At 38.8% G+C, this 72,089-nt stretch overlaps 3 protein-coding genes across 3 annotated transcripts; all 3 read left to right on the forward strand.

Annotated features, from left to right (window-relative positions):
• Nucleotides 1-3,939: 3,939 nt before the first annotated feature.
• On the forward strand, nt 3,940-11,882 carry MMP12 (matrix metallopeptidase 12; the record flags this gene model as incomplete). The annotated part of the gene is made up of 9 exons (XM_081153659.1): nt 3,940-4,133; nt 4,725-4,873; nt 4,965-5,090; nt 8,075-8,236; nt 8,750-8,873; nt 9,696-9,829; nt 10,196-10,355; nt 11,083-11,186; nt 11,782-11,882. 9 exons carry the CDS (start codon nt 3,940-3,942, stop codon nt 11,880-11,882), a joined length of 1,254 nt encoding a protein of 417 aa, XP_081009785.1.
• A 15,431-nt stretch (nt 11,883-27,313) lies between these two features.
• LOC308564949 (stromelysin-1-like) lies at nt 27,314-35,679 on the forward strand. Its single transcript, XM_081153662.1, has 10 exons — nt 27,314-27,479; nt 28,667-28,911; nt 29,006-29,154; nt 29,290-29,415; nt 30,944-31,108; nt 31,288-31,426; nt 32,309-32,442; nt 32,843-33,002; nt 34,126-34,229; nt 35,280-35,679. Exons 1-10 carry the CDS (start codon nt 27,360-27,362, stop codon nt 35,378-35,380), a joined length of 1,443 nt encoding a protein of 480 aa, XP_081009788.1. The 5' UTR covers nt 27,314-27,359; the 3' UTR covers nt 35,381-35,679.
• A 21,496-nt stretch (nt 35,680-57,175) lies between these two features.
• On the forward strand, nt 57,176-63,104 carry MMP1 (matrix metallopeptidase 1; the record flags this gene model as incomplete). The annotated part of the gene is made up of 10 exons (XM_081153669.1): nt 57,176-57,274; nt 57,730-57,974; nt 58,068-58,216; nt 58,445-58,570; nt 59,421-59,576; nt 59,716-59,833; nt 60,467-60,600; nt 61,551-61,713; nt 62,253-62,356; nt 62,543-63,104. The coding sequence occupies 10 exons, from the start codon at nt 57,176-57,178 to the stop codon at nt 62,650-62,652; spliced, it is 1,404 nt and encodes a 467-aa protein (XP_081009795.1). The 3' UTR covers nt 62,653-63,104.
• Between the last annotated feature and the right edge of the window lie 8,985 nt (nt 63,105-72,089).

The following is a 72,089-nucleotide window of genomic DNA, read 5'->3' on the forward strand; positions in this document are numbered from 1 at the left end:
CAGCTCCTTCTACCACAGGAGAGAAGTCTGAGCATGTAATTGGCCTCCCCTGTCATTCCCAGTACCAATCTCTTTCAAATGTCTTACATAAGAGTGCCGTAAAAGGAGGCTGTCAGATCATTGAACTATTAAGGTGTGTCAGCAGTAAGCCAAATACTTTTCTCTATATTTTAATGTAATTCTTCTAACTCCTGAGGTAACTACTATTATTTCTATTTTACAAGTGAAGAAATGAAGTCTTAAAGAGATTAAAGTGATTGTCCAAGGTCATAAAATGATGGATCTAAGATTCTGAAGCAGGCCTATTTGACACTAGAACTTAAACTTACAACCACTGCAGTGTTCTATGGCTGCTCATAGGGCCCTCATCTCCTTGACCCACAGGGAATTCAGTGACCCGAGACCCAGAGACCATTAAAATGTGGGTGTAGTTTTCTATTTTTCAAAACCTTTCTGTGAGAACATTCTTTCACTTCCTTTGTATCTTAGACAGCTTTAATTTTGTATCTTACATCCTACACTTTCTAGACTTCCTGAAATCTTCCAAGAACCAGATTCCTTCCTGCTATGACCAAGACCAGTTCTTGTGTCCTGTCCGTGGGGTTTAGGAACACTACTCTATGTAGTAATTGCTCCCACAAAGGAAGTTTACTACTGATAACCTTTAGGCCTTATTCTCCAACTAGAGTCATTCACACATGTTTATTGAACACCTACTAACTTCAAGGTAGTTTTAGGCACCAAGAATACAATGGTGGACAACACAGGCAGACCCTGCCCTCATGGAGCACCATCCTGCTGGTGGAGAACCAGCCCCTCCTATATTTCTGCTGAATCCTATTTTTTTCCTTCTTTCTAGCCAAACTGCCATGTTCCTCTTATGATTATATATATATACACACACACACACATATATATGTATATATATATTTGGTTAATTCTCACTCCAGTATATATTTTTTCCATTGATTTCTAGAGAGAGTGGAAGGGAGGGAGGGTGCGGGAAGAGAGAGGAAGAGAGGGAGAGAGGAACACTGATGTGAGAGACATGTAAGAGAGACACATAGACTAGTTGCCTCCCACATGCACCCCAACCAGGGCAGGGATTGAACCTGCAACCCAGGTACATGCCCTTGACTTGGAGTTGAACCCAGAACCCTTCGGTGTGAAGGCCGATACTCTAACCACTGAGCCACACTGGCCAAGGCACCTCATATGATTCTTGAGATATATTCAATATTTGAAAAGGTCATCTTTTCAAAGGTGACATAATTCTTCTATGTGAACTTCCTTTCCATGAATCCTACAGCCACACCTGGTTGCAAATTTAAGATGCATGATGTTTTCCTCTCAGGCCAAGGGGAAGAGAATGAATATTAATGAGCACCTATAGTATGTGCTGGTATTTAAAATACATTGTCTCATTTAATCATCACAAAAGCATAAGGAAGCCAAGGTTACCATTCTCATTTTCAAATGAAATACCTGAAGGTTTTAGAGGTCAAATCCCAGAGTCTGAAAAAAGCAGTTTGGAGGTGGATGCCAGGTACCACGCAGAAGCCTCCTTTCCTTCCTACTCAAAAGCCTCAGGGGAATTCTAGGGAGCAGCCAGCATTCCCCAGGCCTGGAAGATGGGTCAGAGCAATGACCCATCTTGCTCTCACCGCCACCCCAGACTGTTCATATGGAATCAGGAGATTGCCCCACTCTGCACTTCAGCCTTCACAGTTCATTCTTTGATTCTTAAACGTTTTCAGTCTTCAAACTTTCTCTATTGACTGAGAGGCAGATTCTGTGTTAATGGGACAATTAGGTCACAGGGGAAGGAAGGTGAGCTGATAGGGAGGTAGAAAGGTTCCAGAAGCAAACTTTTTCTAACACCTAAAATTGAAGTATTGACTTTCATGCTGCCAACTCCAGACAGTTTCCTCCAGGGAAATTTGCTTCTGGAATCTCTCTACTCAGCTCCTCATTTGGGAATGGGCCTCCGCTCAGACGGTTGAAGATGTGAAGTTATAGAAACAGGCCTTAAGCCTGTACAACACATACAACAAACATCAAAGCGTCATACTATTTTTAACTTTTCTGTAATAAACATGGAACCTCTACACTACAGTTCTCTAGGGAGCTAGGTTCAGCTTGGAGAGGATTCCTCTATTCTAGCAAAAGCATTTTATTTACCTAATCCTTTAAATTTAGTTATTCGTGGTTTTTTAAATTTTTTTAAAAAATATATCTTTATTGATTTCAGAGAGGAAAGGAGAGAGAGAGAGAGAGATAGAAATATCAATGATGAGAGAGTCATTGATCGGCTGCCTCCTACATGCCCCCAACTGGGGATTGAGCCTGCAACCCGGGCATGTGCCCTGACAGGGAATTGAACCCCGATCACCTGAATCCTAGGTCAATGCTCAATTGCTGAGCCACGTCCGGCCAGGCTGTGTTTTTTTTAAAATAAAAGTTTAGTTTACCTATAACAAACATAAAGAAAGTATTACAGTGAAAATTCAGGTACTAAACTTCCTAAAGATGTATTTTTTAGTTAGATGCTCAGTATTTCTTGTATAATGGATTATTTTGCAGGGTGGGCAGAAGTAGGGGCTTATTTTGTTTGAAGAAATATAACCTTGAGTTGTCTGAGTGAGTTATAACTTCATTGCTAACTGACCCCTTGATGGGTTAGATGGGAATTGACCCATTGTTGGTCCTAGAGTAAGGTCATGCTTGTGTTTGTGGGTTTTTTTAAATACATAGAAAGATGATATCAGCTATGAGTCACTCAAAGGATTTCATGTTCATAGAGTCTGGCCTAAAGGCTATATAAAGAGAGGCATATAAGGAACTTGTACTAAGAAGGACAGGGTGACTTAGGTTAAGTCATTTAGGAGAAGTTTAGAATGAAGTTTCTTCTCTTGATCCTGGTCCTGCAGGTCATTGCTCCCAGAGCTGTTTCTTCTACACTCTCTGTAGAAAACTATGTGACATATGCTGTTGTAAGTATTAACTGCTATAGTATTTATGTAGCCTGATTTCTGTCTTTAAGATGTATTGCATTGACCAGTTTTATCGTGAAAAGTACTATTCGAAAACTGGCTTAAGAGGCTATTTGATTTTAGTACTGAATTTTTCTTTGCCAAAGAGGAATGTAATAAAGAGATACTGGTTTTGAAGGAATGTTATAAAATTGGTGGGTGAATTTGTCCCTTCTACTAAAAAGCTTAGGCCAAGGGATTTTAGTTAAAAATAATTGGTGTTCTACTTCTCTTATGGCATTTTACATTAACCATTTAATGCAGGTTAATAATCTGAGCTTTGAACAATGTCTTGATTAATTTAACCACTTCAGTCTGCCATGATAATTCAAAACTACTCTTTACCTTCATTATCTCAGACATTTCTTCCTGAACAGTTTTTAAAATATGATTTTTTCAATTCATGTCTTTCCCCTAACTATGTAAGTTCAGATGAGTTCCCCATTTTCTAAGGCTGTTTGAATTTGTCATAGTTGTCCACTTGTGTTGAGCTTTGTATTTTTAGGCAAGAAAATTTTATCCCAACTTAATAGTTTGTGAATCCTGACAATAAAGGTTTTGCTGGCTTACTGAATGCCATGGTGTGCTAGAGGCTGAAATAAGTTTTAAAAAGTAGAAACAATTTGAAGAGGTGGAGACATGAAGGTGTTTTCAGTGGGCTTCTAGGAATCAATCTTGCTAATGTTTATAACACGTCTTTGACAGCACAAAAAATTTAAATCTTTTTCTCATTATGATTAATTGCCTGATACCTGGTTTGAAAACATCAGTGGGCAGTTGATCCATATATGCAGAGCTGCAAGAGAAACCTTTCGATGTGTAATAATGTAATACCAAATGTATTTTTTTCCAGAGGTACTTAAAACTGTTTTATGACTTCAACATAGAGAAATTTCCAATGACAAAAATGAAAACCAATGAGAACTTCATGGAAAATAAAGTTCGGGTAATGCAACAATTCTTTGGACTAAATGTGACAGGGAAACTGGACAAATCTACCCTGGACATGATGCACAGACCTCGATGTGGAATACCTGATGTTCATAATTTCAAGACATTCCAAGAGACGCCAGCATGGAAGAAACATTTTATTACCTACAGGTAACATCATAGCCATGTATTTTTTCTGTTTTCCCATAGGTCTGACTTCTAGAAACCAGAAGCATTTAGATAGAGCCCTAAATCTGGTCGTGGATAGAAGCCTCCCTCAACTGTTAACACCATCCCTCCGCTAAAGTTCACTGTCCCTAGAGGGGAGGATTGCTCACTCAGGGATTGCTTGGCTTGCCAGTCCAGACCAGAGGAGGAAGGCTGCAGACAAAAGGGCAATGAAGTTAAATCTACAATAAATAAGGCACAGGAGAATGTTTTCTGGAGTAGTCAGGATGAATAAATGCAGAAGTCTTGGAGCAGGGGCAAAAGGCATATGCTTCTGTGAATGTAAATTGTTCGTAATGGTGACCTGTAAATAATAAATGAGAAGGAATTAAGTTAGATTCTGTTTAAGGAGGAAGCTGTCCAAGGATAAATGTTTCTGTAGTATAAGAAGCACGTTTGTTTGTTTTAATCAGGACAATTAATTTGTGAAATAAAAAAAATTCACTCTCCAATGATGCTATTGGAGTATCATAATAAGACCAAATTAACACATAGGTTTCATATATTTTTCCTTTTTTCGTTTTGCTGATAAAGAATAGATAATTACACTCCTGACATGAAGCGTGAGGATGTTGACCATGCCATCCAGAAAGCTTTTCAAGTATGGAGCCAGGTGACCCCCCTGAAATTCACGAAGGTTTACGCACGCGAGGCTGACATTGTGATTCGTTTTGGGCGCAGAGGTAGACAACTTGGACTGACTTCACGCCTATCATTTGACATGGCCTGTGGCATGTCAAAGAGAAAGACTAATTTCCTTTTCTTTTTTAAAAGCTCATGGAGACTACTACCCTTTTGATGGCAGAGGCGGAGTCATAGCTCATGCTTTTGGACCTGGACCTGGTATTGGAGGCGACACACATTTTGATGAAGATGAAATTTGGACTAAAAACTACCAAGGTAGGCAAACAAAGAAACAAAACCACAAAGGAAAAGCCTAACGGATTCTAAATTACACCACCATTTTGAAAGGCTACATTCTGAGGAAGGATTATAGAATGAGGAAACTTGTTCTGATGATAATTTTGCCACTAAGTAAAGTGCAATACTGTCTCAATTTTACACTCTCTAAGTTGAGGATATTGGACAAGATTATCTTAAAGATCAGTTCTAGGAATCTGAGGATGAGCTAGTTGTTTAGTTTAAACTCAAGAACCTTAAGAACACTTTCAGTCCCGCAAACAGATACTAATTCTGTGTATGCTAACAATCCTAAAATAGTGTGACTATCTTCCTGATCCATCATAAGCTGATAATTTCTTAGATTAATAGTGACACAGAAAGATGATGCTATAGAGAATTTAGAGTACCTCATAGAGATACACAATGTTATATGCTCATGTAGTCTCTGGTGGTTCTGGGAAAAAATTTCAGAATGCCCAACTGACCGTTTAATAATAACTTGTATGTATTTATAGAGGGACTGTAAGTCATCATTCTTATCAAAAAGTTGGAAGATGTGAATAATTAGTCTCCCTTGTTTGGAGGAATCACTGCCCATTGGAAAATTCAAGCCATCCTATCAGAAGCCTTCTTAATCTCTCTATTGGGAATCCTAGATTATATGACTGACACAGGTATAAAGTAAATGGAGAGAAAGTCATCAAGAATATGCTTTACTCAGCACCCCCTTTCTCTGGCTGATATTGCAAACGTTAGATACCAATAGTTTATAGATTAGAAAGATTATTTGTTTTAGTCTGACACATGGTTTTACACTTACAGAATTCTTGAGTGATAAGAGTTCTTTTGTATTGTCAAAAGACAAATGATGGCCCAACTGGCATGGCTCAGTGGTTGAGCACTGACCTATGATCCAGGAGCTTGTGGTTCAATTCCTGGTCAGGGCACATGCCCGGGTTGCAGGCTTGATCCCTGGTTAAGGGGCTTGCAGGAGGTGACCAATCACTGACATTCTCTCTTCATTGACGTTTCTATCTTTCTCTTCCTCCCCCTTCCTCTCTCTGAAATTAATAAAGACATATTAATAATAATTAAAAAAAAAAAAGACAAATGATGTAGGATTAGGTTTTTGCTGAACTACCAATTCTCAGCTAGACATGTTAAATTTGTCTAAATTTTATGCAAGAGGGTATTTGGGGTTTATAACCAAGGGTGTTTGGGATTATAATAATTTCATCTGATGTGGGAGACTTGTGCTAGTTAGCTAGAATGTTTTGGAATTCTGAAGGACCTTAGAAAAACCATTTAATACAGTTTTTTTTAACAGTTAGAGGGAGTTGAGACCAGGAGATAGGTAGTGGCTATCTTGTGAAATCTAGGGTCAGAATATGCTTTTCTTAATTCTTATCTTAGTCTAGTGTGTACTTTCTACCTGTCCATATTGCCTTATTTTTAATGACCTTGATTCTATATTTTTAAATAGCTAAATAATAAAAGGCCTAACTTATAGTGCTCATTCTCAACTTAATTTTTTAAACAGTAAATTAAATGAACAATGAGCTCAATGGTTACTGAGTTTCTGTTATAGTGTTAGCTAATGCCATGGGAGTGTTTGGATACAGAGATGAAAAAGATGCAGTAGTGCCCTGGAGGAGCACACAATTTAGCAAAAAACAGAACACAAACAGAAATCCATTATTTTGACATAAGGACCAGTTGTGGTCTTATATACAAAATATTATATGAATTGGGAATAAGATAAATTTAGGTTTAGGCCAAAATATAAAATGCTTTGTTTACTCTTCCCAGTATTAAGCAGAACACAGAGAATAACAGAATCTATGCTTCTTTTTCATTCTTTGAGAGAAATTAAAGCATTTCTGAATTAGTTGCTGAACCCCTGTGTTATAGGGAATGTTTCTACAAACCCCCAAGAGAGAAGTGTGGACTCTATGTTCACACTTGGGTACTGGGGAGTGTTTCAAGGCCAGGCTCTGAGGCTAGGTGAAGTGTGACCCTGGGCAAGTCAGTTCTGAGCTCCAGTTTTGTCACAGAAACACAAAGGCAAAAATGAGGGCATTAGACTAGAACACATAAAAACTAGTAAGGGGTTATTCAAATCCTCTGGGAATTGAGAAGCTTGAGAGATAGGACACCACCCTCTTTCTTACCTTCAAAGGTACATGCTCTAGGGCATACAGAAATAACGAACAGGACTGACTATAACTTGTCAGCATAAACATATATAATTTGTAAGGATAGTCTCTGATTTCATCTAGAATCATATATAGTAAAAGGATGAGCTTTATTTAGAGTCAAGAAATTCAGGTTTGAATCTTGGGTCAGCACTTAATTTGGTCAATCAATCTTGCTGATACTGTGCCCTCACCTGTAAGTAGAAAGTATGGTGGCTTCTTTTCAGTTGTATAAGTGTTAGACAGAATGTGATCTATTTCTCCAATGTCTTATAGTACCTGGAGCTTAATATGGCCTTATATTTGGGTTTAGTAAAGGATGGCTATTAAAGACTTTTTTTTAATATCCATTCAAGACTGATTAAGAGTAAAAGTGGGATGAAGTGTGAATGACTTAGAGGCAGTGAGAAATATTGAACACAGCTATGAGTTATTCTAGAAATTTTCACAACAAAATATATATCATTTGTGTGATAGTGCAGTAGTCCTTAACCAGATGCAATTTTTCCCCAAGGGGACATTAGACAATGTGTGGAGACATTTTGGTTGTGAAAACTGAAGAGGAGTTTGCTACTTACTTAATGGTAAGCCAGAGATTTATAAACAATTATCTGGCCTACGATGTCAATAGTGCCAAGGTTGGAAAACCTTGTGCAAGGAGGGGAACCAAGTAAAAGATTCCCAAATGTTTCCCTTTTCATAGTGTCAGATTTAAATCGTGTTATTGTCTTCTAGATGCCTATATATTTCACTGCTCTTTTCCCCTTCTGGTTGGTTTCCTCTTAGGCACCAACTTGTTCCTGGTTGCTGTTCATGAGATTGGCCATTCCTTGGGTCTTGACCATTCCAGAGATCCAAAGGCCATAATGTTTCCCAACTACCGTTATGTTGACCCCAACACATTTCGCCTCTCTCTTGATGATATACGTGGCATTCAGTCTCTCTATGGTGAGTTGAATTTCTTTACCATTTTGCCTTATAAAGATACTCACTTTTATGAATGGTTTCATGATACCTGCATTTGGATCAAACTTTAACATCTGTATTCTCTTTTGAACCCCATGAAAACCCTGTGAGGTAAGTAGCACAGATATTATATTCATTTCTATAGATGAGCACAAGAGACCTAGTATGTTAACGCCAGAGCCAGAGGCAAAACCTAAGCCTCTGGCCTCAAATCTGTTCTTTCTATCTAACATACCATTGCCTGTCGAAGAAGGCACACAGAGAAAAAAATATAACTGGAACAATAAAACTAGAGTGAACAGATTTTTTTCTCCATAACGTTGCAACCACCTGGGAAAAAACCTTTATTTTATGCTTCCTGTAAATGTTATAGAAAGTATAAATTGATTTTTATGCTTTTCTCTTCAAGAAAATTAACTATATTTTAAAAACGATTCTTCCACTTATGAACCAAAAACTAGATTTTTTTCTAATGCACTTGAAATGTATTTTCAGGAGGTCCAGAAAAGCACCAACTCCCATCAGTTCTTAGCCCTGCAGAATCAGATCTCTGTGATCCCAATTTGCGTTTTGATGCTATCACTACAGTTGGAATGAAAATCTTTTTCTTTAAAAACAGGTAGGATCATTTTTATTCCCGACCAAGTTTAAAGGCTCTCTTCTAAGGTGGGTTTTGTCATGGTTGTTGTTGGGGAATAATAGAAAACGATGGAAAATTAAGTAGATAAAAATTGTGAGTAAGTACTTGGACTTCATACTGTAGGCATTGGAGAGATCTTCCATAAGATTTTGAAGCAAGACAGTAGTATGATTATATTTATATCGTAACTAGAAAACTGGTGTGTAAATAATGGATTTCCATTAAGAATCTGGGTTGGGGAAAGATAACACAGGAAACAGAGAGACCAAAGTATTTTAATCATAGATAAAAATAGTGTCTGGAACTAAAGCTGAGACAGAGTACTTATTAAAAGGATTTGATTCTTGATTATAGAGAAGGGAATTCCAGGATGACTTATGGTTTGTTTACAGACTGCAGCGGATATTGGAGGTGTGGGAGAGTATAGGAGATTAGTATTTGGTAGGAAGGACAAATATCCTTCATTTTTGAGATTCAAACACTGAGACACTTGAGGATAAGTGACTCCCTTTAGATTATAAAGCTAGTGAATGGATTGTGGGACCAGACTAAAACCTAGATCCCTTGATTACAAGATCCAGGGCATTTCCATATAACAGTTTGGCTATTAATACCATTGCTATTATCAAAGAATTGGTTAACATTTTTTCCTTGTGGTGCTCCTACACAGACATCCATGGAATAGTATGTGAAGATCATAGGAAGAAACATTAAATCATTTCACAGGTCCTTTCCACTCACATTTTATTGTTCTTGAATCTACAACTATTTTTAACATGTATTTAATGTTTTACATGTCAGTTCCTTCTGGATGAAGCTTCCTGGGAATCCAAAGGCCAATATTAGTTTAATTTCTTCTTTATGGCCAAAAGTACCATCTGGTATTCAAGCTGCTTATGAAATTGGAACCAGACAACACATTTTTCTTTTTAAAGGTAATTCTGTTGTTTAGTTTTGCTGTTGGATCTACTTTAAGGAAGAGAATAAATTAAGGAAATACTATTACTTTTTATAAACATAGATTTAAAAAGAGCACTCCAAATTGTATTAATTGTACTCTGAACTATAACCTAAAAAGATTAAATAGACAATACATAAAACTTTCAGGAAAAGTTTGTAAAATATAGATTGAAATACTTGTAGGGGGAGAATGCAGAACCATAGGAGATAGGCCATGCTTAAGAGCAAGGAACAATACATTTTGGAATTATGGGAAAAGAATGATGTTCTCAGTAAGTCAATACATATTTCTATTACTCTTTCTGTATGATTCCAATGTACCTTTTTCCTTGTATTCACAGATGATAAGTACTGGTTAATCAACAACTTAAGACCAGAACCAAGGTATCCCAGGAGCATACGTTCTTTTGGCTTTCCTGACTCTGTAAAAAAAATTGATGCAGCTGTTTTTAATCCACTTCGTTATAAGACCTACTTCTTTGTAGGTCAAAAATATTGGAGGTGAGCTTTAATGATTAGTAAATTTGACCCCTAAGACTGTGAAACAGGCAGGGAATGGGGTTTTCCAGAAGATAGCTTTCTATGCAAATTCCCAAAGATTTTTGATCTTCCAGGGAGAGAAATCAAGAGAATACAATAAGACTGGCATAGTTATTGTCAACCTACACCTTTTCTCTGGACTTTTAGATTCTGATTTATGAGATAACACATAATGACTTTTAGATTCTGATTTATGAGATAACACATAATGACAGATAAATAAACTGTCATGGTATTAATCATAGTGGAAACACTGGAAAGGAGTGGTAGAGATGTATGGGACCTAGTATTGAGAGTCAGGAACTTCAGATTCCTTTCCATAATCATTGGACCCAATAATACAATATGAGGAAATCATCCTCTGAGTGATAGCTGATCCTGCAAGGTCTTCACTAACAGGAAATTAGACAACCAGACTCTATAAAGCACGAATGGAACTGGTGGAAGTGTTGTGGAAGAGTGAGGAAAGTGCTTGACTAGTAGTCAGGAAGATTTAGGTTAGAGTCTTGTAAGGACTTGGAATAAATCCGAACTCTTTAGGTCCTTGGTTTTCTCATCAGTTCAGTTTAAATCCTTATGAACCTTTCAGGAGAGAAATAGGTAGGTTTTGTTGTTCATGTCATGAAATGTCAAATTTATGTCATGAAATCTATTTCTGATTAAGTTCCTGCTGGTTATTTTTGCTCAGGTATGATGAGAGGAGACGACGCATGGACCCTGGTTATCCCAAATTGACTGCTGCACACTTCCTGGGAATTGAGCCTAAAATTGATGCAGTCTTTTATTATAACAGTAAGTAGATTAGGAAACTATGACGATACTTGAAATCTCTTTTTAAAACACTGAATCTTTCATACTTTTTTATACCTCGGATTCTTTACCTTCCTTTCATCTCCTTTCACTCTTCATGGGCTCTCAAAGACTGGGGCGGAGGGTGGAATGAGAAGAGCTTGAGTTTGTTTGAGTTACTGTTTGTGAATGTCTTTAGGTAAGATCAACCTAAGCAAATTGTTGAGTGGGTCAAGATATTTTGTTTTTTCTTCCCACCCCCATGTCCATTTTACTTCCTCCATGAAGGCTTCTGTGTGCTCTACCTGGGCCCAATCTCCTCTTTGAGTTCTCCACCTGAAGTGTAACTTTTAAAAAACATTTGCATGTTAATAGTCAGCCTTTAAAACTAAACAGCCTTCTCAATAGAATTGATGAAAATATTTAATGGTAAAATGACTGGCAGTAGGTGGAGATCTGGGGGTCAAGGGACTCAACATTTATATACTTGAATCAAACCTTGTTTAACGTAGACAATCTATAAAAACACAGATCTATATTATTTTTTAAAAGAAATACAAGCAGAGAATTAACCTATTCAATTTGTTTTCATTTTTAGGACACTACTATTTTTACCAAGGATCTAACAAACTTAAATATGACATCCTATCACATCGTGTCACCAAAATTCAGAAAAACAACGTTGACATTGGTTGTTAGGAATGGTATAATTAATGGTGTTTGCCAATTTGCTTCAGTTCAATAAGTATTTATTACATAATTGTTATGTGCCTAATGTACCATTAAATAGTGACATATATAATAAAATAAGGTAAAATCTATAGGCCATAGATAAATGATCATATACATAAATGATTATACAAAATACATAAGATTTTTCATATTAAAAACCCTCATTGTCAATTTTTACTTGACTCTGCTATTAAGTTTGAAAATAGATACCTTCAAAGGCCAAGAGAATATCTTGTTCACTAACATCCTTGAAGTGAGAAATTATCATTATTTTTCTGGCTTAGCCAAAATTAGGAAAAAATTAGTTTCTTTGACCATTAAATATTTCAGCAAGGGTACCATTTTAATTGGAGTAAAAATAAAATATACCTAGAACGTTAAAATTGGCAAGAGTGTAAGTAAGAGATAAGTAAACTATATAATTATGGTGACAATGAAATTTTATTCTGTTGACAGTGTTGACTTTTCTAATATTATATATAAAAATATATATTTATATTGTTTAAATAAAAACTTTAAAACAAAATATTTGGATTTTAAAAATTTTTCTTGAAAACTGGAATATGTATTTGGAAAATATTTCTGGACCTACTCCTAAATAAAACAAGTCTCGATGTGATTTTATACCAAGGGGTGATTAGAAATATGGCAGCAGGGAAAAGGAAAAGGTTATATTTGCTTTGGCTACTGGTTTAAAGCCACCTCAATCCTTGGTCTCAAGTCACGAAAACATTCTCCAGACTGCATATGACTCCAAGAAGCACCTACAGTGTGTGACCACAAACCTGAAGAGAAGAATACATGAAATAGGAACTTTCCATTTTGCTAAAATTTCTGTTCAGATCAAGTCTCACAATATGGGCCATGGAATTGCTGTGTGACCTTGGAAAGAGATTAAATCTAAGCTTCCTTCAATTCAGGAGAAAATATTAGTGATACCCATTTCATAGATTTATTGTGGGGGAAAAAAAGATGCACCATATATGGTGAGAACATCATGCTGGTAGCTTGGCCTGCCTTGTATCAATTTTCTCCACTACCTTGACACATATGCTCTCTATTTTCTGTATTGTACACATATTAAAGCTTCCTCTAATGTCTTATAGGTTTATGGAATGCTTGGAGTTTTTAATTTGTTTTCAGACCATTGCTGACTGGTGTATTTGAGATCCAAGAAAAGGTCAAGTTCATTTCAGCTCAGGTGATTGTTCTTGGCTAGTAGAATGAACTGAGATCAGGGAAAATATAAGAATAAAAAATAATCTAGATGGGAATGATGCTCTCTGTCCTTCATAGTTTAGATCCATTCTCAAGTATGTGTTTCTTCAGTATAATAATGCTAAAGTTGTCATTACAGGTAGTGGGGTCAAGTTATCTTTAGAAGAAATGTTATTTCCCTACAGGAAACTAAATGTTGCACTTCCTTCAAATGAAGAAACTTCCCCACAGGATTAGTATTAAAAGAAAACTTAATGGTATCTTGGTTGAGATGTCTTTAGTGTTAGGTAATTCAGGAGTAAGCAGTTTCTCTTAAGTAATGGCAATACTGGAATAAAAGCCCAGAGTACATCCCTCACAGTTCCATGAGTATTCATGAGAAATGCCTTTAAAGATTTAAAAGTGAACCCTTTCTCCTTCTACCTCCATTTGTGCTATATTGTAGAATTTTGTTTAACAAATCCTTATAATGTTAACCATGTGCCAGGCACAGTTCTAAGTTTTGCACACACACACAAATAATGCTTAATAATAACTAAATAAAGATTAATTTATTATTATTTATTAATAAATTATCATTTAATCATTAAAATTATGTGATAAATACTATCATTAATATTTTTCAAATGAGGAAAATGCACTGAGAGGTGAACTAATTTGCCCAACGTTGCATAGTCTTGGAGCTGCAATTCAAAGCCAGGCAGTTGGACTCCAGAATCTGTGTTATTAACCACCACAAAATTCTACCTTTCAAATTTAGAAAGTGAAAAAAATCAAATAAAGTAAAAACTCCTGGCACTCCATGCTATTTGTACTTTTACTCGACCTTTTAATCAAAAGGTTTTTAACATGCCATAAGAATTCTTTGTGTGTCCAGACCAGGGAATACCATTTTGTCTTGGAATAGGAAATAGTGATATCTTGCTAATATCAGGGGGCAAATGTCCAAGACTTGGAAACTACAGGTGTCTTTACAATGCAGTGTTGGACATTGTCTAACGGACCTTCAGGAAAGTAGCTGATTTTATGAAGATGTGCACCCGATACAGGCTTTCTGGTGGTCCGAGGTCCTGAGGGTCCGAGAACCACTATGGGTTCTTGGATTTGGGTAGGAAAGAATTCAAATAGAAGCCAGCATAGAGTTTAAAGTGAAAGTAAGTTTATTAGTGAAGCAGTGAGACAGAAAGTGGGCTACTCCACAGAAAAAGCAGCTCTCCTTTAGAGGATTTGTTTCCTTTATTGAGGTTCATTTAATCGAGGGGGTAGGGTACTCAATAAGGGGAAGGAATATTTAAGATCCTCCCAGGAAAGGACTGGAGATTTCTTGGAGGATATCCATCAGCCATGTGCATGGGCTTTCTGATTCTAATCATAGCAGTGAGGTGTGTCATTTTTATGTTGATGTATTACAATGAGTGTATAAGGCTAGGGGTTACTGTTAGGTGTAATTAGTCCTCACAGTGGATTAAGCTGGTCTCTGCCAGTTTTTAGCAATAAATGTGGTGGGGAGAGGGTTGGGGGGCGGGGTTACTTTCCTGTTGACAGTTCATGAAGCTTTTATCAATTGCAGTTGTTTTGCCACATAACCTATCTCACACCTTTGAATATTCATCAACCAGTCTATTATATAACTCTGTAAGGATAGAAATAATTTTAAAAAACCAATAATAATGCAAATGGCTCTTTTTCTATAGCAATGCAAATAAATGTTATTTAGCATCCAGTCAAGATGACAGTGTAGGTAAATGCAGTACTCAGAACTTCCCACAACCACATCAAAATTACAAGCAAAATCCAGAACAACCATCATTAAGAACCACCTGAAATCTAGCGGAACTGAAGTTCTATAACTACGAATATAAACAGGAAGCCACATTGAGACTGATGGGGGGGGGGCAGAGATGTGGAATGGGGTGGCTGCACATCCACTTGTGTCAATTAAAAATCAAGAGGAATACCTCAGCTTTGGAGGCCCTCCTTGAGGAGCGAGGTGTCCCAGCCTATATCAGGGTCCCCAGCCCAGGGGTCTAGTGCTGGAAAGAGAAGTCCCCATAACTTCTGGCTGTGGAAACAAGCAGAGATTGTTACTTAGTGACAAAGAGGGCTCTGCGTAACAAAGAGCCTGTGCCCAGACTTACTTGGAAACACTGGCTCTGAGCTCCAGCATTCAAGCAGCAGCTCAAAAGGTTCATCAGGGACACATGGAAAGGAACTGAATTGTCTGGCTTCAAGATGAGGGCTGGAGGGGCAGCTTTCTTTCAGGCAGAAGAGTTGACAGAGGCCTTTGTTGCTTTGCTTATTTCTACCACTGCAAAGCCAGCAGACCCTTGCCATGCCCTGCTCTGGTGATTCCCTGAGACCCTGTCCCACCCAGCTTTTGGATCCACCCAATCTTCTTCCAGTGGCTATTCCATAAAAACAGCCTGTCTTGGCTCATGCTGTGAACTTCCCTAAAATCTCTCAAAGATTCACCCCCCCAAACAAATAGCATCTGACCTCTGTGTGCTGCACACTTTTGGCTAAGTGGCCCCAGGCCTGGCACTAGTGGTAGCCAACCTCAGTTTGCAACTTGGTTTCTCCTGGTCCTTTTCAAGCCCAATACAAGTGACAGCCATCTGAAGATTGCTTTGTAGCTCATGCTGGTGGTCCTGGGGAGGGTACGGCAGCAGCTGACCTTAGCCTTTACCTCCTAGGAGGCCCCAGGACCAGAGCACAGGGTGGCCAGCTTCAGAACACACCAGAGCACCACCTAGTCACCTCTACCAGCAACATGCTCAAGATGTGGACTCATCAGGTATCAGAGTCCTTCTGACGTGCTCCGTGGGATCAACCCTTGCACAGCAGCTTCTCTGCTGTGGCCATAGCCACTACTTAAGGCTGATCATTCTAAGGGTAAATCCCTCTCATTGACATACCAACACCAATGGAAGCTCATTGACTACAGGAGGGTATACAGAGCCCACACGGCATTGTACCTGGAACTCCCAGATTTGGTGACCAGAGAGGCTGTGCCAATGGGCCCCACAGGACATCTACTACCTAAGGCAACTTTTCCAAGACTGGGAGACATATCAACTTTACTTAATACATAGAAACAAACACAGGGAGGCAGTGAAAATGAGGAGACAAAGAAACATGTCCCAAATGAAAGAACAGGACAAAACTCTAGAAAAAGAATTATACAAAATGCAGATAAGCAATCTACCAGACACAGAGCTGAAAACACTGGTTACAAAGAAACTCAATGATCTTAGTGAGAATTTCAACAAAGAGATAAGAAACATAAAAAAATGGAGATAAGAAACATAAAAAAAAGGCCCAATTAGAAGTGAAGAATACACTAACAAATGAAATGTACATCGCAGGGAGTCAGTGGTGGAGCAGATGAAACAGAGAATCAAATCAGCAATTCGGAAGAGAAAGAAGTAAAAAACACCCAATCAGAACAGTAAAAATAAAAAATAAAAAAAGCCTGTGGGACAACTAACATTTGCATCATGGGGGTTCCAGGACAAGAGAGAGAATAAGAAATCGAAAACTTATTTGAAAAAAATAATGATGAAAAAAAATAATGATGAAAAACTTCTGTAACCTGGTGAAGGAAATAGACAGACAAGTCCAGGAAGCACAGAGGGTCCCAAACAAGAGGAACCAAAGAGGCCCACAGCAAGACACATCATAATGAAAATGCCAAAGGTTAAAGACAGAGAGAATCTTAAAAACAGCAAGAGAAAAACAATTAGTTACCTACAAGGGAGTGCCCGTAAGACTGTCAGCTGATTTCTTAAAAAAAACTTTGCAGGCCAGAAGGGGTTGGCATGAAATGGTCAGTGATGAAAAGCAAGGACCTACAATAAGATTACCCAGCAAAGCTATCATTTAGAATCGAAGTTCAGATAAAAAGCTTCCCAGACAAAGAAAAGCTAAAGGAGTTCATCACCACCAAACCAGCATTACAAGAAATATTAAAGGGTCCTCTTTAAGAAGAAAAAAAAGAAATAAAAAATATGAATAATAAAATGAGAATAAATACATATCTAGCAACAATTACTTAAATGCAAATGAATGAAATGCTGCAATCAAAAAGCATACGGTGCCCTGGCTGGTTTTGCTCAGTGGTTAGAGCATCGGCCTGCGGACTGAAAGGTCCTAGGTTCGATTCCAGCTAAGGGCACATACCTCGGTTGCAGGCTCAATCCCGTGTAGGAGGCAACCAATCAACATGCCTCTCTCACATTGATGTTTCTCTCTCTCTCCCTCCCTCTCTCTTTCCCTCTCCCTTCCACTCTCTCTGAAAAGCAATGGAAAAAATATCCTCTGGTGGGGATTAGAAAAAAAAAGAAGACATGGTGACTGAATGGATAAAAAACAAGACCCTTCCATATGCTGTCTACAAGAGACTCACTTCAGGTCAAAACACACAAAGACTGTAAGTAAAGGGATGGAAAAAGATAGTTCATGAAAATAGAAACAACCAAACACAAAAGGCTGTGGTAGCAATACTTATACCAGACAAAATAGACTTTAAAACAAATGCTATAGAAAGAGACAAAGAACAACCCAGCAATTTCACTTCTGGGTATTTATCTGAAGAAACTCAAAACACTAAATCCAAAAGACATATGCACCCATATGTTCATTGCAACATTATTTACAACTAAGTGTCCATCAATAGATGATTGGATAATGAAGAAGTGGTACATATGTACATTGGAGTATGACTCAGGTATTTAAAAAGGAATGAAATCTTGCTCTCTGAAATGACATGGGTGGACCTAGAGGGTATTGTGCTGAGTGAAATAAGTCAGACATAGAAAGACAAATGCCAGATGATTTCACTTATATGTGGAATCTATAAAACAAAATAAGCAAAAAGCAGAACAGAAATAGACTCATAGATAGAGAACATTTTGATGGTTGCCAGATGGGAGGGAGGTTGGTGGGATGAGTGTAAAAGGTGAAGAGATTAAGAAGTATAAATTGGTAGCTATGGGATAGTCATGAGATATAATGTACAGCATAGGAAATATAGTCAATAATATTGTAATAGCTATATATGGTGTCAGGTGGGTACTAGACTTATTGAGTGATCACTTTGTAAGTTATATAAATGTCTAATCACTATGTTGTACATCTGAAATTAATATAATATTTTAGGTCAACTGTTATGGAAGAATTTTAAAAATTATTAAAAACAACAAATAAATGTTTATATATTGGAGATATAATTGATTACCTTCTGGTAGAAGAGACAACACTAAACATTACATTTTGTTGCCTATAAGATATCAATGCATTTATAACACTAGAAAATGTATTTTAGCATTTTTTATTGCATACATATCTGTTCTTCAGATTCTTCTTTGAACTACTTTCCTCATTAGTTAGTGAGCTGAATAATATTTTTAACATGTTTATTTTATATTTAAAGAAATTCATTTTTAACTTTTTTGAAAATTGTAACTTTTTTGAAATATACTACAAGAATGAGCACCTTCCTGCCCACCTTTTGGACTATCAGGTGGAGAAGACCAGCAACTCCTCAAGCCTCACACAACTAGAGTCTAGATTTTCTGACCCTCACGACATCCTTCTAATAATGTATTGGGGGACACTGTCCCTGTACAAGAGAAAGGAAAAAATATGCCACATTTGGGTGACATACAGTTTCAGAGTTTCACTTTTTTTACTTTGTTCATTCACTCAAAAATATTTATTGAGAATCTGCTATATTCTAGATCCTGTGATTGGCATCAGGGATCAAAAAATGACTGAGACAGTCTCTGCCATCAAAGACAAAAAATATAGTTAAACAGAAAAAAGTCAGACACGTAAACAACAGATGATTATGCAATGAAGTAACTAGGTAGACTAATAGAAGTGTGTACAAGATAGAAAATTGAGTCAATCTCTGCAGGATTCAGGGACCACAGACTACTTATGGGAAACAATATTTGAGATGTGTTTTAAAACATAAGAGGTGGAAAAGTGGACTAAAGGTATTCTAGACAGAATAAGAAGCCTCTTTAAAGGCCTGTTATATGCAAAGTGTAGTTTTGAAAAAAATTTGGAACATAAAACATGAAGGAAGGAATAGCAAGAGATAAGACATTAGATCACAAAGGACTTTCACTGTGATGAGTTTTACTTTTATCTCATAAGTGACCCAGATTTATTAAAGCGGTTTAAGATAGAGAGAAATGACCAAATTGCATACTGAAGGTCTTTTTGATGGAACTTTGGAAGACTCAGAAGGAAGTAAAGCTAGATACAGAGAAGAACACCTAGTATGCTATGAAATACTGAAAACTTGAGTTATAGTCATGAGGAGGACAGAGGTGACATTATAGTGAGGACATTATAATTCCAGGAGCGGGCACTGTCAAATTGGATAACTGCCTTGCATGTGACATATGCCTGAAAAGGAATAATATAGGATGATATTTAAGGACCTGGTTTATGAAGTGACCTTGAACAGGGAAATAGAGAAGAGAGAGCAGGCTATTGAGAGGTGGTGTTCTGCTTGATGGAATCAAGAGCAGTGAGTTTGTTGGCTCTGGGGAGTCTTTTTATTGAAGTATAATATTATATTAGTTTCAGGTATACAACATAGTGATTCAATATTATATACATTATGAAGTGATTACCATAATTAGACCAGTTACCTTTAGTCACCATACAGTTATTACAATATTACTGACTATATTCTCTATGCTCTTTGTTACATCCCTGTGATTTATTTATTTTGTAACTGAAAGCTTGTACCCTTTAACCCCCTTTTACCTATTTTGCCCATCCCCCTACCTGAGCCTGGGAGCCTTGAGACATTCAGGTGGGGATTCTAGTAGGTAATGGAATGGAATCAAGGCCCAGTAAAGGGGTTTGGACCAGAAATTTAAATACTAGATTCTTCAGTGGATAGATGGAAGGTAGCAACTTAGAAGTTAATGGGATATCCCAGGAAGAGCATAAGTAATAGCCTTTATAATATTCCTCATTCCCAGTAGTGACTTTCTAGAGTATAATATTGTTATTAAAATATCAAAATAATTTAAGAAGGTTATAACATACCAAATAAAAAGTATTGTGCTTACTGATACAAAAAAAATCCCAGCTCATGGAGATTAAAATCTAAGAACTTTTGTCTTTTTATGTGTTAGTATATAAATATAACTTTTAATTATTACTTTTGTTTCTGGCCATATTATGGTAACTAGTATTAAATAGTCCTTTCTGCTGTGATTAACTACAAAAATGGGCAAAACATGTGAAAACAGCTGATTCCACTCCTTGGGCATCAGGCAGTATAGTCCAGGAGAGAAGAGAAACAAATGACGCAAGCCCCACAATTGTACATGCTTTATAGCCTTAGGTATTTTCTAGGACACAGCACAGAGAAAGGGGACCCAACAGAACACAGTGATCTCACTGAGTCAAAGAGACAGATGTTAAAGTTCAGGAAGGTAGAGGTGGCTAGAATTTGGGGAGAAAAGTAGGAAATATAGAAAGCATCCAAAACTGGGGGAAGAGTCCCCTCGAGCCTATTGATCATCTGCCTAGACACCACCAAGGAGCTGTAGGAGCAGTTCCCAGAGGTAACACAGGGCTGGCAGAGGTTTGAGTTCCATCCAGCCAGAGTGACAAGATATTAAACACTTGAGGCCATTAGGAAAGGGCTAAATTAACCCTGGAGTGAAAGCTAGATCCACCCTAAAAAAGCCTAAAATAAAACTCTAAAAAGATCTAAGTAATATCTAAATTATTTAACTGCTGGCCAAGACTAAATTAAACACCTTTAAAAAAATTAAAATTTAAACACCTAATAGTGTAATATTCACAATGTCTAGCATCCAATAAACATTTATTGACCATGCAAAGAAATAGGAAAATGTGGCCCATAATAAGGAAAACAAGTAACCAACAGGAACAGATGCAGAAGTGACAGAGATGATAACAGTAACAGTAAAAGGGAGTTAAAAGCAGTTATAAATATTTTCAAGGATTTAATGAGAAACATGGACATAATATGGAGAGTAATGTAAGATATGAAAAAGTACCAAATGAAACTGGAGCTGAAAAATACAAATTTTTGTTCAATTCCTTTTCAAATCTGATTGGTCATTAGTTTCTTGTTGCTTGCTCATTTTTGTGATTCCATCTTTTATCCCTTTATACCTTAAATTCTTTGTTATTATATAGTCTGTATTTTATTTAAATATCCAAATGCCTTGTGGATCTAAATCTGTTATTTGCTGTTTCTATTGAGTTTCATTCCTAGAATTTGTTTCCTTGTGTATTATGAGGTGAACTTTGATTGTGAGATCAATTTTTAAAAATCTCAATTTGCAGCAATCTAGAGGGTCTAAAGAAGGCTTTTTTTTCTTTTTTCTTAAGAATATTGGTTATTATTTCTATTAGGAAGCAAGGGGATTTTTTTCATCTAGAACCACTTTAGTCTCTTTATAGGATTGTGGCTGGAACCTTAGATGCCGATTCTCCACCTTACTGTTTGCTCATGATTTAGAATCTTCAAGGTCCTTCTGCTCACTCACTCTGCTTTTTATTAGCTGCTCACTCATCCTTAATCTAGCTTCAGCTCACTGTGTCTCTGTTTGGGAAGTTGGGGGGAGGGGTGTGCATCTGTGTAGAGGGACTGAGGAAGCCTTGAAGATTTCCACTATCTCCTACAAGGCCAGGAAAGCAATAAAAAGTGGGTTTTATTAAGACTATATGCCATCTGCTACACTGTGGGAAGTAAAGTTATGGCTTGTCTCTTGACCTGTTACAAACATTTTGGAAGGCAGAGTTGTGGGCAGTGACTGGTTGTACTAAGTCTCTGATATTATTAAGTTCAAAAATTTGCACTGTGACTCACTGTGTGATTTTAGGCAAGTTAGTTGGCCTTTTTGAATCTCAAAGAAAATAGTACCTGCCTCTTAGGCTTGTTCTGAGGATTAACATAGGTGAAGCCACTGGCACTTAGTAGCTACTCAACTGAAGCTTGTTTCTTCCCATCTCAACTTCCCCTTGCCCCAGAATTCCTGTTTTGCTCTTCTCCTCCCCAACAGGCATGCTCACACCCCAGTAACCTCTCTGACCTGCAGGAAAGGTAGAGAGCCCACGTGGTTCCTCTTCCCCTTACTCACAACTACTAAAGACCATCCAAAGTTGGAAATACAGTCACCTAATTTTTGCCATTACTCTAGATATCAAATTGTTATGAATAATAATGTTTATTATGTGCTTAAAATTTATTTTCTAGTATATATATATATATCTCAAGCTTGTAGGATAGAAATTTTTATTACCATTTTCAGAATGAAGAACACAAGGGCATAGAGAAGCTAAGCAATTAGGGGACATAGAACTGGTAAGTGCAAACTCAGATTCTAACTGAGGGCCCTTTATCCCCAAACTCATGCTCTTTCTACTATGCCAGTTTGATTCTTTTGTCTAATAATCTTTAACAAGGAGCATGATCAGATACTGTTTGGCCAAATTATTAGGGGTAAGTTAAAATTATTAATAAATGATCAAAGACAGCAGAAAACCCTACTCCTATTGTGTACTTTTTTTGAGCAATCGAGTTGGGAAATATCTTAAGGGAGCTGTGAATATAAGTGAGGTTTGAGGAAAAGTTTTTCCACTTGTGCTCTAAATTCATGACTTGGTACAGCATGTTCCCAACTTGTAATTGAATATAACTTTAGAAAGAAACAAGAATTGTGAAATGTGTCCTGGGCCACAATGTAGTGAATTGTGTGTTGATGCTCAGAACCTTAGCTTTGTATTTTTTGACAAGCACTTAGGAATTCACAACCAGCAAGATATTGCCGACTGTTTTCTAGAACTGGAACATTGACCAACCTTGGTGAATGCGGAGGCTTTGTGGATTTTTGAATCTTAGTGTCATATAGTAAATGCCCATAGACGTGTGTCCTAACTGGGACATATCTGGCAGCATGAGGGAAGGGTAGTGGGCAGGAAGGTGAGCTTAAATGGGAGAGGAAAGGCAGAAGGTCCTAAGTTGATGAGAGGAGTCCCCAAAATGGAAGACTAACTATCAGATACTTGGTTAAGAGACATATCCAGGATTCAGTTTTTAAGAACGTGAAAATTTGAGACAGAAAATTTGTGAGAAAGGTTAATTCTGGCAAAGGGAGTGTTATAAACAGATGAAATGCAGGGACTGAGTTAGTTTGCAAACACTGCAAACTCTTGTTTCTGTTTGTTTTGGTTTTGATGAAATAACTTTTACATCATCTCTGCTACTTATTGTGTATGTACACTCAAACAGATGTTTTAACTTTTCTGAACTTCAATTTTCACCTGTGAAGTGCGGATACTGGTCTTCGACAAGGGAGCAAATGTCGAATAATGGTGCTGGAACAACTGGACATCCACAGGCAAAACATGAATTGAGACACAAAAATGAACTCAAAATGGATCATAAGCCTAAATGTAAAGCATAAAACTGCATATAATATGAATATATGTATATGTTTTTTAAAAGAAGACACACTGGCTATTAACCACTGAAGCAGCCTTTCCCAAACTTTCACCAAAGAACATAAAATGAAAAGAAAAAAAAAATGTTATAACATTGAAAACAAAGTTGCTCGTTCTAGAATAAATTTTTCTACTGTTTATAGGGACAGTGATGTTGTATTGAATAAAAATATTTGGAGACCTACCCATGTTTGTCTTATAAAACCTCACGAGCCCAGCTGGCCATGGCTCAGTGGTTGAGCATCAACCTAGGATCCAGATCATGGTTGGATTCCCGGTCAGGGCACATGCCCAGGTTGCAGGCTTGATTCCCAGTCCGGGGCCTTCAGGAGACAGCCGATTAATGACTCTCTCATCATTGATGTTTCTATCTCTCTCCCTCTCCCCTCCTCTCTCTGAAATCAATAAAAGATATGTTAAAAAAGAAACCTCACGAACTTCTGGTCCTCTTAAAGAACTAGAAAGATATTTTGCTCCTTGTATGTCTGCTTAAGAACAAGAACATTTATTTTTCTGTGAGCTAGAAAACATTGAAGCCATATCTTTATTGAATGAGTGTTGATTTTGAAAGTGAGAAGAGAAATTGTGACCCTAGAGTTTTATACCCATCCAAGGTATCTCCTCTAAGAGTTGTTAACAAAAGGGATATTCAGACATGCTAGAATGGGGGAAAATTACATAAAAACATACAATTCCCAGCTGACTCAAAATGAACAATTTCAGAATATGCCAGTCAGGCCAGAAAAAGCTTAAAAGAGCTGCCTTTCCTCACTTTGCTGACAAGGTCATTTTTTTAAATTGAAATATGGCTTGTCAGGTGGGTTTGGCAGTCTGGGGTTTTGCTTGGTCCATGCTGTTTCTCACACCTGTTCCCCTTCAGCTTCCACTCTAATCCTCATATGGGAAAAAATATTTCTCCAGCAACATGTTTTACCCTAGAATCAGATGTACTATACTGCCTGTTGGAAGATCAACAATTTAATTAATGTTATTCTGTTGCATAATCGGAATACTTGTGCCAAGAATATTACAAAACACTGTCCTTCTGTATGTAAAATCCGAGTTGCCTAGAGCCACATATAAGGCCATTGTCATTGCTCAGGAATTTGAATGAGGGATTTCAACATTTTATACCACTCATGTTGAGTGATGTGAATCATTAAGCTTTTGTAAATGACAGAAGACTGAGCCATCCACGTGCAGATATTGTCTGTTCCTAATTCCCTTTTGTATTCTAGTTCACTTTCCAACTAAAATGCTTGAAATTTCTGTGGCAAATAGGTATAACATTAGCATATATGGCCTGACTTAGAATTTTGAGATTCTGAATTATTGAAAAAAATAGATAAAATTTTATAACTTTCCCATGATCTTTATGATGTAAAAAATACAGGTATTTAAAAATTAAGATACAGTGAAGCGTTAATAGTATTTTTCTCCTTGTAGTATGACTGTGATTTATTTTCTTCTGTCTACCTTTCTTCTACATTCTAAATTTTCTATAATAAAAATATAAAACTTTATTGAAACATAAAAAGTGTAATTAAATTGTTTTATATAAACATGGCTTTCCATCACTAACAGAATAAACTAAACAAATTAGCTGCAGACTGTTAACCTAAAAATAAAAAGCCAAAGTGAAAGGTACCAAGCATTTATTTGAGATAGAAAAGAATTATAATCCGAGGGCATAGATTCTGGCAGAAACCCAAATTATTACCCAATTATGGGGTAAAAACAGGGAGGTTTTATGAGAAAATGAAATAATTACATGAATAGAAGAAAGACATTTCTACTGGTGCTAACAAGCTAGGTTACTCTTTAGCTACGTTACTCTTTAGAATTTTCCTTCATGTCCAAATCACTTCATACTCCACTCGTTTGTGGATGTATCTATAAGCTTTTAGTAAAGTAAACACGTTTCCTCCTACATAATTTTTATACAACTTCTTTCTTTATTTCTTATAGAATTAATTACCCAGCGATCATCTCCTCTCCTACATTGTATTCTTCCTGCCTTCTTCTTTCGTTTCATCTTTCCTTCTTTGCTATTTTTAAATAGCTGATTTGGTCTTTTTCCCTCTGAATTTCTCTTTTAGATATTATCTCCAAACCCACAGTCTTAGTTCGGGCGTTCTGAAGCATTTAAGACTCAGACAGTTGATAAAGGAATGTCTAGCTAAAGGAATGACTGCATCAGCTGGAGGTATTAAGCACCAAATACCCTTATCTGAGTAGCCCCAGACAGGAATGATAAGCAGGGAGATGGACGAGAAAGCTTATCAGATGCAGTGTTACTGGGACTAACTGCCAGCCTTTGCATCCAAATGTGGATCACATTAAATTTAGGGTTACTTTCAGGTTTCTGATTCGTGGAAGTCAGATTTACAAAACTAGTCATTATCTGGCCCTTGTATCTATTTAGCCGTGTAACTAATGATTGTTCTGTGGAACAGGCATTTTCATTTCTGTGCTGGAAAAACCCCCAGCCCGTCTTTTTCCCAGGGCCCGCAGTTCCCCTCTAGGCCTGGTTTACTCCCTCCCTCTCTTCTGTCCTTTCTCCTCTCCCCTCTCCCTCTCTCTCTCCTTTCCTTCTGCTCCCCTCCCTTCCTTCTTAGGCTTGGTTGCTTTTTAACTTCCCTGTCCCTTCTCATTACAGCGTCGCCTTTTAACATTTAACCTACAGAAATGAGTGACATCGTTCACTGGGCTGAAGTTCTCCTCTGTCTTTACCTTCTACACTTTCAAAAAATCCACTTTCAATCTCTTTTCCTTCTCTGTAATTTCCAGTGAGTAGATGCCTTCAAGTTAAAAGGAGCCATCCTAAATTTCATTTCCATGGTGCTCATCTTTCTTCTCTCCTCCCCTCTCCTTTTTCTTTTCTGTCCCTTCCCTTCCCTTCCCTTCCCTTCCCTTCCCTTCCCTTCCCTTCCCTTCCCTTCCCTTCCCTTCCCTTCCCTTCCCTTCCCTTCCCTTCCCTTCCCTTCCCTTCCCTTCCCTTCCCTCCCCTCCCCTCCCCTCCCCTCCCCTCCCCTCCCCTCCCCTCCCCTCCCCTCCCCTCCCCTTCCCTTCCTTCTATCCCGCCTGTCATTTTTTCCTCCTGGGGACTAACAAATCCATCCAGAAAGCAGTAGTAGGTATTTCAAATCAAAGACACAAAAAAGAAATTCTCCCTTCCAATTTAATTCTAGGTGTTATTTCTTCTGTGTGTTTTTTACGGAATCTGATAGTATTTACGATAGCTATATATGTACAGCTTTTCAAGAATTTACATCTTGTAACATTTGATTTTAAATATATTCTTTTCAAAACTGCATCGAAAAGTTCTGTGCAATTCTGACTTTTTATTAAGTCATCCTACTCCTCTCAAACACATAAACATAAATTGCTTCGTAAACTCCAGTCATTTTTTTCCAGAGTAGAAAAAAAACACCCAGTTTTCTCCTTAGTAAGACAGGAAGCATTTCCTGGAGATTAATCACTATTTTGACTTGCACAATTGGAAAGGTTGAGAGAAATTAGTGAAGTAGCTTGTATGATCCTATTTTAGATTTGAAATTTTTGGACATGGTCCTGCTGCTATTCGGATGACAGGGATCGTGAATCAAGCTGTGGGTGACCTAAACAAACATTGTCACCCTATAAAAGTGGGGCTCCGGAGGGTGGACTTAGAAGGAGGAAGGCAAAGAGCAAGGTGTCAAGACAACCCAGATCTGAATGAAGCCAGGAGCAATGAGGAACCTTCCTGCGCTGCTGTTGCTGTGTGTGGCAGTTTGCTCAGCCCGGCCACTGGAAGGAGCTGCAAGGGACAAAGATAACAGCATGGACCTGGTTCAGGTAATTACGGGATATAGCCCTCAAGCTTGTTCACCGGGCCAGGTGGGGAAACCACCTCCGCTTTCCATTCATAAAGCTCATGCAGAGTGGTTTGAAATGTGATGCAGGGATGCTTCAAAGATAGAGTCGTATAACTTGTTGCAGGTGGAAAGGGTCTTGGCATCACAAATTCAGGCTCCTCCTGTCGCGCAGGACCAAACGAAGGCCAGGTCTACTAGGTGTTTTCCTGAGATCACAGAGAGCATAGCAGGGAGAGCGTATGAAATGTATCTTGCTTTGGAATTCCTTAGTTGTTTTTTTTTGTAAGAGAAAATAATCAAATTTAACAGATATATATGTATGGGAACCCTGCATACAAGGCAGGTTTAGAGACCACACAAACAGGAGAGGTTCAGAGACAGAAAAGGTATTGAGGTGCCTGACATCCTGAGCTAGGGATGAAAAGTAATGCACCTCCGGGCTCCAGGGTCATTGCAGGGTGAGAAGGGATGATTAGTAAATAAAAGTTTGCCCTGCCATGTAGGGGTCAAAAGGGTTATTGTTGATAATCCCCTACAGGCATGGCCTCTAATTCAAATTCTTCTAAGGAGTTAAGGGTGGGGGCAGGGGAGGGTACAGAAGTTTCTCTTGAGCCTGTGGCTAAGGTCACCTTTAGCCAGAAACAATTTGCACACCACATAGGCACATTTTGGGATGCCTTGTTCTGGACCCCCACAGGGAACTTCTTTAGGTATTTTAATCCAATGTAAGATTAGCTAGATTTTTATGCTGCTAGTGTCATGTTTAGACACAGGGATTTGTCCACTTGTTTTTCTTAAACCAAGTCCTTGTGAGACACATAAAAAAGAAAATTGAGGGAATTGGATAAATATACCTGAAATATTCAATTATGCCTAAAGAAGTTGGTGTGTGTTTTTCTCCTTTAAATTGAGTAGATACATATTAAATTTTCTACTTCATTTGAATTGTTTTGTTAGTAAACTAAGCTGTAGAGATTATTTAGTTACAAAGATAAAACAAAAGTGAAGAGTCTGTAATTAAAAAATTAAACAGCATGACACTTATTTTGAATTCAGCAAACTGGAGGAATGCTTCACATAGATTGAGTGAACAACTGCACAAATGTACTATAGAAGGCTAAAAAAATCCTAAGAATGACCTAAAACCTACACTGATTATTCCAATAGCACTACCTAGAAAACTACTACAACCTTGCAAAGGATGTGGAAAAGTTTGTTAGAAGAAAGGACAGTAGCCTGGTTGTTAAAAAAATCCAAGAAATGCAGAACTTCCTGGGACTGAAGGTGACAGGGAAGCTGGACTCAGACACACTGGAGGTGATGCACAAGCCCAGGTGCGGGGTCCCTGATGTTCGAGAATTCAGGACCTTTCCTGGCATGCCAAAGTGGAGGAAAACTCACCTTACCTACAGGTAATGGGTCCCAAGAGGGCTTCACATAATACTGAGATTTTACAAATGGCTATGTCAGGAGAAAATCTTACCGTCTTCAATTGTTCTCATTCAGGATTGTGAATTACACACTGGATTTGCCAAGAGACGCTATTGATTCTGCCTTTGAGAAAGCTCTGAAAGTCTGGGAGGAGGTGACTCCACTGACATTCTCCAAGATTTATGAAGGAGAGGCTGACATAATGATCAGTTTTGCAGTTGGAGGTAAGAAATGAAATCAAGCAACATTAACAACAAAAACATGAAACACATCTACTTACTTGGTGGTGTTTTATTTGGAAAGTTTCCAAAGAGATTACAATTACCTATCTTTTCAGTAATTTTTTTTCTGTCTATTAGCACATGGAGACTTTTTCTCTTTTGATGGACCTGGAAAATCTTTGGCTCATGCCTTTCCACCTGGGCCAGGAATGAACGGAGATGCTCACTTTGATGATGATGAACACTGGACAAAGGATACATCAGGTTAGTTACACATCTCTCAGAATGATTTTGGTGTTTTTTCATATTTGGAAAATTCTTAAAAACTAAGAATATTTAAGAAATGGGTTATTTTGGATATCCTGATGGGTCAAGGAACAACAGAATATATTTTTGTCCTAATCTTTATTAAAAACATTTTCAGATGTCTAAAGGTTTATTTTCTGTCTAGGTAAGAACGATATAGGAAGCATCATTAAGTATTTCTTTGATGACTCTGGTTCCTGTGTGATCGTAAACCATCATTAAGAACAACTTTTCATCATATCAGATTGTAGATATCCAATTTGTAGTGTATTGTTTTGAATTTGCACTAACATATGCCCTGGATATTGGTTATATCCAATTGGGGAAAATGTCCCCCATTGACTTCTTTACTCTCCCAAACAGAAATGAGAATTAAATTCCAGAAACTGAGCTTTCAGTTTAGGTGCTTCTGGTTAGAATAACATTTTACTCCCTCCAGGTTAAGAAGGGTTACTATGGACTTGTTCTGAATGAAAGGACTACCCTCAAAAAAATGTCCAAACTTTTTAGGTAGAAGAATGCTTCTCGGTTTAAAATTGGGTACTTTGAGGTATGGCTTCCAAAGTTTCAAACAATTAGCTAAAATAAATAATACTACTTTTGAAACTTAATTGGGATTTATAATTAAAATGCAAACAGAATCCCTGTAGAGAGTACAAACGTGAGGTTAGTTAGTGCTGGATAAAATTCTTTGTTTGATTGAATTAATAACTCTTTCCCTCAAAATCTCAAATGAGAATTTAAAAGTAAAGTTGACTTACCTGGCATTTCAATCCTAATTACCTAATGCCTTCTCATTTCAGATTCTAATTTATTTTTATAGTAGAAGAAAAAAATCTGAATATAACTAGTGTTTGTGTGGCCAAAATCTCTTTTGTGACAAATGCCAGACATGATTGGGCATGTTGTGTTTTTAACCAATTTTATAAATTCTATGACACCTATCATTATTGTTATTTTTGGACCCAATATGTATTGAATAATCATCATGGCTGAAAAGCTATGCAAGTAATATTAGAATGACAAATAACAGTAGTAAGATTGTTTAAGAATTTCATAACTGAGATAAATAAACTGTGATTCATTTAATTTAGTCTGTAACCAACAAATGTCAATACATGAAAATAGTGCTTAGGTTTTCATTGACAAATGAGAAATATTTATTGATGTGTTAAACTCGTAGGTTTGTTCCATTCCAGAGTACAAGGAAAGGGAACTGGTTCTCATGAGGTTAATAGGCTCCTGAGAGGGGAGCAGTTGGCTATGGCTGGACAGTTTGTCACAAAGATTGATGTCAAGAATGAGCCTTGAAAAACACTTGGCTTTCCATTAAGTGTGTCATCAGTCAATTGATCAATTAAACAAAAAACAAGGCAAAAAAAGCCCTGCGTGCTTCCTAAAGTAAACAAATAAAATACACAGCTGACATCTGCAATGTACATTTATTTATGGAATACATAACTCTTATTTATGATTGCCTAAATAGGGATCAATTTATTCCTCGCTGCTGCTCATGAACTTGGCCATTCCCTGGGTCTCGAACACTCAAAGGACCCTGAAGCTTTGATGTTCCCGGTGTACAACCCACGCACAAACCTGGCCAGGTTCCGCCTCTCTCGGGATGACGTGGATGGCATCCAGTCCCTGTACGGTGAGTGATGCTGGCGAAGCCGGGCATCTGGCTTTGCAGGGTGATCTCCAGGGAAGCTTTCAAATGCCGCATAGGCGTTGGCCGTCAGCTCAGAGCACTTGGAGACTGTTTGGGGAGAATATACACTGACAAGCATCGCATCCCTCCTAATGTTCGCATCCTCACATCTGTTCCTTTAGGACCCCCCGCTGCTTCCCCCAACGACCCTGTGGTGCCCACAGAGCCCGCGCCTCCTGAGGCACCTGCCATGTGCGATCCTACTTTGTCCTTCGACGCAGTCAGCACTCTGAGGGGAGAAATCCTGTTCTTTAAAGACAGGTTAGACCCAAAAATTATGTTTTCCTATCTATTCTTTTGATGCCCAAGGCTTAGAAATGAAAACAAATAGAAACTTAATAGAGGTTTTTAAACATTATAAGCAAAAATGATTCCTCTGAATTGGAATTATTCTGATCTGATGCTCCAATTCCCACATTTTCCTAAAATTGCCAAGTTCATTTTCAAAGACTTACATGGCACGATTTAATTCTTGCCCTCTAATTGTTCCCAAATGTTGGAAGTCATCACTCTGTTTCAAAAGGCACAAGTAGGACTTTAAAATCAGAATTTTGTCTTTACTTCCTTAAAAATGACACCGGAATAGCATTACACTTAATTCATTTGCTCACTGCTGGATAAATATACACATGATAAAACATTTAATCTGCACAAATGGGAAGACAGTTCAAACCTCTTCTCCCTCACATCATCGACTCTCAGTTCCCCATCTCTCCATAGTCAAAGGTCCCTTTTTTCCTTCCAGAATTCCTCCCTGCACATACGAAAACATACTTACATAGTCCGTATACTTACACACACATCTGCCTATGTTTTTGAAAATGTAAAAGATGATATAACATATACACTGTTTTACATGAATTGTAGGTATTTTAAGTTTACACTCAGCTAATTAACTTGCATTGTAGGGTAACTTCTCGTTTCACAGAAGATGTTATTCTGTGATCCTATGGCAGAAGGGCCAGTGCAGTTTTCCTAAGAAAAAAAAAAAATTTCCCAGTGGGAATATGCCTGATTTCTATCCGTCATCAAGCCTAGATCATAAGGGATGGGGGAAGATGCGTGAGGCAGGGCAATGAGGAAAATATGCTAAAAGATGAAAGGCTGTTTTTCAATTTTCATTTCTTTCTACACGTGTTCCAGATATTTTTGGCGCAAACCCCTAAGGGCTCTTGAACCTGGGTTTTATCGGATCTCTTCATTTTGGCCGTCTCTTCCTTCTGGAGTGGATGCTGCCTATGAAGATACGACCAAGGATATTGTTTTCATTTTTAAAGGTAATTATTATATAATTATTTAACTTGTTGAAATAAACCTTCTCACAGAAAAATTGAATAGGACTTTAATTTTCTCTATTGTGGCAAATTCTGTCTACTTTATTACTCTAAGGTAATGACAAAATGACTGGAACTCGTACTGTTTTATTTATATATTATAGATGTTAAAAATGAACACAGCAATGTAAATTTCTCAGTTGTATATTCCCTCACTCGATCTGTGCTCATTCATTCAAAGGGCAAATTTTTTATTAAATGTCCACCCTGAGCTGGTGAGCAAACCTAAAATTCTGGTTTCCTTTTTATTATAAAACCAAAGGTGCTAAAACATACTGTATTTCTAAGGCCCAAAGGTTTAACTGTGATAAATTCAACGTGACTGAATTATTTTTTTTAACAGGAAATCAGTTCTGGGCTGTCCGAGGAAGTGAGATTCAAGCAGGTTACCCTAGAGGCATCCAAACCCTGGGTTTTCCGCCAACAGTAAGGAAAATAGATGCAGCCGTTTTTGATAAAGAAAAGAGGAAAACATACTTCTTTGTAGAGGACAAATACTGGAGGTAATACGCGATTGGGGTGACTGTATGGAGCCTAATTAGGGAAACAAGTCTTGTTCTCTAAGGAAATTCCCTGTGTCCCTCGGCTCTGCTCCCCTCTCAGTAGAAAGAAGGGCTTTGGCCACCTGAGGGAAGCGCTCACTGTAACAGCAGCGCCTGGTGACAGGCGCCCACGGGCTCTCTGCTTCAAGTCCACATGCGACAGAAGGGGCCTCCCCTTGGCTGCTGGCCCACCTGCCAGTAGTGGCCTCTTCTCTCCTCCACCTGCCCCAGGCCCACCCTCCTCAAGTCCTGGCTCTAGTCCCACCACCTCCATGCAGCTTGTCCTCCTGGACTCCAAACCTAACTGGGCTTTTTTGGGGGGGAAAGAAGCCCTGAGAATCCAGGCCAAAATTTAGGACTCCTTTCCCATTGTCAGAAAGATCTACTCAGTGTCTCGCTGGGTGTTTGTCTTGTCTTCCCAACTTTACTGCATGGTTCTCAAGGGCTTCCCTTAACCTTAGCCACTCACCACCTCTCCCTGCTTCAGAGGGCAAATAAGCACAGGCCGCTGGGTTCATGGAATAGGACCCCCGACTCAGAGAGAGGCCGCTCCCTGCCATCCGCGCAGACCGAGACGTCCGAGCAGACCAGCCGAGGTCCACCCAGTGGGTCCAAAATGCGTTTACTGTGCTCTGCTTCTCAGACTAATTCCTTTTGCAGAGAGACTGCCGTAGGAAACCCAGCTGTGCAGGGTGGGAAGGCACGCATAAGCCGGGTGTGGTGGAGAACTTGAAATTTGTATTTAGATGACTGATTCGACTCACTTTATGTATCTGTTCACACCTTCATGTTCTTGTGATAGAAAAATGATTAAGGTTCTTTCTGCTCAGACTTAAAAAATATACTAACAAGCAGCATCTGCTAGATCAGCACGTTGCCTCTGTGCCGGCTGCAGATACAGTAAGAGCTAAGTTTGCGTAGCACGACAGTCACGTGTTTCTGTAGTGCTAAGCGCGTGTGCCGTTTACTTGCGGCACTTGGAAAGTTCACTAGAATTCCACATTAAACCTAACAATGTGGAATTAAGAATTTTGGTAACGTGGCCTCTGAGCCATGCTGAGCTGCATTCTTTCATTTGCTGCAGATTTGATGAGAAGAAACGCTCTATGGATCTGGGCTTTCCCAGGCGAATCGTGGAAGACTTTCCAGGGGTTGGCCCAAAGGTCGATGCTGTTTTTGAATCATTTGGTAAGAGGACATTTATTTTGTTGGCAATGGGGCACTTGAAACATTTTATGGTATTAGAGGGAAGAGAATTGACGCACTTTTTAATAACAGGTTTTCTTTAACCAGTTTTCTCCTCCCTCCCCAAATTTAAATTTACCAATTTTTAACCAATCATGCACCTACTTCACATAATAAGTTGTTCTGAATCATAAAGCCATTTAGCTCAAATTTCTCTCCTTAATTTTATACACCCAGGTAAAATCAAAGCTTTTAAGCATCACTGCCTTACGTCTAGAGCTACTGCCTTTCAAATGACCAGGCCAGTGTAAAACTCCCCTCCTGGGGTGTGGCCAAACTTCACACTGGCTGGCTGGCTTTCTCTACCCCATGCGAGCACTACTACTAATTCCCAGGGAGTTTTCTCTACCTTTCCTGAGTCGTCAGGCATTGGCCACATTAGTCAGTTGCAAATACTTATGTTGCATGTACCCGAAGTTTTAAAAAGACTTTTTTCCCACTCAAGGATAGGCAGGTGGAGGCCGATGATCTTTACTGAGTAACCAGAGCACCGTGAGACAGAGCCACAGCGGGTCCTCTGTGCTTCTCTAAAGCCTGAAATGCCCCTCAGGCTGCAATGTGGGGAAAGGGGAGGAGGAATGCTAGGAAGAAAGAAAATAAAGAGATTATAATCTCCCAAGAAGCAGAGAATTTTAACTGATTGGAAGCAGAGTAACCTCCTAACCCAGAGCCTGGCTTTGCTCTCCGACAGAGCTGGAATGGAATGCTGTCTCCATCCCTTCCTTGTTGAGGGACTTGGAGCAAGCATTTAAATCTGTCTGAACCTCAACTTGTCCATCTATAAAATGGAGTTAGCTATACTTACCTCAAAGGACTGCTGCAGAAATAAGTGGGGAAAAACAACAACACGTAAAATGCTTAACACACAGTCCCTGGCACATAGTAAATTCTATAAACACTTTCCACTTCTGGTTATCTATTATTCTGAGTTTTGTATGCTGCCAAATTTACTTATTTGAAAAAAATATCTGTTTCCCTTGTCTGTGTTTGCAGGGTTTTTCTATTTCTTCAGTGGCTCTTCGCAGTTGCAGTTTGACCCAAATGCAAAGAGAGTGACACATATTTTGAAGAGTAACAGCTGGTTTAACTGTTAGGAGAGATGCGTAGGAGGCACAACACAGGCATTTTCAATGAGGCTGGTCATTCTTCATCAGTCTTTGTGAACTGAAATGGTGCATGTTCTCCTGCACGCGCAGCGCCTGAGAATGCAAGTGCGAACTGCGCCTCTCACCAGAATTACAAGTATTATGGGGCATTTACACCAGCTGCTGAGCTTGCACTTTGGTCCCATGGAGCAACCTCCGCAGAAGGGGGAGCACTCATGTGCAACAGACCAGGGATTGTATATATACAATTTGCTTGTTATTTAATAAAGAGGATTTTCAGTTATTTTATTTTGTGGATGTGTTTTTGCTTGTTTGTTTCAAGAAGAAGCTGTCCTCACAGTCTTGAGCACACTGTGGACTGAGCAGTAGGCAGCCTGGGATGCTCGGCCACTGGAGGTGGTGGGGGGATGGGGAGGGTCTCCATGGCTGTGGCCTCACAATGGGCTCATCCAGGACTGAGGACAATTCACGACTTGCTCTCCCCAGGTGCCCTACAAGCAGGATGTTTATTTCCACCACCCAGGCATCATGTGCTCCTGACATACCCTAGGAGAAAGATCTAAGGCAGCTGTGACCTGGTAGGGCAGGATCTGGGGAAAACTGTGAAGCAGAGCCTTATCATTATAGCAAATCACCTACTTCACACACCTCAGTTTTCAGGTGGGAAAATTAAACCTGTTCATCTTTCCCATTTACCTGGTATGCCCTCAATGGAGCCCCTTCCCTGCCTAGCAAACTAATCTGCTCATATCCACCCTATTGACACATGAAACTATTCTCTAGTAGTCATTTTGTATCTGTCCTGCTAGAAGTCTATGGGCAAATGCTTATCCTAAAACACATTTACACCCCTAAGTACCGTGTCTAGAATATCATCTGCTATGCAGTAAAAGCTCATCCACGCTTTAACTCATTTATTAATTTGAGAATAATTAAGCAATCATACTCTGTGTGCCAGGCATTGTGCTAGGTTGTAGGCACAGGATCCTGAGAAAAAGAACACAGCCCCTGCCCTCATCGAGATTATAATCCAGCAAGAAAAAAATAAATGCAATTGTATACTTAAAAAGACTTATAAAGAAAAGAATTGACTTCCTTGTTAGAAAAATAGGAGGGTTTACTTTGAACTAAGTGGTTTTACTATAAGTTTTGAGGGAATGGCATTAGGGAAGGTTTTGAGGAGAGGTGTGGAAACTAGGGGAAGGGACTGATGGCTTGGACTATAATGGTCACACTGGAGAGTCAGCGACAAGAATAAAGCGGATATCTATAATATACCACAGGACTCCATAATTGATTAGAGACGGAGTTTAAGAGAGAGGGAAGTGTCCAGAATAATTCCCAGTTAGCCTCCTTAAGCATAAGGGTTGTGGGTGACAGTGTTTACTGAGATGGGGAAGGATTTGGAGAGAAGTAGTTTTGTGAGAAAGGGTAAGAAGAAACTTCGATCAGTTTTGCCAATTTTTGAAATGTCTGTGAGGTATACAAGAAGGCCATGGGGTAAATGATTCTGAAACTAAAAAGAGAAGATACAGGAACTATGTGTGGTAATAGATGTTAACTCAACTTACTGTGGTGACCATTTTGCAATATATACATATATTAAATCATTGTGTTGTACACTTAAAACAATACATGGTATATGTCCATTAAATCTCAAGCTTAAAGAAAGAGACAAGATATAAATATGTGGGATTTGAAGATGGAATTTTAAAAGATGATAATATTCTGCCAGGAATTAGGTATTTATTTATTTTAAAAATAACCCCAATTTATTTGCTTTATTTTTTTAATAAATACTATGTAGCCACAATACAAGTTTAAAAGTTAAAAAACATTTTGCAATGAAAAGTTAATTTTCCTCACACCATTGTCATCACCTCCCACCTTCTAGTTCCTTTTTTAGAGGCAACCAAGTAGATTCTTATGAATCCTTTCAAAGCTATTTTATACATACACAAGCACTAATATCATCTTTGGAAGTTAAAATGCTAGCATGCAAATTCACACTGCTCTACTCGTTGCTGTTTTCACTTAATATATCTTGGTAACCATTCCATATTATTACATTTAGAATTGCTTCACTCTTCCATTGGCTGCATTCTATGAAATAAATATGTAATTTATTCATTCAGTCTCCTTTGGTGACTAAATTAGTAAGTAAACAAATGCACATATCAAATAAATAAAACCTGAAAATGCAAATAATCAAAAATAAATAAAATAAATATTTTAAAGTAAATATAACTATTATATAAAGAAAATAATAATTTAATAATGTAGAAAATATATATTTGAAAACTACATAATATATTTGAAATAAAACTACATATTTGAAATAATAAAAAAAATTATGTGCATCAGTAGATTATTTTCAATATTCAGTATATCAGTAAGTTATTTTCAACATTTCACTATTATTCCCAGTGCTACAATGAATACCCTTGAGCACCCTTGTATATCTGGTGAAAAATTTGACCTTCAAAGGCTAAGTGAGATGGAGAATCAGAAAAACTATCTGCTGGATTCTCTGCCATGTGGCCCATTGGATGCTCTTTACAGTAGCAGTATTGGTGGAGCGACAGAGTTGAATTCTGATTAAAGCAGGTAGAAATATTGGCAAATTAAAATGCTTTTGGTTACAGATAGCAAAAAAAGCTACCTGTAGAATAAAAAAGTTTATAAAAATAAAATAAAATTTAAAAGTTTATCAAAAAGACAAAAGACAAGTAAGCGTTGGAGAGAATGTGGAGAAGAGGGAAACCTTGCTGGGAATGTAAACTGGTGCAGCCATGATGAAAATAGTATGAAATTTCTCAAAAAACTTAACAATAGAGCTACCACATGATCCAGCAATAACACTCTTGATATACATCTGAAGGAATGAAGTCAGTATCTCAAAGAGATAGCAGCACTCCCATGTTCACTGCAACACTATTCACAGTAGCCGAAACATAGAAACAACCTAAGTGACTGCCTATGAATGAATGGAGAGAAAAAATGTGGTCTATGTATATGTACACAATGGAATATCGTTAAGCCTTAAAAAAATGGAATCCTACCATTTGTGGAAATGTGGATGAAACTTGAGAACATTATGCTAAGTGAACTAAACCAGACACAGAAAGGCAAGTACTGCATGACCTCAGTTATATGTGAGAAAAAAAGTCAAACTTATAATAAAAGCAGAGAGTTTAACGGTGGTTGGTTGGTGCTAGAGGGTGGGGAAAATACTGAGATTTTGGTCAAGGGGTACAAAGTATCAGTTATATAGGATGCAGTTCTGGAAATTTAATATACAGCATGGTTACTATAGTTAATTATACTCTATAGTATATTTGAAATATGCTGAGGGTGTGTTCTCAACGCACCCATCCTCACACACAAGATAACTATGTAAGGCGATGGGTGTGTTAATTAGTGTGATTGTGGTAATCACTTCACAATGTATAGTTGTATTAATATATCATGTTGTACACCTTAAATAGATACAATTTTTATTTGTCAATTATACCTCAATAAAACTGGGGAAATGTTTTTAAAAAATAAAAAAAATAAAAATAAAGAAGTTTATTTTTGATTCACATTGCTTGAAAGTACAGCAATCAGACAGGTTTTAATTTCAATATGAGAGAATCTGGCTCCTTCACTCTACTCTGTTCTTGACTCTGTCCTCTGTGTCAATATTATGCTTTCCTCGTGGCACCATAATACCTGCAGTAGATCCAGAAACCACACTTGCATAAATCACTACTCCCAACCTTCAAACCACACTGCTGAGCCCCCCTCTGTTGGATCACCTCTAATCACGTGGTCATTCCAGAACAATCTGAGTGACAAGGAGGATGGGCCAGTTTCACCCCAGCCATGTTGCTGGTCTCAGTGGGGTAGGGGAAAAGATACTGAGGCAACAATCTCTGTCCATCCACCACAGACAGACTCTGGGAGGTGAGAAAGTGTAAATAATAGGTGCAGATAAATCTCAGGAGAAGTTGGGCTAGGAAGGAAGCAAAACATAATTTTTTGTACTGCTAGACCCGATTCATAGTTTTTCTGCGTGTCTTTTCTTGGTTGAGAAAAGAAAGTAGACAACTTTTATTTACTGAATGTGTGTGCCTGTGTGTGTGTGTATTGGGCCAAGCACCACACTAGGGGCTTGATGTGTACAGTTCATTTAATCTTCATAATGACTAATGAGTTTATGGTTTGTCTCAAAAGCAAGTTTAAGTGATTCAGTAACTTTGCCATGGTCACATATCACATGGTAAGTAGCACAGCCAGGATCTAATTTCATATCTCCTGGTTTCAAAGGTTAGAGTCTTATTTTTGTCTAGGGTAACAGACAATAAATCATGGTGGATGGCTTTATCTTACTTAGCTTTGACTCTGTTCTAAGCTAGATGTTCTGCTATTTCATACTGCGAGGCCACAGATGGCGGGGGTTGACTCTTCCTCAACCCTGCAATTCGAAATCCCCACAGCCCAAGGGTCAGGGTTCTTCTACCAGCATCTGACATCTAACCTCTCCAAATTTCCCTGCGCTATCTCAAATTATAACCCACAATGGGGAACCTCACATCAGCTACTGTTCCCTGAGCAGTGTTGTTCCAGGAAGACAGTGTTATTCTGTCCACCCATGTTTCCTGACACCAACAAGAGGCCAAGATCGGAGGCCGGACTTGTAGTCTATGTCAAGACAAGTCCTGCCCTAATGGTGATGCAATACTGAATCCAGAATGATGTTAAAGAACCAGCTTAATTCCTCTTGCCTTGGAAATCTGGAGAATGTTTTGCATTTGTAGAAAGTGATCTAACAACACTATACTGGGGGGAAAGAAAAGCAGAAGCTGGGAATCAGGTTGGAACTTGATAATAAACCAACAGAATGGTAGACTTAACACAGATGAGAACAAAAAATTAAAGAAGGTACAGAATCTCACCAGCCAGTGAACAGATAGGTTATGATCTCAGAAGCATTTAAAGAGCCCATAGCCAAAAATCAAGCAACGTGGTGATTCGTTGTGGTCCCATTGTGAGAAAAGACAGCAGGAAGAGCACACAGAATCTACCCAAATCCTGAGGGAATCATTTGTGCAATCAGTCTGTAAAACTGAAGAAGTTGGCAGGGCTTAATTATAAGAAAGTGCTTAGTTTGATAACTTGGGGTTTGAGTAGAATCCTCCTGGAATCAGTACAAAAGTCCTTTGTCTTGATCTACAATCACTGATGATGATCAGTGTGTATATCGTCAGTGTCTATAGACTTGAAATAGCACTTATCTTCTCTTTGGTTGGGGAGCACATTGGCCATGTTAGGGAGGAGAATATATAAGTATGTACAGACAGGATAATAATGAATACAATATTGAGAGTTCAAAGCTGTGATATGCTTTGGAAGCATCCTACTGCTTTGGATATGGTTCTTCCCCCCTGTTTTTAAGGTGTTTGAAAAGTGTATGAAAATGTTATTTAAGGCATTCAATTCTTTGTTTTGTTATATTGATAACAGATACTTAAATACTTAAAAATACCTTACTTGTTGGATTTAAAACTTGCATAATAGTTTTGGATTATTTGAAAGAATTAGCTATATTAAAATCACCATTATAATTGAAGTGTTGATTAAAATATTATTTATGAATGTAAATAGAATTAAATGCTTAAGGATTATTCAATATTTTAGCTATATGATTCAGTTAGATATTAATCAAAGCCAGTGAAAGTAATAGTACTTATTTTTATACATATTTACTACATTAATAAACACAATAACAAGATTAAAAATTTGAATTTAAAGTGTTAAGGAAACAAGATGTCTTTAATAAATTTATTATAAATTATAATACAAGTAAAACTGTATTAATGAGCATGCAAAAAAGCTGTCCTCAGACATTAACAAATCCAACTGAAAGCCTGATATATGTACTAGTCCTATTTTAAAGCAGAAAAGAAACAAATACTTTACATATACTATCTCATTTAATTCTCATTTGTGAAGTATATAGTATTAAACTATATGGATGGCTGCTGCTCATAGAAGTTAAGCCATATCCTCCAGGTTGTGCAGGAAATAAATGATAGAGCCAGGAATCTAATCCATCTTGACTGACACCAAGCTTACATTTGATCCACTCTGCTGTCTCCCTACTCTTGGTCTTGACATGAATTGATCTATAAATGTGATTAACGGCAAAAGGGATGAGGAAAGAAAAGACTGACAGAGGTAACAGGGTAAGAGTTAGAAAAGAGATAGAGGAAGGACTTCACTCTTTGTAGCAGGTTGAATCAAAAGGGGTAGGTTGAAGTGACATTCAAAGTCAAAGACTCCTAACTTGAGAAGTTTCTATAAGGCTGCTTTATATTTCTTTCCCATTTAGATAAGGAATGTTATGTCATGTAATAAAATATTTCATGTGCATCTCAGTGCATAGAAATGTGGTCTGCTATTAATTCAAAAAGTACCCATTTCGTAATTCAAGAACACCTGATGATTTGTCAGTTGGGTTAATCCATTAAGAAATCACTGCAAAGTCTGATACCACAGGAAAGGGCATGGGTGACTCATAAAAGAACATGATGGAGGGCCTCACATTTGAGACCACAAATAGATTTTTGAAGGCACAAAAATGTTATAGATTTGTTACAGAACATTATCAATACCCTTGACAAGTTTTACATCTGAAAAAGAAAATTTAATTCTTAAATTTTTCTGTATGTTAACTTGCTTTGAATTTCTTTTCCCACAAAGTTCTAACATGTTAGCATTCAACTCTGAGGCAAATAACAGAGTCTTTTTCACAATACTCTTGGCCCACATCAGTCTTGTGATTAATTAGATTCAAATCACATCCTTATGAGTGAGTGATAAACTTATGAGGAAAACCACAACCACAAGACTACATACAGTTTGTGGAAATTCATGGCAAAACTCTACTCTGGTAAGAAAAGACAAAAATGTTTCTTACCCTTTTGGGGCTTACAATTTGGGGTTGATAGGATTGATGTGGAGATAAACATAAAGGCAGACAGGGTAGGAGATATTTGTTCGTTTATTTGGTCACTCTTTTGGCAATGTTTACTAAGCACTATATGTCCAGCACATTGCTAAAAGCTTGGATAAATCAATGAACAAAACAGACAAAGATTTTTGCCTTCTTAGAACTTATGTCTACAAAGAAGGCAGACAAGGAACTAGAATTAGAGACTTAAGTGCACTATGTCATATGTCAGGAGGAAATAAATGCTATGAGAAAAGAAAAATGTAGAGTGAAGTAGGGGGATTAAGAGTGAAGAGGGTTGGGGTGGTGATGGGTTGCAGTATAAGTAGTGTGGTCAAAGTGAGCATCACCAAGAAGGTGATATCTGAACAAAGATGAGAGGCAGGGGAGCTTGCCCAGTGAATCTGGGGGAAGCGCACTCCAGGCAGAGAGAACAGCTAGAGCAAAAAAGTCCTGAGGTGGAATGTGCTCAGCATATTCAAAGAACAGCAAGAAGACTACTTACAGCATTGAAGTAAGTGGAAGGGGGGTAGGATTACTCAAAGATAAAGTCAGAGAGGTAAGGGTTTAGGTGGGGAACAAATCATGTGGGGTTATATGGCCAATGTAAAACTTTGGTTTTTACTATGAGCGAAATGGGGAAGCCGTTAGAGGGTATGGATCAAAAGAGCATCTGGATAAGGGGAAGAGCCTCTGTTCAATTAAATTTTAGGGAATCAAGGGTAGAGGCATGGAGACCTGTTAGGATACTATTGGAGTATTCCAGCTAAGAGGATGTGGCTCCACCAAGGTGATAGCAGAGGACATGAACAGAAGTTATTCTGGAACCAACAGGATTTGATGATGGGTGCTCTGTGAAGTGTGAGAGAAAGAGAAGAGTTTAGAATGACTTCAAGTCTTTTGGATTAGCAACTGGAGTGATGAAACTGCTGAGTTTCCATCGCCTAATACGTGAGGGCTGAGGGTGAATCCTGCTTTGGGGGGAAGATCAGAAGTTCAGTTTTGGACCTATTGTATATGTAAGATGTCTATTTAACATCCAAGTAGAGACGTTGGGTATATGAGTCTGGAGTTTAAGGAAAAGATGTAGATTGGAGATATAAATTTGGGAGTCATCAGCACATAGATGGTTTTTACGTCTTGAAACCATCCAATACTGAGTTACAGAACACATGCCCAATACACATATATGTGACCACTGTTCTACAATATTGAATTGAAGCATCACAGTCATTGATGAAATAAATTATAGGCTGCCTCTTCTTGCTATTTGTCAGAGTCAGGGATGTGAATTATTTTCTCCACATAAATGTGCCTGACACAGAGAGGATGATGTGATGTGATGGTGGTAGAGCCAGTTTGGGACAGGAACGTGTAAATCCTCACAGATGATTCAATGATGAGCAGATGTTGAGTGGAGGAAAGTTTCAGCAGGTGAAGGAAGGAAATCAGGAGGAAACTAGTGAAGAAGGGAAAGAATTAAGATGACAAAATATAGAATCACATATGGAAAGTAATCTAGATTGGTCATATAGGAAGTGGTCAAGGAACAAGGTGGAGAGAGGTGATCAGAGAGAATTTGCATCAAGTCCTAGGGCTGAGACCAGAGAACCTGCAGAAAAGCCTTCATTAGTCATGGACTAGGGGCCAAGAGAGTGCCAGCTAGTCTACTTAAGAAGCAAAAACTGGACTTAACCTTCAAGCAAGGAAAGAGGTGTCTTGCGGCTAGACTCACCTTCACCTCATTTGCTGATTTATTCATTCCTTAAACAGATATTTACTGAATGTTTAAGATGATCAGGCACTGTGTTAGTGATCAAGATACTTTCAGACAAGGTGCCTGTTTATATTCTTGTGAAAGAGACAGAAAAATGAACAGGCAATCAGGATACAGAGAGGGATGTGAGCAGTGCTCAGAACAAACACACAGAGCTGGGGAAACACACAGCTAACCCAGTTTTGGAAGGTCACGGGAAGATTTCAGAGGAGGTACATCTAAGTTGAAACCTGCAAGGCAAATACTTAGTGAATAAAGGAGAGGAGGGATGGGGTCCCCTCCAGATAGAAGGTGCACCAAATGCAAGGGTCTGAAGCCGAGAGAGCATGGCTTTTTATTGCCTTCAACTCTTTATCAGGGCATCAAGGCCTTTCACGGTTCCATCCCTGTTTGCTTCTTTATGTCATCTCTCATTATGTCCCAGCCTAAATGCTACACTCAGCAACACTGAACCACTTTGAAGTCCCCTATACATGCCTCCTCTAGCCCTATGCTCACCCATTGCCTGGCATAGTGTGGATGACATATTTGGTATGCCTGCCCAGTTCAGTTTTCCTTCTCCAGAGATATCTTCCCAAAGTCCCAGTGGATGTAATGGGATCTCTCCCCAAATTAGAAGCAGCTGACCCAGAGCACATGGTCAGACCATGTTGAGGACAGGAGCTATAAGATCACCCTGGGTTGGAACCAGAATTAGGACCAGGTCATGTCAAAGTCCTGCACAGGCTGTTGCTATGGGGGAGCATCAGTCTTGAAGCAAAGCTGGTCTACAGACTGAGAAAAAAACAACAAACATTCAGGCTAAGGCCAAGAACATGAGAAAGACAGAGAGAAACAGACAGAGAGGGCCTTTAATCTTCTCATTTCTCAGGAAGACAATCCTGAGCTTGGATTCCAAGAGATCCCCCCTAGTTACCTATTATAAATCCACTGTAATTAGCCTCCCAACAAAATGATTCTTGGCTTAGACATAAAGTGGGTTGGCAAACCACAGACCTTCAGGGAATGTGTGGAATTAACTGTGGGGTCCCAACAGTGCAGAGGAAAATGCCATGTCACGGTGAAGCCAACAAGGAGAGGAGGAAAAGCAGCTGGTTCAGCAGCCATCGCTGTTAAACTGTCTCCTGAAACTCAAGCTGTGGGCTTCCCCAGGGCAAAGTTTTAGCGTCTTGGAATGAAAAGTAAAGGGGTCTGAAGTTGTTGGTTACTCCTTGTCATCTAGAGTCTGCAAGGAAAGGGACATATTACGGTTCAAATTTCCTTATTAAAAATGAGTAAAATCAGTAAATAACTATTGGCAGAAGTCCTTACAGCGTGTTATGCCCATTTAGACTCTGAAGATGTGCCCAGAAATTAATCATGGATTTGGCTGAACAGCAAGAGTTGGATACTCTGCCCTACAGGGTGCTAACAGGAATGGTAGAGTGACAAGAACTGGGATAGGGACCACTGAGAAAAACTGGTGGAGGGGGTCGGAGGGATATAACTCTACTTGCCCAACCCATCCCTTCAAACCACTTCTCATTATTGGATTCCATGAGATTCCGCTGATTCTTTAAAAAAAACCTCCCTTTAATTCAGTTGGCTTTTTGGTTCCTAAAGAAAACAAGCAGGCTGTTCTCTCTGTTCACTTGCTCTTGAAGACACAGCTCATGGGTCACCTTCTCTGGGACACAGTCACTGACTTCCACATCCTGCCCTCTGGCTGTGTTCAATCTTCTTATTATATGCATCCGATAATATACAGCATGTTGTGACTATCCTCTCAGATATGTCCCACATTGGACAGTCCCCACTGCCCAGCACTCTGCTTGTCATTTAATTATTGATTTTGATGAATAAATGAATGAATAAATAATAAGTTTAAGGGGGAAACAATGCTTGACCCTAGATGTGAACAACCAGTAAGAGTCTATCAGGCCAAAGGCAGAGATGAAGGAACCAGCACATACAGTGGCATGAGGATATGAAAGAACATACCATATTTGGGAAATCACAGAGAGTTGGTTTGACTATGTTGAAGAAAAGGTTTATTTTTTCTCAGTTATATAGTAGAGGGAAAATATTAAGGATTTAACTTGATAATTATATAATTAAAAACATTAAATTTCATTTAATAAATGTAAAAACAGAGAAATTCTCCCCAAAGGATATTAATTAAGTCATTCAGTCTGTGAATAATTCAACAAAAAATTCATTTTAGAAGTAGTCAGGCTAAAATCAATAAATTAAACTATTAACTTCGTTAACAAGAATGACACAAGTACCTCCTGCACACAAGTAAATTGCTTAAGCATATCTGAAGTAGATTAAAAATGCTTCAGAGAGGGGCAAAGATTATGGGGGATAAGCACCCTGGTCCTCCAGGGATTTAGAGACAAGAGGAGCTTGTGATTTAATCCCTCTGGGTAAGTAGAAAAATGCTGCTTTGGGAAGAATTCCACCCTGGGCTATGGTCCTGGTAAGTGACAGGACACAGAAAAACAGCTGACTCTTAACATACCTACATTTATCAATAAAACCTCCTCAGCATGATTAAGGGGAAAATGTGTTGCACTTTCCTAAGATAAAACTAAGGCTGAGTGTGTATGACACATGACTCCCTGGTCATGACTTATGCAACAAAAATAACTTCCCTCTTGATATTTATCCTGAAAATCACCTTTAGCACATGACAATAAAGGTGTTGACGATGATACACTTTATAACATGGCTGTTTCTTGGGCAAGATTCCTAAGGTAATAAAGGGGGTAACTTACTGTGTTGGTTTATGATGCACATATAGCAAAAAAATATATACATTTCCGTTGACCTGATGTAATTGTGTAATAAGCATTTCCTCAAGAGTCATCTTTAATTTGAATTGCAGTTAATTATTTACTCTCAATATTTAGTATGCTGATACATTCTCATCAAGACTCTTGAATCAGAGTTCCAATAGTTTTGCTTTCAATGAAATAAAATAAATGAAAATTTAGGGGCTTGATTTCCTCATCGTCAGTGTTAGAGGGTGAAAGCAGGTTATTTTGTGTGTCTTTCCAGTCTAAGAGGAAATACTCACTGAGTGCTATTGCGTGACAAGCATGGTGTATGTTGTATTCTCGGGTTTAACTATCCTCCATGCTGTCATGGCAGATCTTAATATTATTATTTTCATTTTGTTCACAAGAAAATGAAATATCAGAGAGGTTAACATGCCTAAAGTTACAGGTCTAAAGAGCTGCAAAATCTAGATTTGAATCCAAATCTAGCTTACACAAAAATTAGTTTTCTTTCACATTAGAATGCTCTTTCTGGTTCTATATTCTGTGTCTATGTACATCTAATAACTTTACATTTGCAATCAAACTGCCTAAAGTATCCATCAGTGAAAGTCTATAAAATTTGTGATGTATGTATAGTATTTTGGTTAATATTCTAGGGAAATACTTACCTTTTTATTTCAAGAAAATACTAACCGTAGACTCAGAAAATGGGTTTTATGTCTGTGAATACGTTTATCTTGTGTTACTATGTAGCACCTGATCATGGGGACGGTCTTAAAGATCAGAAAGTAATGATGATTACAATACAGGTGAGGCAAAAGTAGGTCTACAGCTGTGAGTATGCGAAACACAGTTTATTCTTGCATTATTTTTTATTAATTATTGTATAATTAGCCATATGAACAAGTGTAAACCTACTTATGCCCCAGCCACTATGTAGTCATTCGATTTGCGAAGCACCTGTCAGTTCAATTCTATCATAAACAAATGGGCTCGGCATTATTATTTCCTTTTTGTAGGTGATAACATCCAAGGTTGCTCAGTTGTCATTCAACCCTTTGTAATTTGACACAAAATTCCGTGTTTTTTCTACCACACTCTTTGGAGGGTGCTTGAAAGAGGGTTCTCCTACACACCTCCTCCCCAGAACAAGGTACGTCTGCTCATTACAATCAGAAAGCCACTGTTTTGTGCACAGGTCACTGACACTGGAATGTGCGTTGGCTGGAGGCAGACAGCCCTGAATTTAAATCTCCACTCTGCCACCTAGTGGTGCCTTAGAGAAGGTGATGTCTGGGTTCAATTTTTCCTCAAGCTATGGAAGGATCCAGCTCTAAGGGATCCAGCCTCCTTAGACCCACCTCACCACCACCCCAGGAGTTTCCAAAGAGCCCGAAGTAGAACATTAGTCTTTATGCCTGCTGGGAACTGCCCAAATATTTCCCTTTCCAGTTTAAGAAAACTTCTCCTCAAACTTCCCTCAAACATTTTCCTTTTCCGTCTTAGTTGAAGACACCTGTCATAACCTCCTCAAATGACCTCAAGCTTGGAAAGAGATATTACCTTCAATCATGTAGCTTTTGATTGCAGTCCTGAAGACACCTCTGAGACTAGGCAACATGAAGTTCTTGGCAGGGTCAGGGGAAATGATGCAGCAAAAAATACAATTTCCCATCTCAGTGTATTATCCTATGACACGCACTCTCCACAGAATTCTATGTAAATGTATATACGTATGCATGCATGTGTATATGTGCATACAGGCATGCATACATATATGTAAAATATGCAGTATACAAATGGTCCCATCTTATGCAGGTCCCTTTTATTTCTTTATATGTGGATTTTTCTCTTACAACCTTGATAGTAGGACCTTGGGAGAGATGAGAAACAGGACTTTGGGGGATTGGAGAGGGCTCCATGACTTGGGGTTGAGCTCCGAGGACAGGAATAAGAGAGCACCATGCCCTCACTGTGCAGCTTTTAAGTCAGAGCCTTCTGAGCAGTTCTGGCTCCTATTCTTGGAGATTTCTCTAAGAACCACAGTGCTGCACACATTCTCCTGCCCCACCGTAGGCATTGTCCTTTGGAAGATGCGCAGCCCGGGAACCTCACTTCATTTCCCAGAGCCGTGGAGAGGTGCCGGGCCTGTGCTTAAGGGACGGGCACTGTCTTTCGTGAGCTTTCACATGGAACCCAGGCCAGCCCCAGGCAGCCACAGAATCTGGTTGGAAGTGACAGGCTATGGCTATCTCTGTACCTCACACCGAATTTAGTTAATAGAGGACAAATAATAATAACAACAATAAAGCTAACTCTCCTTTATTCTGTTATTCTGTGCCAGAAACTCTTCTAATTGCGCGTGGTTTATTTGGAAGATGATAATATTATGTTGCCCCAACTTCAAAGACCACAATATGAAATAGGGAAGCGGAAGTTGGCTTCTTTTCAATGGATCTCTAAGATTAAATTATTTCATGAGGCAATTCAAAGGCTCAGTTACTCAGGCCCTTTCTGTGAGGAATACATTTCCAAAATCCTCTCCAATGGCATGTGTGATTCTGAAATTGACCTGTTGCATGCCTTTACCCCTACACCAATCCCAACTAACACTCATATTTTGGTGGACAGATGGCTTGAGAGCCCTTCACTGTCATCAGCTCCCCAGGACTCAACAGAAGACCCTCCAAGGGGAGCTCATGGAAACACAGTACAGACAACTATCCAAGCACTCAGGCCCTTTAAGTCTCTCTCCACTCACCTCTCTAAAAGTGCCTAAGTGGCGATGCTTATGCCAATATGACAAGATCTATTATCAGTACTAAGAAGGTCCAGAAAGAAGCATGCTTCTATGAGTAGCAAAATGGGACTTCGATTAAGTTTGCTTTAGCTATCAATAGATTCCTGGGTAAAGTGGCTGGAAAGCACGTGCTTGTATTTGGAATCCTACTTTTCCTGTTGTCTTCCATAATAATTTTGGAGATATGTGCCTATGTAGATATTCATTTGTATAATATAAATTGTACCTAAGATCCCTGGCCAGGTAGCTCAGTTGATTAGAGTGTCATCCTGATATGCTAAGGTTGCGGGTTTGATCCCTGGTCAGGGCACATACAAGAATCAACCAATGAATGCAGAAATAAGTGGAACAACAAATCATTCTCTCTCTCCCCCTAAAAATCAATCAATAAAAATTTTAACAACTACTTGAAGAAATGATCATTTATACAATAATCAGGTTATATCCATTTCGTGAGAAAATTAACTCCCACAAACAAATTTGGTATCTAATTATTTTTGCAATTCCCAGCATGTGGCCTAATGCCTTATGTATCATACCTGTGCAAAGCTGGTAAGCCCTGGAAAATGTAAACGGATACAAAAATAAAAATAAAAACACCAGCCCTTTCTGGTCAAGTGATCATCCATTAAGAGAGTGAAGTCAAGGTAAGTATAATATGAAAAGTGCTTTAAGAAAGTATAATGGCCTATGATCATTCAAAGCAGGGCTATCTCTCGGAGGAAGGAAAGAGGAAACATTGTGAATGAAGTGACACTGAAACTGGACCTCAAAGAATGGGTAGAATTGTATTAAGGAGAAATAAAGAGAAATAAAAGATGTGACAAGGTAGGGGAACAAGGTGCGAGACACAGCTGGAAACAATGTAATCCTTTCATAAGTTTGTTTGGAGGAGTGGGACTGGGGAGTCATTGTTAGACCTGAGCACAGGGGGTCTTCAGGGCTACAGTTCATTTATATCTGTCCTGGTAGATCATGGAAATCACTGAGAATTTTAGTCATAAAAATAATTATAAACATTTATGTGTGTTCTCTGTGTTCCAGCCATTATACTAATATCTTGTACATGTATTATCTTATTTCAGTCTCAGAAAACACATTAAGGCAGGTGTTATTATTATTCCATTTTTTTAGATGGGAACATTAATACATAGGTCACTTAGCTAGTAATTGGCAGAGCTGGGATTTGACCCCATGTCTGTGGTTTAAGAAGCTCTGTGCTAGATAAGAAGGGGGAACGTGAGAAAGGAATTCTTCTTCAGACTGACAAATCTCTGAGGGAAGGCGGGGGTGGGGAGTGGGTGGGGAGAGATTAATCAAAGAATTTAGGTGCATAAATGCGTAACCCATGGACACAGGCAATAGTGTGGGGAAGGCCTAGAGGTGGGGTGGATGCAGAGTGGAGGGGATCAATGGGGGGGGAAATGGGGACATCTGTAATACTTTTAACAATAAAGATAACTTTTTAAAAAATAAGAAAGAAATAGGAGTTCTGGCTTAAAAGGAAATAATACCAGATATATCCAGGTGGAGATGTCTTGGGGCAGTTGAAACTGAGATGGGAGTTCAGGAAAAAAATAGGGTCATAGTTTAGGGACATTTTTTTGTGAGGATGCTGACTGAAGTTATAGGAGTAGATAGAGAAGACTGTCCTGGGGAAAACGTGGCCAGAGATTAGAGATGGAGACTTGGGGCCAGACCTTGGTGAATGGCTAGATTCAGAAGAAGAGAAAGGAGGAGATGGCAGCAAAGGAGAGGGAATAACCAGAAAGGTACAGGGAGAAAAAGAAAGTGCAGAAACTCTCAAGCCAAGGACAGAATTTCCAAGACTGAGCATCAAATGCCAAAAAGGCTCAGTGAGAACGTGATCTGAGAAAAAGCCATTTGATATGGTCGTGGGAGTGAGTAGCAAACATGAGAGTACAGTGCATGCAATATACAGTTGGTGTAACACAGAGCTATACACCTTAAACCTATATAATCTTATTAATCAATGTCACCCCAATAAATTTAATTACAAAAAAAAGAAAGAAAAAAATGTACCAATGAAAATAGTCAGATGAATGGTGTGTACATGTTAGACACAAAAACCAAAGAAATATCAAAGGAATTTATTTATTCCACTAGGTTAATTTTCATCAGAAGTATGTGACTTTTATTTTCCTTTATTGTACCTGTCCATTTACAATAAAATATTGAACAAAAAAGAGAGTGCGGTGCAAAGGGTTAAAGTCACCGTAAGCTTCCATAATAAGATTGATGGCAAAGACCAGAGAGAGGCTTGAGGAGCAGTGGGTTGCGATAGTAGTTACCACTGTGGCCATCAGCCTGTTTCACAGGTGACGTGTTCACAGGAGGAGGGAAAAGATCTACACAAAGGAAACACTTACATGGAAGACAGAAGGGTTGAAATCACAGGAGGAGACGCCAGCTTCAGCAAACAGGGACTATGCCGTCTCGCTGGCTGTTTGAACAATAGTTTTCTACTAGAAATTAAAAAAGCATCCTCACATCATGTATATAAAAATACCTGCATGGTTTATGCTTTGTAGTAAGAGCTGAGTCACCTGATTTTGTAATCAAAGACATATTTTCAAATTTCTGTCTCTACCACTTGCGAGTGGAACAACCTGAACAAAAGACTTAATCGTGGAAGGTGGCACAGTTTCTTCATTTATGAAATAGAAATAATAGTATACACCTGAACTGTTCCATAGGCTTACTGTGACCGTAAAATAGTCATGCACGTTAAGGTTGTCAAGACCCAGTAGATGTTAAATGCTATTTCTTTTACCCAGCACTCATAAGAGTTAAATGACTCAGAAAATCAGCTGACCAGCCCCACTCTCATTGCAATGAATTATAGCAGGTGCATGAGTAGTTGAGAGATATTTTTTAAAAACTGAGCAAAAGGGTAGTGGGCTTACTGAACACTCCACTTTGTCCAAAACACAGTAAAATTCTGAAGCAATAGAAAATAATTTGAGGCCTGAATCATACACGAAAGTTCTGAAGGCAGCACAGGTACATACATCAGAGGCTCCCAAAAAAGCAAGGCATAGTTCTGGGCATTGCCACGTTATCAAAATCCTACAGGGATGTCCTGAGCTTCCTCACATATCTCAAACCCATATGCAGAGATATGAGGGCTGAGAGAGAACGGTTTCAACATGTCTGAGCTGAGCCTTGGTATAAGCAGCCCTTATCTCCACCAGGGCCCTTGGTTTGAACTTCCTTAGGGGAGAGCTACAGCTGCAAAATTCTGTAGGCTGGTCTCAAGGGTGTGCTTCTTATAAGCATTTTCCAGAGTGTCTAATAAATTATCCAAATGGGGAAATATTATTGGTAAACAAATCAATAAAATGCTCAAAATAATCAGAGAGTAAATGGTTACAGCATGGCAGGCAAAAAGCCAAAAGTAAATATTTAGAGCTTCATTCAAAATCTCCACTCAATGAACACATCCAGTTTCTTTCTATGATATTTTAAATAATTTGAATCTTAGGAGAGTAGGTAAAAGAAATGAAAATCTAACCAAGGGCATAAGACTTTTTGCAGGCAGCTGAGCCTAATGAGAAATGGTCCTTTTATTTATATCATTTAGTATCTATTTAGTCATTGACTTATTCATTCATTAGTTCATTCAACAGTCATTTGTAAACACCTACTAAGTTGAGGCAATTACTATAAACTGCAATTTCTTGAAATTTAATGAAGGAAATAAAGGTGCCTGAGTGGTAGGGTAAAGATTCTTTCAGTCCCGAGAGGCTGGATATTGGCATGGAGAAGTTGTAGACTTGACAGAATTAATGTAACCAGCCTGGTGTCTCACATTTTCTGTATTGTTGAGAGGGGGCAAAATTTCTATACCCAGAGAATGCTCCTCATGCCTGGTGACAGGAGCACCATGAAGACTGCTGGGAGGTAGGCTGGAGTCACTCACTCAGACACCTGGCAATAGGTGACTTGGGGTTGATGCGTCAGTCGTTTCTGGCTGGAGGGTAACCATGAGGACTGAGGTAACCAATAGGTACAAAGTGTTTGTTAAGTGTCTGGCACACAGTGGCTGTCCATAAAGCTACCACATGGCCATAGGCAGGGATAATGCTTGGGTAGGACAAATAGTTCCTTCGTGTTACCCCCCAAACAAAACACCATTAAATATTAAAAGTTTCTGGCTAAAGACCGTTTCAAGACTTACAGGATCAAAGAAATAAAAAATATATCTGACACTCAAATTGAATTATAAAATTGAAAATGTTGATTTTTCCAGTCTTAAAAGTGTATAAAACAAGACGGAAATTCCAGGGTTGAATTTAATGTGGAAAAATACAAACATATTTGAGACTTTTCACAGAGCAGTCTGTATGAGGCAACCAAGAAAACCATGGAAAGGAAACAATTTGCCTGTTTGGAAACAGCCAGGAGTCAGCTGTCATGGCCACAATCATGAGAGTTTCTTAAACCTGCTATTCTCCCTGTGGGTAAAGGGTATAGGAATAATTTCCAAAAAATTACACCCCAAAGGGGATTATGGAGAAAAAAGAAGCTCCTAGAGAAAGACAAACATCTGGATGTGAAGAGCAACAAAATTTCAACATGTTTTGAGCTTCTTGGAAACTATGCTAAGTCCAGTCATTGCTAGGATTTGGGTAGCATTTAATCCCTAGCTTTTAGTTCTAGATTTTCATGTTTTCTTTTTCACTCTCAGATAGATGACGCACCAGCCCTAGCCCAGAACTTACGTGTTCTGCTATGAATACCTAACTGGAGATTTCAAGATTCAGGGTGATATGATGCTTTCTGGCCAGGAGAAAATAAAGTTAGTCCAAGTTCTATCTGCAATTTTCCCCACCATGTTCTCCCTCCCATGCAGAAGTGTGACCCCGAGCCTGGAGGCAATTCCTTTGTTCTTTGTTTCTTCATCTGGAAAATCAAGGTGCTGGACTAGATTCATGGTTTTTTGGATCTAGTCCACGACACTGAACTCTCATTGTTCCATAGAAATTGGGGACTTTGTAGAGAAAGGGGGACTGGGGACAAAGTGGAAGTGATGTAGGTGAGGCTCCCAGGGCTCATTTCCCACTTCCATCTGAGCACTTCTTTCATCTGGTTTACAAACTGGTTTTCTAAAGGGGATTTAAAAATATATATATGTAGTTTTTAAAAGTTTGAAAACCTCTAAACTGTAGGATATATAGGCTTTAGCCAGATTGAACATTTTATGAGACCCTTCCAGGATGATATCTTATATAATTTCTTGCCCAGTCCAGATGGTCACAACACTGTTCTCTTGAGGTAACTCTTGTTTTCCAGGCCTTAGAGCTGGGGGCAACCTTGTCACTCTGACCAGATTCCCCAATAGCCAGGGTGTGTCAGCCACTCCTTGACTTTGAAACACAATCTGTGTTCAACCTCCAGTATAAAGAGCTCCTTTCACTGTTTTTCCTTGACTGTGCTGAGGTCACTTCAATTGCTAGTGCTCTTTGGTGGCTGCCCCACCCTCGACCTGATGTTCGTGAGAAGGGAAGGATTTCATTTTTGTGAGAGCTTCTTCCAGTTCCTTGTAATATTTTGAACTCCGATATTATTCCACTTAGATGAGGAAGTTGTGGTTAAATGAAGAAATAAGTTCTTTTATATCAGTCCGACACGTATTGAAGCAACATATATGCATATAACCTTGTTCTTAGTGTAGGGAGGAAAATGGAAGTCAGCAAGGTGAGAAAAGTCCTGAGAAAGCAAAACTGACTCATGGGAAAGGTGAGAAACACCGAGAGACACCACGAGGAAGAAGGTTGGCAAGTGTTTCTCAACTTTATGTCTCATTTAAACACTCTCAAGGAAGGAGCGTGGGACATGAACACAGGAAGCTACAGATCTATTTTATTTTTATTTTTTAAAAATATGTCTTTATTGATTTCAGAGAGGAAGGGAGAGAGAGAGAGAGAGATAGAAACATCAGTGATGAATCACTGACTGGCTGCTTCCTGCATGCGGCCGACTGGGGATCAAGCCCAAAACCTGGGCATGTGCCCTGACCTGGAATTGAACCTCCATCTCCTGGATCCTAGGTCAATGCTCAACCACTGAGCCACATAGGCTGGGCAGAAAGCAATAGATTTAGACCGACTTTTCTCTCCAAGAGTAGAATGGATACCACCAAGACAATTGGGTGTGGAACATGGATACATGAGTGTATGTTTTTTATAACATAGCCATGTGTTTATTTTAATTGTGCATACAAAAAGAATAGCTCACCTACCTATGATTTTACAGATATGATAGCCTATAAAGAGGCAAAACTTTTAGAGTAAATTTAAAGAAAAAATGCGAAATTTTGTACCAGAGGTAGCACTAGTATTGGCAAAGATTTATGATGGCAGTAAGAGGATTTATGAAGGTCAGGAAACTTAGAGGCAGATCAGCTCCAGAGTCTCTCTTATCCCAGTGCTTTTGGTAAAACTAATCTGTGTGACTTTATACAGATTTCTTTTAAAGCCACCTTAAGTTGTCCCATAGATGTCTGTTTATTAAGTAGCTTCTCCTATAGTAATTGGTGCTGAGATGCTAAATAAGATCATTTGAATGAATGAATGCATAAATATATGGGTGGATGCATACATGAAAGAATAAATAATCGCTGCCTAACCCCAAGGAGCAAAGATGTGCTCACATCCAGGGGAGCAAGGATGATTAATAGTAAGACCCCAGACTCACACTTGATTTTTTGCCAGCCCCTGCCTCACCTGGTACATTCTGACCTGTGAACAAGGGTCTTCTCAGCCAGGGTTTCAAATCCTGGGCCCAAATAAAGATTAAGGGAAACCATGGTGCTACGCAAATAGTATACCAGGCAGTTTAGCAGGGAACTCCTCTGAACCCAGGAAAACCACTCCAAAGTGAATGTCTGTGGAGCTAAATAAACTTTAGTCACTACAGGTGCTGAACAAGCATGGAGCACGCGATGTCAGCAGTCCTGCCCTCTGCCCTGGAAGCAAGGTGTGTGTACGACCCGGATCACTGTACAACTGGCAGAATCAGGTAGCAAAGCCTGTTTTTAGAGGTCATGGTGTATACTCTGTGATCCGTGTCCTATATAACAAGGCCTTTCTCAAATAGAATAAAAATGAATGAAAGAAAACAACTGTTTACATGGGATATAGTGTGTCTCCTTCACACGTGTCCTGTTTTATGTTAATCATAAGATTGCAACACCAAGAGAACTCAAAGAATCTACTCAGAGTCATCATATCTGATGACTGCTCAGGCTACTCACTGCTAATCAAGAGGATGTTATGAAACGTGAGTCATACCACGTCTGGCCTTCTGAAAGAGCAAGGACTCCCTATATAAAGAGGGAGCTTCCTCACTGAGATGTTGAGCAGCAGGCAGGTGGGCAGCCACCAGGTTTCTTTAGCTGAGAAGGAAGACAGAGGCCAACATGCACAGCCTTCCCCTGCTGCTGCTGCTCTGGGCTGTGGGGTCTCACGGCCTCCCAGCAGGGACTTTAAAAACACAAGATGATGAGCTGCTGGTCCAGGTAAATGCTGAATTTCAATGCCAAAAATAGAAAAACCTTTATTTGCATTTTTTCAACAGCTTAACAGAGTAGCAGTAGTTAGTATAAAGAAGTTGATTTAAGGGTGGATTTTCTACAAAGAAATATTTTTGTTAGAAGGGTCGCTCTCCCCCAAAATATATCTAGCCATGCATAGATATAGATGCCCCTTTTGTAGCTGGAGGCAGAAGGAAACCAAAGGAACGACATGCAGTTTGGCTCTGCAGGCTGTAATTCTGACTTCATAGTAACTAACGGTAGGGAGATGTCGCTCTGAAATTACAGTGTCTGCCAATGATAAAGATACTAAGGACCATGAAATCTAAACACAGTCTTTCAAAGTTGTTCTCTGTTTCACTAAAACCTCATACTGTCTGTCTTTAGAAGGATTAGAAAAATGCCCCACCCAGTGTTACAATAATATGATCTTTCACCAGCAATACCTGGAGAGCTACTACAACCTGAGGAGCGATGGGAAACAGATTGAAAGGCAGAGAAAGAGCAGCCTTGTGGTTGAAAAACTGAAGCAAATGCAGGAATTCTTTGGGCTGAAAGTGACCGGGAAGCCAGATGCTGACACCCTGGAGGTGATGAAGCAGGCCAGATGCGGGGTGCCCGACGTGGCTCTGTTTGTCCTCACCGAGGGGAACCCTCGGTGGGAGAACACACACCTGACCTACAGGTAACCAGGCCGAGCACCAGCCTGAGAACGCTACTTCCCATCAGAGCCATAAGAAGTGAGGTCCTTTATGTCTCTATTTTGCTTTGTTTTTAGGATTGAAAATTACACACCAGATTTGCCAAGAGCAGACGTGGACCATGCCATTCAGAAAGCCTTTCAGCTCTGGAGTGCTGTCTCACCCCTGACCTTCACCAAGGTCTCTGAGGGCCCGGCAGACATAATGATAGGCTTCTACAGGGGAGGTAAGGTCTTCTTGTAGCACAAAGAGCTACACCTGGCCCCTACATCTATCCGGCTTCGCAGCTGGAATTCCTTGTTTAAGAGGAATGTTGATTTTATGGGCTTAAGGAAGGAAACTCTATCACATTGGATGGAAGTCTGTTGGCCTCTTAGCAAAGCAAAGGCTTGCTCTCCGATATCACCTCACACAAGAACCAAGCAGGACATTTGTTGAATTCTATTTCTTGTAGATCATCGTGACAACTCTCCCTTTGATGGACCTGGAAGAAACCTCGCTCATGCTTTCCAGCCAGGCCAAGGTATCGGAGGAGATGTTCATTTTGATGAAGATGAAACATGGACCAGAGATTTCAGAAGTAAGTAAACTAATCTTACCTTTCTCAATCCCCTGACCCCTTTGTGACTCATGTAATGATTGGTTGACTTAATGGAAAGACTGCATTAATGGAAGTATATATTTTCTACTTCCATTTAGAAAATTCATGATACACTTAGAAAAGTAAAAAAAGATAGTGTGTGTCCCCAAAATGTATACACACTTTGAACAATTACAGAGGCAGTGTTTGTTATAATATGTTTCATTTTCAAAATGTAGTAATCAGCTGTTAAAGTGTGTATACATTTTGGGGGGACATCCAATATTTCTGTGAATAACAAAACCTTTTGGCTACAAGTAGGCCACACTAAAATCCCTATAAGGAAATGATGAGATTCCTAATGGTTTCCTGTGGGCATTTCTTTTTTCTTTCACTAGAGGACACACCAAAAGTCAATAGTGATCGTAAGATTGTGTAGCAATTAAGGGAGGAGAGGCTGCATGTGTTTTACAAAATTGCCAGCCTTGAGCATGTATGTTTTATGAATAGGAAAAACGATTTGTGTTAGTAGACATCTTTTGCTTCTCTGTGAAATAATGCGTGTCATTTAATCACTGACAAGACTGACAAATCTGTGCTAGACCCGCAGTTGATGGAGTTTGCCTTTTTCTTGCATCAGTGTAACCATAGAGTTTAGGCTTTAACCCAGCTCTTTACTATTAATAAATGCATTTTCTCATCTTAGGAAAAATGTTTTATATGTATTTTAAAAAGCTATGAAGAAAATATGAGCATCAATTCTTGTAGAGTTGTAGATTACATCTTCGTTAACTATCTTAAAGCTGAAAACATTTCAAGTAATTGCTAATGGGTTTATTGGTCCTTTTAGATTATAACTTGTATCGTGTTGCTGCTCATGAATTGGGCCATTCCCTTGGACTTTCTCATTCTGCTGATATTGGGGCTTTGATGTACCCCAACTACATCTTCAGTGGTGATGTTCAGCTCTCTCAGGATGACATCAATGGTATCCAGGCCATTTATGGTGAGTACAAAAAACCCCACCACAGACAAGGGGCCATTAGAGCAGCCATCCGCTGTATCTTTTAAGAAGCTGTCTTTCATTGTTTACATCATTTCCCCAAGCCAGGCAGCGCTAACTCCAGATCTCTTTTTTTCTTTAGGACCCTCCAAAAACCCGATCCAGCCAATGGGCCCACAAACCCCACAAGTGTGTGATAGCAAGCTAACCTTTGATGCTATAACTACGATTCGGGGAGAAGTGATGTTCTTCAAAGACAGGTAAGACATCAATTCTTCTCGTTTGGTGTTTGTAATAACAACAACTCATTAGTATGGATCCATATGGGCCACAACTATGCCTCACATGTTGCTTATCTTACATTTGTTGACATACATAATTATGTGATAGCACTTCCTTACATTGGCAAAACCTAATGAACTTATAACAACTTCATTTTCCCAAATGTATTCCGGAGGCAACCCATCAATGTTTCTCTCTCACATGATGTTTCTCTCTCTCTTCCTTCCTCTCTCTAAAATCAATAAACATATCCTTCAGTGAGGATTAAAAAAACACACACAAAAAAACCCTCACTCCTTCATAATTATTTTACTACATTTTACTGTTTATTTATGTTCTTGTGGTTGTCTATGCCTAATGTATTTGTGTGGTGGAAATACTACACAATGGTGTGCTACTGCAAATCTCTTGAAGTCTGCCATGGTGGAGTATTTCCAACCTGGAAATAACCAAATGCTACAAACCGGGACTCCCCTACACCCTCACCTTGGAGAGCCAGGTGTTAAACATTTACCAGCATACCACTGGTGCCAACAGTAAGAAGGAGCTGGATGTCAGCCAGAACTTGCTATAGATTAGGTCAAAACTTTGTTTTCTCTTTTTCAAACCAGGTTCTACATGCGCATAAATTCTTACTACCCGGAACCTGAGCTCAATTTCATCACTACTTTCTGGCCAAATCTGCCAAATGGACTTCAAGCCGCTTATGAGTTTGCTGATAGAGATGAAGTCCGTTTTTTCAAAGGTAATGCTTCCAATTATTTTATGAATTAATTATTTTTTCATTGGCTGAGATATAAGAGAGCTCCTTTATCTCCATGGAATTTTAAAAATCTAAGTCTCACCAAATCAATGGGAGTCCATCACTTTAATTAAGAATTGCATAGTGCATTTCCGAGTAATTTTAAATAAAAGGCATGTGACTGGAGATATAAATTTTCTGGCCTGTTTATGAATCTAGACTTATGAAACTGTTTTCTGGAAATACTATTTATGTATTTTAAGCCCTCTCTACATTCCTGGGGATGCTGAGAAATGAAATTGAGAGACTTGGACCAATACTGTAGAGGGAATGCAACAGAAGCATTTGAGTTGTGTGATGTTCTGAAGCTATTTTAATATAAATAACTCTCCTCAGAGAGGAAAGCCCCCTGTTGGGCAGCCAGATAGGGATGCTTTGCTATCAAAGGGTGATCCTTAGAGTGACCTACAACACTAACATCACCTAGAGAGTTTGTTAGACATAAAGAATCTCACTCAGCCTAATGCTCTCAAGGTCCATTCATGTTGGATCTCACTCCAGACCTCCTTGAATTTTAACAAGCTTCCCAGGTAATATGTATGTGCATTAAAGTATGAGAAGCCCTGAATTACCATGAATTGACTATCCCTGAGGTGGCATCATGAATTCTTTAGTTATTTGAATATCTGACTTTGCATAGAAGTCCCCAACCCTATAAACCAGTCATTTTCAAAGATGCTGCATATTAGAATGATCTAGAAAACTTTAAAAAATATACTGATTTAATTTGTTTGTGGTAGGATACTAACATTGGTATTTTTAACCATCTCCCTAGTTAATTCTAATGTGTAGCCAGGACAATGCTCTAGCTTATGAGACCAACTTAGCTGGAAATCTGCTCACTGTCTACTGGTGCTTGGGTAAGGTTTTCATCACTGTTTCTTGATTGGCAGGTAATAAGTACTGGGCTGCTCAAGGGGAACAAATGCTGCCCGGATACCCCAAGGACATCTACAGCTCCTTTGGCTTCCCTAGAAGCGTGAAGAATATTGATGCTGCTGTTTTTGAGGAAGATACTGGGAAAACATACTTTTTTGTTGCTAACAAGATCTGGAGGTAAAGACTGAGTGTGGAAAAAGTTGAGGCACCAGATTTCTCTACATAGAAAGAATGTTCTAAATGGAACCATTTACAAAAGATTCTCATAATGCATTGGCTAGCTGCCTTTTCAATGAATGGCTGTAGCCAGTCCAGCATCCAAGTGTTTTGATCAATAATCATCATGCAGTACCTTTCCCAGCAATCCAGGGAGCACTTGGGTCTGAATTTGAAAAAGAAGACCATAAAAATGGGGGGCATTCATCTTTATAGAGCTACTTCAGCCAACAGGAACTTATCTGTAGTCACATTATACCTTAATGGGACATTGTGTGGCACCAATTGGAAAATTAGATTTAGATGCTAGAGTTCAGAGGGGCCTTATAAATGTTCTAGTCTACCCGACATCCTACCTCACTCATCCCACACCACCCCCTTCGTACACATGATATACAGGACTAAAAGTTATTGCATTCCTGTTGGTGAATGCCCTATAGTGGTTTTGAGAAGGCTACATGTTTAACAAATGGTTATGACACCAATTATTTCTGGCCTAGGTATGATGAATACAAACAATCAATGGATGCAGGTTATCCCAAATCAATAGCAGCTATCTTCCCTGGAATTGGCAGCAAGGTTGATGCTGTTTTCCAGAAAGACGGTAAGTAAATATATATGTATTTCCTCTACTTTGTTGCCATAGAATAGCATAGTGTTATTACTTAGAACAGCAAATGAAAAAAAAAAAAAAAGTGTGTTCTCACAAATGACTTGGGTTTTTCAAGAATTCAAGTTAAACCTAGAAATTACTTGTATAATGTAATAAGTCTCTTTTGTTTTGTTCTAGGATTTTTCTATTTCTTCCATGGAACAAGGCAGTACAAATTTGATCCTAAAACGAAGAGAATTTTGACTCTGCTGAAAGCTAATAGCTGGTTCAACTGTAGACAAAATTGACCAACTATTTCAATGTTGAACAAAAAAATATATTTTGAGAGCCCACAGAAGGAATTTTCCTAAAGAGCCATATATATATATATTTTAAAAATACAGGGCTATTAAGTATAATTTTATTTTTACCTCATTTTGCATGATTTAGAATGCAATGTTTTATGTACTGTTATAATTTAGTTCCACAAATGAGTGCTAAGAAAGGTCAAGTTCATAACTTATCGATACATACGGGCCAGTTTTGCAAAGACAAAAGCTCCTTTTCAAAGTATAAGACTCTGACATTAAACCCGCGGAGCAGCCCCAGTGTTGAACATCTCTCAAGAGAGAAAGAGACAGAGATACAAGTCTTCACAGAGAAAAAGCAGTTCAAGAACATACACGCAGCCACTAGCTAATATCACCCCGAAACTCAAGGGACAACTTTTGTTACAGAAAATAAAATGCTTTATGTTTGGAATAAAGCCATCCTTGTCTGTGCTGTTTTATAAACTTTCTATTACATTTAAGTTATAATACTTTTATTACCTGATTATAAAGCCACACTTACAGAGCTTAATTTTCAAATTTGAAATGGGAAGTAGACGACTGTGCAAAATATTCGTGTGGAAAATTAAGAAATACAAAAGTTCAAATATTATTCATTCTCATGGAATTTACATCATTTAGAAGGGGGAGGGAAAGTCTATGTTTCATTTCCCATATAAGGATTCCAAAATTAATTTTAGGTAAAAGCAGTAACAGCATGGTAGAATTTTCAAAGGGTATTTTCTTCTGTCTTCTTCTGGGCACACAGGAGGGTTGTGTTTTCCCACAGTCTAACTTCCTCAGTTGTGGGGGTAGGGATGGGGTGGGCAGTGACATCTGACTAGTCCTGGCCAGTAGATTGTGCCCAGAAGAGACCAATATCACTATCACTTCCAGATGGAAACATTTGATTGCTGGTGTACATTTCTCCAGTGGTCTCCCCACCCTGCTGTGCTGATTTTAGAAGCCTGTCTTGAGAGAATTTCCACAAGACGGAAGAAGCCTGAATTCCTGGGCCACGACTCCAAACAGTTACCCCAGACTTCAATAGACTTTGCTTAAGAATTAGTCTTTTATTGTGCTAAGCTCCTAGGTATCAAAGTAAGAAATACCCAAACTTGTAAGAATTTTTATGAGTTTATTTGATCCAAACTGACAACAAGTGTGGGAAGCAAAATCTGAACAAACTGAGATAATGCTACAGAGAATGGAGCAATAAGTTTTTCACCTTATTTTATACATTAGAATCAAAGGAGAAGACATAAGAGAGTTACATGAAATCCATTGGTGATAGATTAGGGAGGCAAGAGAAAGCAAAGCAGGGAAATCTCTAAGATTGGATAAAATGTAAAATGAACAGACACGTACTTCTCTTAGATGGGTATGGGATAGTTAACAATTAATATGATGATAATAAAAATGAGGGGATTTGTGGTCTCTGCTCTGGCGCGGTGGTTGTGCTTTGAGGGGTCTCAGGAAATTACTTTAATATTCCAACAGTACTATTATCAGTTATGTTACCATAGATGCATAAAAGACAACAGACAGGCTCAATTTAGGTAAAGATTTACTCCCACCCTAGGATCTGACTACCCACCATGAACTTCTTTTAGCTAGAAAGTTTTAATTTCAGACCATCCTATGTGGTTACTTTAGGCCTCTGAGTTTGTAAGGTTGCTATGCAGGCCTTCCTTGAGCTTGTCAGGTTTAATATGTGGCTCCTTTTGGGTCTACATAAAATTTTAGATTTGGATAAAGCTGCATAATCTAGTTTTCTAAACAAGCACTTTCTAGTCTTTCATGCCTAACTTGAGAGGATGTTAATATATGTAGGAGTCTTGCAGGTAGCTGCCAGCCCCATGAATTTCAAGTTGCTCAGGTGCTCACAGACTCTCCAAGTGCATACAGTCTTGAGAATATTTTGAGGTGCTCATGATTCTGAGGAAGGCGATTTCAACTCAAGAATTTGGAGAGCCAAGTAATCCCTCCTTTTGCCAAGTCTCTCTCTCTCTAGGCAACATTTTTATATTGATGCATAACATGAATGCAGAAAAATGCGTATGTCCTAAATGTTTATATCAATGAGTTATCACAAAGTCAGCAACCCATGTTACTCTTCACCAGCTAAATAAATAAAACACTACTAGCACCACAGCAGGCCCCCCTCGAGTTCCTCTCATTGATGCTCAGCTCTGTTAGCTTAGTTCACCAGAATCAGAGCCTGAAATGGGAATTCTTCATTGTGGTCATGGGGGAGAAGTGCTCACAGGAGAAGAGGAGTGGAGGGATCATTTTAGAGGAGGGAAATGCTAAAGAATGGTAAAGTATGTGGCCTCAGAGGTTGCTCTGATCTCATGAACAAGGAGCTCTGGAGCAAAAATTGAATCACAGTCCCACCTAGAGGCAAAGGAATGAGCCTTTTGTATTCCTGTGTCAATTAGTCATCAGTTGAGGTCTGGTTTTGAGGGGAGGGGCATAGCTCCCAGGCAAGATAGTTCCTGTCTGACAAAGGCACAGAGGACACCAGCCTTCACAGTAGCCAGGAGGATCGATGCAAGGGTACTAAAGAAGATCTGGAGAATAGCCCCAGGAGCATCCACTGCACAGGCTCTATTTCCCAATAGTAACCACTATTTGACATGTAATGTCTTAGATTAAATTTGTCTATTCTTGAGCTAAATTGAATCAAGTCTATATTCTCTTTGATGTGCCCTTATTGTGCCCAACATTATGCTTGTTCATTTTACCCACTGGTGATGGGCTTTGGGTTGCTCTTATTTGAGGGTTTTTATAAATAATGCTGCACATCTGTAGGCATTTCTGCTGATTATATTCCTAAGAGTTCCATTGTTGAGTCACAGAGATTATCAGTCACCTCTTCAGATTCTTCCTTGGCCTCTTCTGTCTTACATCCCAACCACAGCAGTGGTGACTGGTCCTGCGATGGTTCTAAATCAGCCTCTAGACGACAGCTGTTCTTGTCAGGCCCCTTGCAGTGGGCTTCTTGCTCCCTGCTGTACGACTTTTCTGCCTTTTCTGTTGATGTTGCATGAAGCTCTGCTGTGGGACTCTCTCATAGTCAAATACATTCAACCTACAAGTGAGAAGAGTAATCCTTTGTGGAGCAAATGTTTACCAACGTGAGAGGAATGAGTGGATAAATGCACTCCCTTTTCTTTCTTCAGAAGTATGCCTCTAAAACATATTCCAAGTGGGTCTTCAGTCCCACACTGAGCATCATATTTCTCATACTGAAACCAGACACAATGGGTCTGGGCTGCCTGTTCCTACTTCAGCCAATTAAGCAGAGACAAGGTTGAATCAAATATAAGCGTTTATTCCATTATTGCTGGCAAACGGGAGAGCAGTGGGATTTTTCCACATAAAATCTGCTCTGCCCTTCCCTTATTACCTGGCTGTTTATATAGGGCTGCAAGCAAGGGGGAGGTAGGGAGAGAAGAGTATGGGAAGATGGCTGCAAGGTCTGTGCTCCGTGTGTTTCCTTCCAGGATCTTGAAGTCTGATAACAAGGTAGTTAATTTTCAATGGCATTAAAACCCAATTCTGCCAGTTCCTGGAACCTGAGAATAGTCAGCCTTCCTGAGGTAAACTCCCAGAGGGGAAGTCAGGCTCCAAGCACAGCAACCAAATCAAAGAGCATCCTGTCCTTTGTCTGTTCTCAAAGAACACTTTATTTTCTGAGCGATGGACCCATCCAGGCCCCAAGGTGTCTCATCTTTTTACAGCTGTTTTTCTTCTTGCAGCACATTCTCCAGTTTTCCAGGGTCTGTAGGAAAACTTCTTATCTGTAGTTAGTAAGGTAAATAATCATTAAACAACTTGGTCCTATTCCTATTAACTGCCCCCCCCCCCTTCACAATCACAGTCAACAGCATGATCAACATCTCTGCCCCAACAATATCTCTGTCCAGTTGATAGTTCATCTTTGTTTATCTCTCCCAGTTTCCCTGCTTTGCTCTCCCTGACTCTCATCCTCTGGATCATATGTCTCAGTAGGTGCTTACACTTAAAATTTGTCCGAGACTTTGCTTTCTAGGAATATCAGATTAAGATAATTTATGTTGGATGTGGGGTAGTGATAATCCTTGTTCTGTAGTGACATCACAGTTACTAAGACTCTCACTTGTGGTTGATTGTGAAGAGATAAAGGTGAGTGGTGAGGTGTTGAGTAGTCAGGCGGTGGTGACACTTTAACAGTATGAGAGGAATGGTAATTATAACTGTAAAGTTGGCTGGTTAACTGCTCTGGGAATTTGATAGAAGAAAGTAATGGGCTTAGAACAACCAAATATTAACTCAAGACACACCGTGAAAGTTAACAGACATTCATGGCAACATTTAAGGACATCCTGTATCTATTATAGATTGTGCTGAAAATCAGCCCCAAATCTAATTACAAAGTTAGACACTTTCAAGCTGGAATAATGGGGTGCACAAACCTAAAAATCTTGAATACCTAAATTCCCTGCAAGTTCCAGATGGGCAAAAGTAGTATATCGCTCTTGCCAGAGGAATGCAACCTCCATTGCACAGAGAATCAACAAAAACCTCTAAGTCAATACTTATCAAGATATTAACTCCTCCCAGTTGTTTCCTATCACCCATCATTATTTTTTGGCAAATAGCTAAGGCCAGGTCTCAGCCCAGTTCAAATTCTAGCTACAACAGCAAATCACTTACAAACCAAAGGAATTCAAAGATCTGTTCCTTTAACAGAGAGCATGTGTAGGACTGTATCTTAAAGGCATTGAACTGGGGTGGAGGAATACAAGGCTGGATAGGGAAGAATTTATTAACATGTTGCACTCATTCATGACTAGAGAAGTGATACTCTGGCAAGGAAACCAGGAGTTCATTGGATACCCTACTGATATTCTCAAATTTTGGGTACAATGATGTCTTATAGTATATGAGATAGAGATGCCACAACTTCTGTGGCATGGTATTATAGAAGGAGTCAGAGGACATATGGAAATGAAAACCTTAGAATGATTATATTACATGAGTTTAGAGAACCCATCACTGGAATCTGCTCCCTGGGGAGGCCCAGAGGACACTCCCTTACTGAGCCTATAAGGAACACACTAGTGAGGAGACACACTGGTGTTTCATTGACCCACAATGGAAGTTGTTCTCTGCTTTGTGACTCTACTCTTTGTGATCCTAAGCAAATGATTTGACCTCTCTGAATTTCAGTTCCCTATCTGTGATACAGGGAATATAATAACTGGTTGTCATGAAGATGGACAAGGCTCAATCACCTAGCACAGAGCCTGCCATAGATAAAATATTAAATAAATGACAATTTATTTCCTTCCCACATCTTCCTAAAGCCAGAATTCTACATCAGGATTACAAGCTTCTCTCCACCAAAAAGTCTACCCTACCAATGAACCCACCCAATAAAGAACTCTGAGCCAAACTGAAAATGTAGTAACATTATTTTATGTATCCAACTATTATTAATGACTATTTATGTTGTAATATTTTAATTATGTTAATGCTTCTTAATATTTATAACAAACACTGAAGCCACAATTCTGAAATATGTCTAACCCTTACTTTGATACTTGGCTTCCTTTAGCAGATAGTCTTTTTCATGGCAAGCACTGGTGACCTAAAATATTTAGCTAAATTACTATGATGAAAATAAAATGAGTAAAACTTCAGAAATAAACTGGATTGCCATTCTGAAGCAGTCAAGTTGGTATTAAAGGCATAGGAAATGAGATGGACTTCTCACTTGTTCTCAGTCTGTGACTTAGCAGAATAATTAAATCTGTAATAAAATCAAGAGTTTCCAAAGAAACAAGATGTTGCAAAGTATTGTTATTAGTATCATGGCCCAGCTGACCTAGGATCATGTTCATATATCTACAATCCTACTATCAGAGGTTGTTTGCTGTTGAAAATTGATAGCTAACCAGTTTTCCCAAGAATTGGACCACTTATAAATAAGCAGCTGTTACACATTTCTCAGTCATAGTTACAGGATGTGAGGGACTGTAGACAAATGTTCCATCTGAGCAATATCTGAGCAGCCCAGGCCAAGAGCCACAGGTGACAAAGCAGGTAGACACAGATCTCCTCTGAAAAAAGTCAGATCAGATAGTCGGGGGGGGGGGGGGACACCAAACAACAGAAGGTAAGGAGGTAAGTTGAAGGCAAGTTCATGGGAAAGTTTAAAGAATGAGAAAAAACACACAAACAAACAGAGTGTAAAAACATGAGAGAAAAATGCTGGAGGAGAGCCAATGTTTAAGGCAAGAGGTTTTAGATAAACATAAGTTATACTAATTAGGATTCTGAGTAATGTCTTATTAAGTAAGTTAGCCGGCTGACCTTTAGTTTATTACTTATTTTTTCTGATCCTAATCTCTACCCTGCTGAGTTGTTATAAAGATTAGAAATAACACACATTTAGGACCTGGCATACAGTAGCAGTTGTATACCTGGCAATGTTTCATCTCGCTTTAAGGAAATTGCCTGACCATATACATATTCCAGGAAGTTTAATAAGTAATCGATTACTTAAAGACAAACGTAGGACTCCTTTGGCCTCAAACCATTAATTTTCTCCAGGTGTGAAGGTTTAATATAGGGTAAGTTAACAGACCATCACTCCCATGAGACAAGTACTTGGTGATTAGCCCATTGTAATCACAGCTCCTACAACATGAACTTTCATTGTGTTCTTACCACATAATAAGACCCATCAACAGGATCTGCCAACACCAATAAAATCATGACTCAAACTAAGATGAGGCATCTCAGAGTTTGCCAAGTAAGTGACTGAGAGAATTGCCATAGATTTGTCAGGCCAACGAGCTTTGTCTAGTAAAGATACTACAGTGCGTAAGATACTACAGTATGTTCCCAGCATAACCCTGTGAATGAGGTTACATCATCCCATTTTTATAGATGGTAAAATAACTGCTCAGGGAAAATATATACTTGCTCAAAGTCCAGCTGACTTTCTCCGGGTCTGGTGGTCAGTGCCACCACCCACCCAGCCCCTCTAATTTTCAAGCTGATGTCTACTTCACTCCACCATAGTTCACTATGGTGAACTTCTCAGCTGCACTAAGCCACCGGTTGACCTGGCTGGCTCAGGCCATAGCTTGGATATCTCAGAGCCTAGAAATCCTACCCTGTTCAGCCTACCTCAGGTGAGGTAGAAGTGGTGGGTGGTGCCCAGGGGATCATTCTTTCACGCTCATTAATTTAGTCTCCCATCACATTGAAATTACACAATTCAGGTATGGTAGAGTTAATTTATCTTTAGTGAAGAAAAAAATATAATTCTATACTTCAGGAATTTTAGAGCCCTCAATAGTAATAGGTTAATCTGATAAAAATTATTACAGACTTACTATGTAAAAAGCTATAGGTGGATGAGGAATGAAGGAGAGAGAGATACTACTCACGAGCAGAGGTGAGTGGTTAGAAGGGGGGGGATTGGAGATCATTCTTCACTAGGGGTCTCAATCTACCTCTTCCTCTGTATGTGGGGTTGAGGTAAAGGGGACAAGATTTTTTAAAAGCAGAAAAGAAGAAAAAAGTAGGAGGAACATTTCAGCCCAATATGCAATTTGATTTATTTCCATTCAAGAAGCTTGCAGGAAGTGGTTACTAGAAACATATCATTCATTCTGAAATCCATAATATCCGTTCAAAATGTTATATGCTATTTGAGCTTCTATTTCTTGTCTTTTTAAAAAATATATCTTTATTGATTTCAGAGAGAGGAAAGGAGAGGGAGAGAGAGAGATAAAAAAATCAATGATGAGAGAGTCATTGATCGAGCCCGCAACCCGGGCATGTGCCCTGACCGGGAATTGAACCCCTATCGCCTGGATCCTAGGTTGATGCTCAACTCCTGAGCCACGCCCAGCAGGGCTGAGCTTCTATTTCTTGAGTTAATTTTGTAAACATATTTTTTCGAGGAATTTGTCAATATATTCTGCTTTCAAATCAACTGTTATAAAATTTTCAGAGTATTATTTTTTGTCATTTTAATTATTGCTAAAGTTTCATTTCCTTTTGCATTCCTAATATTGAACCTTTGTGCCTTTTTTTCTTTATCAGTTCCACAGGAAAATAGGATATGTGACAATTTCACTGGTCTTGGCAGAGAACTAACTTTTGGCTTTGTTAATCATCTCTATTGCATTTTGATTTGCTATTTAATTATTTTTGTCTGAATCATTGTTTCTTTCATTTTTGTTTTCTTTGAATTTATTCAATTACTATTTTTTATAACTTAAGTTTGATATTTACCTTACTAACTTGTACCTTTTCCCCTCCAACATAAGCATTTATGCTTATAAATGCTTTTCTTCCCAGCTTTGGCTTCGTCTCACAAGTTCTGATATGCAGTGTTTTCATTTTGTTCATTAAAGAATCTTTTTGTTTACTCCTAAGTTATTTGGGAGTATTTTTATAATTTCAAATTGTATGGGGAATTTAAAAAATTATATTTCTAACGACCTCATTTTTATGAGGTCTAAACGAAATAACGTGAAATTACATTGGAAATTGTAAAGGGTTGTGTAACTCTAAAGTATTGCTCCTATCCATTAATATACCTGGCAGTTATTCATTTATCAGTTTCAGTGTGCTGGGAACCACGCTTGTTAGTGGAGTTTGAAACTAAAAGGTGCTCATATCCTGGAGATGGCAGCAGAGATGAAGCCCTCAGCATACTGTATGCTAAGGGCTGGGATTGAGGGAGGCCAGGGACCATGGGAGCCCAGAGGGGGAGCACTTGACCCATACCTAGGATCAGCACAGATCTCTGAGAGGAGATGGTGCTTAGGATGAGTGTTAAAAGAGAAGAACTTTGCTGTGTGGAGACAGGTTGGGTGTGTAGAGAGTAGAAAGGTTTGTAAGGCAGAAGGAAGTGTTTATACAGAAGTAAGAGTGTATCTGGAACTTCTCAGGCAGGCACAAGTCATTCAGTTGAGATTGACATTTTAGATTAGTTAGCCTGGCTGTGATGTGAGGAAGGAATTCAGGTCTGGCGTGGGAGGGGTGATGTAACAAAGTAAAGCAGAGAGACTGATAGAATTGCACTGTCCTAATTCACTCAGATTTGTATGGGTTCCTAAGGTATTCGGAAGTGGAACAGACTGGATGAGGTGACCATGAGATGTCCAAGGGAAGTGTCAATAAGTAACTGACTTATTGATGTGAAGCTTAAGAAAGAGTACTAGGTTATAAATTTAGATTAAGAAGTCACCAGAAACTATAAGAAATAATTGGGACTGGGCACTATTATTTATAAATAATAAATATAAGACCCAGAAAGGGCAGTGGACCATTTATTTTTTTCACTCATTTATTCATTCACTCATTCAGGAAATATTTATTAAATATCAGCTATGGACTGGCCA

The sequence above is a fragment of the Miniopterus schreibersii genome (assembly GCF_964146895.1).
Source record: "Miniopterus schreibersii genome assembly, chromosome: 12".
Classification (NCBI taxonomy): domain Eukaryota; kingdom Metazoa; phylum Chordata; class Mammalia; order Chiroptera; family Miniopteridae; genus Miniopterus; species Miniopterus schreibersii.

Excerpts from the sequence above, each read along its gene's own strand:
- LOC308564949 (XM_081153662.1), top strand. The coding sequence starts at position 27,360 with ATGAAGCCAGGAGCAATGAGGAACCTTCCTGCGCTGCTGTTGCTGTGT. Across the intron at positions 27,480-28,666 it reads ACAGCATGGACCTGGTTCAG|CACTACCTAGAAAACTACTA; the intron begins GTAATTACGGGA and ends TTATTCCAATAG. Across the intron at positions 31,427-32,308 it reads ATCCTGTTCTTTAAAGACAG|ATATTTTTGGCGCAAACCCC; the intron begins GTTAGACCCAAA and ends CACGTGTTCCAG.